This window comes from Manacus vitellinus, unplaced genomic scaffold (assembly GCF_001715985.3).
Source record: "Manacus vitellinus isolate BGI_N305 unplaced genomic scaffold, ASM171598v3 scaffold_2_pilon, whole genome shotgun sequence".
NCBI classification, from domain to species: Eukaryota; Metazoa; Chordata; class Aves; order Passeriformes; family Pipridae; genus Manacus; species Manacus vitellinus.
The window spans coordinates 41,225,417-41,292,663 of record NW_021940208.1 but is presented as its reverse complement, the minus strand read 5'-3'; the positions used below and the strand labels follow the sequence as shown (position 1 = coordinate 41,292,663).

Below are 67,247 nucleotides of genomic sequence, written 5' to 3'. Positions count from 1 at the left end.
AGCCTGGAGAAGAGGAAGCTTAGGGGAGACCTCATCAGTCTCTACAACTCCCTGAAAGGAGGTTGTAGCCGGGTGGGGCTTGGTCTCTTCTTCCAGGTAACTATCAGTAAGACAAGAGGGCATGGTCTTAAGCTCTGTCAGGGGAGATTCAGGTTGGAGATTAGGAAGAAATTCTTTACAGAGAGGGTGGTCAGACATTAGAATGAGCTGCCCATGGAAGTGGTGGATTCTCCACCCTTGGAAGATTTAAGATGAGACTGGATGTGGCACTTAGTGCCATGGTCTAATAACCACGGTGGTAGTGGATCAAGGGTTGGACTTGATGATCTCGGAGGTCCTTTCCAACCCGGCTGATTCTATGATTCTATGACTCTATGATTATCAACGATACATTCTTCTCTCCAAACTGTTTTAACCTCCCCCTAGTTCTGAGACAACACCTGTACAATAGTACCACCTTTTATCTTATCTCGATTTTCTTGCTGTAGTGGCTTAACTTACAGTCCAAATTTGAGGTCATAATCAGTGGTCATTGGCTGTTGCAGATGCCACCTGCTCCATAACTTTTGGTGATCTTTGTTTGACAGGTGACATGTGTACGAGCAGTTACTTCTTTACACAGTTTGCCACAGTTATTATTGTCTAATCATCTCAAGTCTGAGGAGAAGAAAACAAGGTTCAGGAAAGAAGAATGTATCTGTGCTAAAAATAAGCCCTAGCTGGGCTCAGGGGGTGGGGAGGGAGAAGAGTTTTGGGGATGTGATGGTGAAATCTCTCCACACCTGAAGGAGCAAACCACTCCCCCTTCTCTGGGAAGACCAAGTACACACAGGATATTCATGTGAGATGCAGCTGAGAAGGGGTCACCACAGACCCGCAAAGCGCCTTCCCCCACCCCACTCATTCCTAAGGCCTTCTGCCACTGAAGGACTGCATGTGATCCAAGTGAGGCAACAAACCTGTTACAAGAGACTGCAAAGTTTCCCCCTCCCAAGGGGAAGTGCCAGGCATCTTCTCAACATATATTAATCCATTGGACTCTATGTTTTTTGGGAAACCCTCACCATTAGGAAGACCAGAAGAACCAGACCGAAGGGATGCTACCAGGTTACATGGAGTGGTGATACTTCTTCTATATGAATCTCTCTCTGTCACTTTCTTTCTTCTACCTCCCCAGCCCCCTTTTCCCTAATTCTTTCTTTCTCTCTCTCTGTCTCACATTTACCATAAAATAAAACTCATAATATTGACTTTGGCATTTGGTCTCATTTGTACCTTAATTCACGCAGAGGTATTTCTAATGATTTTAATGACCGGATCATAAAAGTTGTCTTGAGGTTTTTTTGTAAGGAAGGAAGGAATGTAGTAGCTTGAAGTGCCTCCCTCATCACTGAGAAAGCTGGGGCAAGCATTAAGCATCAATATGAAGTTAAGTACATTTAGGTATAAATATGGGGTCTGTAACCCCATAAACAGAGCTACTTTATTTTCTGAAATAACTCTTGTCTCTAGAAATAAAAAGACCCTATGCATCTGCCTTCTACACACACTTCTATGCTTGCCAGAGAAAGTAAAGTAGCAGAGGGTAATGAGGGGAGGCAGCAGAGAAAAGCATTAGCACTAATGTGTAACCTTGCAAGATGCAAGGAGGAAGAAAACAAAATTATTCTGTCAACACTATTCTGCAGGACCCATGGCTTTGTGAGCAGCCTTGTGGACACTCTCCCAGCACCTGCCTGCAAGGTGAACATGGTTTGTGAACATGGTAAAAACACCAAGGCAGATAGAACCCCACATATTTTAGGAATGACCTTCATCTGTACCTGCAGGCTTGCTGACTGGACAAGCACTGAATTTGCTCTCAAGGGCAGTCAAACACAGCACAGTCAGATAAAATGTCTCTCACAGTATTTCTACAGTTGAGTGAGTTTACAAAGCATGTCCTTGCTCAGGGCCATATCTACTTGAATAATAGATCTACAGGAGATCTACAGAATCTACGAGGAATAATTTACAGTATCTTAGAGAAGAGTTCAAGTGATTAGACAGGCTGGTCTCTAATGAAAGGATTAACGTGCCATCTTTCAGAGTATTTAATACTGGAACATTTTATCATAGCTTCCTACTACACCTTGACAACAGTAAAGTAGATTGAAATCCTAGTTACAAATTTTCCAAGAAAAGAAAGGCTTGAAGCTTTGATCGAGAACTGAAAAAGTACAGACAGATGTGAATATTGCATTACTTCCAAAATCTGAATAACATACTATTTTTTGCTGTTTGTGAAACTTTGAAAGAAGATCTTCCACTTCCTATTCTCTGTTGTACTTACTGGAGCCATTCTAGGCCTTAACGTATTTTGTAAAGCTTTGAGCAAATATTGTGGTTTCAAATGGAAAGAGTGTGACTAGAGGAATAATTGGTGCTAGATCACAGATTGGTAGAAAGATATTAAAAGACACAAAAGTTAAAACTTGCAAGAAAAAAGGTATAAAGAATAACACTGATTTTGAGTAATGAAAAAAGATCCTTAATGGGAAATAGGCTGCAGAGAAACAAAGTTAATTCCAAGGTTATTTTCTTTGTGTTCTAATACCATAAATTACTTTTTTTTTTTAATAGGACCTTATTTTTTTTTAATCAGTCCTTTTCATCCAAGTTAATTTGCAATGTGTACTCATTTAATTTTAAATTAGTAACAAACAAATTCTATTGATTTATATTTGGAAGGTCATGTGAGTAATATTCTGTAGAAGGACAAGTAAGAGCCATGAAACCATGAAGCTGCTGCACCTCTGGAGGATAAAGATTTGGAAATCACTTTGAAACGCAGTGTAATTGGCAAGATGCAAGTACGTTGAGTCCGTGTGCAGGGGTTTGACCCCCACAAAAGTCTAATCTCCAAGCTCCCCCCACAATTTGCCTCAACACTGAAGAGAAATTTTCAGACAGGCACACCTCAGTATGGGGGAAGGGAATTATATACAATTTATTACTATACATAATAAATACTCTTACCATAGAAACTAAAAAACAATTATATACACAATATTAACACAATTCCTGCTACCCTTGACCCCTCTCACATCAGTTCAGGAGAAGTCTTTAGGGTAATAGTGAAAAAGTCTATTTCTCATTAGGGTATCAGGGAAGGGGGTTCTTGTGCACCCCCACCAGCCCTCAGCTCCATGCCAAGGTCTCATCCTGAGCTGCAAGGGAAATAACTTGTGTCATCAGGATCTTCATCACAAAAGGTCCAGGGAGTCTGGTCTGAGTCCTTCCTCCCTGGTTTCATGAAAGTTTCCTCCCAGAAAAACCTGCTGGTTTGGCTGTCTCACTCTTCCTTAGCTGCTGCAGCTTTCAATTTTGGTAGCCCACGTCCAAACCCAATGTATGGCACCTCCGAGCCCGCTTGGCCCGTCTCCCGCTTCTGCCTGGAGTTCTTCTCCTGGCAACCAACCCTCCTGGCCCATCTCTTGGTTCAGCTCCAATGCCTCGCCTGCCTTGAATCCACACCACCCAGGCAGTGGGGGAAGAAAAAGAAAGCCCCCTTGCCTTGGTGACAGGGTACTCAGTCCAGTTATAAACTGTCCCAAGCCCTGCATCTAGCTGGGGTGGGGGGGAAAGAGGGCCCAGCTGGGGGCCTCTTCCGTCTCACCTCATGGTTGTGAGTTTCTCTCTCACACAACACACACACACTCCTACATGCTGCCTCCAGCCCTGGCCGAGCCAGGGCTGGGGGGGCACAGGGCCCCCCCAGGTTATGGGGGGGTCCTTGTCCACCCCTCCATCTTCACTCTCACACACACGATCTCACACAACTGCCAACAACTTCCAGCTGTTGTGAATATCTAATTTCACAGGAGCGGAAAAGAACAGCTATGGTTAGTCTCTCAGTAGGAAACTCTCCAGGGACCAAGTACCCTAGCTCCCTCGGAGGGGGGGGAGGGCTTAAACCATGACACCATGTCATACAGAACTCCTGTCTATTCTTTTATAGCCCATAGAGTACTATTCCACGAGTGTTGATGGCAGTACACAGTCACATCATTTTCACTCAGTCACAGAATAGAATAATTTTAGAGGCAAAGACATCATTTGATGTGATGATGCATGGCACAATCTGGCTTGTAGTATTATAACATAATCTGATGTTTGTAGCATCTCCTGGATATTAATTCAGGACATCCTTCAAAAATCCCCTCACTTTCTTGAAATCTCTTTGAAGTGTCATCTCCAACCTTTATATCTACCTGGGACCTGCAACAGAGCTTCATAACCTCCAGTCTCAGCCATTGCCTCTTTCAGGCTAAACACAATAGCAAAGTGATAGGATCTTATGCCATTGAAATTGTGTCTCTTTGTGATGGCATCAGTTAATTTAAATTGCCTTTACCCATGATACATATGAGTACCTATGAGCCCATCCACAACTAAAAAGCTAACCCAGAGATTTAAAAAAAAAAATCTGATTTCAATCTACACATCAAAAAGCAATTGAAAATAATATCCTGATGGAGGACAGAGAGAAAGGGAAGATCTGCCAAATACAGCTATTTGGAGAAACATGATGAAAGAGAATTTTAATAAAAAATGTTGCTTCACAGAGAGTACAGTATCTTGATGAACTACTTTCCCAGAAGTCATTAGGAAACTGAAAGCAGTGTTCAGAAAATCTCTGACTGGGTGCAGTGTGCTGCCCTGCATCCCAATGCTTCTGCAATACACAGATTCAAGACAGAAAACACTGCCACAGGTCCTGCACTGCCTACCACAGAAAACTACAGACTGCACAGCTTGTGGCTCTCTGGGCTTCTTCATAGTGAGACCATAGAAACCATGTTCCTACTATAATTTTAGGTTACGTGCTGCAGAGTCATGACTGTCAGTCTGGAAGCATAAGGATCCAGAGAAGTTATGAAGTACTAGTCCAAGAGGACATATCATTAAGAAAATGTTATTAGCATAATCATCAAAACATTTTACAAGATATACTCTTCCTAGAATGAGGTGGAGTCTGAGGTAAAACTTTGATTAATAAAACTGCCTCCATTTATTCTGCCTCTCACACCATCTTTTAATGTCAGTTTTCAAAGCTGTGAATTAAGCAGGCCATCACATTTGGATGTGCATGGCTTGTCTCCACCTTACAGCAAATGGAAGTAGAAGTTCAGCTATTTGTTGTCCATTCTATAAGGTCAATTTAGATAGAAGGAGCATTTAAAAAATTAATGGTACAATGTAATTTCTCTGTTTAATTGGTATTAAAATACTCAGGCCTTACTCAGGCTGATATTCAGACTATAGGGAGGGAGGAGTGTTTGTTTTGTTGCTTCTTAGATGATTCCTAATGCAACAGTTTGTTGTTATTGAATTCATTTAACAGATTTGTCATGGTGAATATTAAGCACTTGAATTTACTTGGGAGCAATATGTTACAAGATGTATAAAAGCTACAATAAATCATTCATATGTATGAAGCTACTGAAATCAGGAAAGTTAAATTGATAGGAACAGCTTTGTTCTTATTTATTGTAAGCATAATGGGTTCAGAATATAAAAAGAATTGCTCAAAATATTATAAGTGTTTGTATCTGGCAGCTGGCCCTGGATGCTTGGTTTCCCCCACTGCTGGCACTTGGGAAATGAGTATTTGGGGTCCACAGCCCTTCTGCTGCTGCAGCTGTTTAGATGTTGGAAGTATCCAAGATGAAGAAGAAAGGGTTCCTCGAATGGAAACAAAGACTGCAAGACAGCTTAACCGAGGCTCATGAAGAAGAAAATATGCTGTGAATGGACTCAGTACAATATTACTTGAACAGAGACTGTTTTGGCTGAAAGAGTCTACTAAGAGTTGGTATCACAGTCACCAAGCTAGACCATGGCAACAAGAATATGTTAATGTGTAGGTCCCCTAAAGGGAGTGAGGATGTTGCCGGGCAGAGAGAGGTAGCCTGTCTAATCCAAGTGAAACATGACAGAATTTAGACACACAAGAACTTTCTGCAGATCGCCACTCTTGTGGCAAGCCAGTGCTCCACAATGTTTTTCTGAGCATCAGATGAAGCTGAGATGAAATGAGATTTAATTTATGGCCTGTATTTTACCATGTTCAACTCTTTAATCCCATTAAAATACAGAAAGTTACAGATTTAAACAGAAATTAAAAATTATAATTAACACTTTCGAAACAAAGCCCAGCTAACAGCCTGTTGAGTGAGGAGATTGTCCTGCTCTGCTCTGCACTGGTGCAGCCTCACTTAGAGTCCTGCATGCAGTCTTGGGTGCTACAACATTAAGAAAGACATTAAGCTTTTAGAGAACATCTAAAGGAGGGACAAGAAGATGGTAAAGGGCCTTGAGAGGAAGCCGTATGAGGAGCAGCTGAGGTCACTTGGTCTATTCAGCCTGGAGGAGACTTAGAGGAGACCTCATTGCAGTCTACAAGTTCCTCGTAAGGGGAAATGAAGGGACTTCTCTCAGGTGACTAGCAGCAGGACCGAAAGAAATGGCATGAAGCTGTGTCTTAGGAGGTTTAGGTTGGATTTTATGGTAAGGTTCTTCACCCAGAGGGTGGTCAGGCACTGGAACAGGCTCCCCAGGGAAATGGTCAAGACACCAAGCTGACAGAGTTCAATAAGTGCCTGGACAATGTTCTCAGACACATGGTGTGTTTTTTGGGGTTGTCCTGTGCAGGGCCAGGAACTTGACTTGATGATTCCAGTAGGTTCCTTCCAGTTCAGGATACTCTGAGTCCTCTCTGCTCTCAAGAAAAACCAATTTTCCCAACGTGCTGCTGGCCGGGAGTCACACACCAAAAACCATCAAATATCTTTACAGCACCCTTGAGACACATGGAGACCTATCCTGACGTTCACAACGGCATTAAATCTTTGCCTTGAAGAACTCTCCTGGCTCTTTTTTAACCACTGAACCCTCCAGACTCCCACCTCACCAAACAACGCCGCCAATCTCTCCCCGTCCACCGCCCTGCCCGCCCGCTCTCCATGGCGCGCTCCAGGCCCTGTCCGGAAAGCGGCTGGGAAAGCGGCGGGTGAGGTGGTGGGGCGGGCAGCGGGGCCCATGTGCAGGGAGCTCCGCGGGACAGGCCGACAGTAGCGGCCGCTTCGGGCGTTGGGCGCGGGGGTCCCCGGTATGGCCCTCCCCCGACCGCGCGGAGGGGGCGGTTGGGAGGGGGCGGGACGGGCCCTGTCCTGCGCCCTCGGTTGGTGCCGGCCCGGCCCTTCCTGGCCGGCCGCTGCCCTCGGTGGCTCCGGCGGTCACTCTCCGCCCCGGCAGACGCTTGCTGTGAGTCAGTGTTGAACTAACATCGCAGAACAGTGCTGGAAGACACCGGTAGTGGAGGTGTTGGCTGGGAATAACACCTTCTCGAAAGCAAAACAGAAGAACTGATGGGGTGTGCTAAACGCTCTGACTGATTGTCATTAAATGTTTTAGCCTTCTGTGCGTCTGAGGATGTGATATTTGGGATGTCTCGGCAGGCTGCTGCAATAGAGAAGAGTACTTGGCTATGTAAGATCACTTATATGCTTATTACTTTACTATTTAATATAACTGACGTAAAATGATTATGAAGAGTAGTAGTAGTCATTAGAATGAGAACCTCTGCACTAGCAGTGAATGCAACTCTTTTGTTTCTACTTTTGGAGGAAAGGATACTATGCAGATGAGTTTTAAGTACAATTGGCTGCCAAAAATGTTGCATTTAAATAAATACCCATTTAGTTTCTTAGTGATATTTTTTCTTCTTGATTTTTTTTTTTTCAGTATCCCAAGTGTGATCATAAAATATGATTCTTTGCCTGCTGCACCAAACTCCTGAGTACTTCTTTTGCCATTTGGTCACGTGGTTTCAACTACAGTGGTAAGTTATGATTCGGATAATATATTTTCAGATTCTTTTGCTCCTCATCAGCATCCTGGCTGATGAGGAGAATACTATCACATTTCACATTGAAAAGCGTTTCGCATTTTCTTTAAAAAAATTATTTTGTATGTCACTTTGAGCTCTGACATTCCTTTTTCCAGGGATGTGTTCCTTCATAGCCTGTGAATGCTTCTAAACACTTAGACACTGGCCAGTGCATCATAGGAATTGTTATATAAAGCTAATGGTGGGATTTCAGTCACAACTGATGGTAGACAGTTGGGTGCATATAAATCCTGCTTCCACGTAGTATTCTGTTGACTGATGCTAATATTGATTTGGATTGTTACCTAATGTTAAGCAGTCAGTGAATTGAATATCTGAAATCATGCAGTTATCCACTAGACTTAAATAGAAAGCACGAGTGTTAGACATTTTCATAAAAACACCTAGACACTTGAAAATTTACATATTCTGTAGTGATGGATTCTAACAAGTAATAGCACTTAAAGTAGGTGTTTTTTTCAGGAACAGGTAAGAAATTTTGTGTTAGGTACATTGTACATTAATGGTGAAAAGCCTGAGTGGTTTTGTTGTATATTTCTTTGTTGTTACTTTGTTGTTGTGTAATGTTTTTCTTCCTTGAATTCTATTATAATGAAATATGAAATATTCACTATCAGTGAAATAACTGATGCTACCTTGAAGTGGATGTGGCTCATGTGCCTTCTGTTCCTTGACATTCAAGTAAAGGTATTTGCTTTCATGAACAGCTGATAGGGATGGTTTAAACTGAGGAAATAACACAAATGTCTATGTTTCTAAGCTTTACTGAATATTAGAGCTTGTTACAATACATTCCTAGGGGCTTTATCCACCTGCCCCTGAAATTAATGCATTGCTTCCCCGGACTTCCTTTGTAAAGGTAGTATTGGTAATTGTTTATTTAGTATAAAAGGTTTGTGAACACTGTAACAAATACAATTTTTACAAATCCATTTTTGAAAAGATCTCTCATTTTGTTCACTTGGGCACTGTACTTTTTATTACTTTGTCAATCAGCTTCTTTACTTCTTTGTGTCTTGTAATTGCTCTGGTGATATAGTCCTGAAGCTTGGCTTCTGTAAGAGGACTTCCACCTAAAAACTAAAGGAAACAATTTGATTTTCTACTTATACTTCAGTTATGTATCTCTAAATGTGATTTCTGAATAAGAGTATTAATACAGTAATTTTTATGACTAACACCTTTCACCTGGGGAACATGCAGCTTTCCCAGCTCCAGCCTCAGGCAAAGGTAATGGAAACAAACTAGAGCTGTAACAGGAAACATGCTGAAAATCTGTCCTCTGTTGTATGAGGTCAAGCTGTGACTTCTTCTTGAATTTCAGTCATGCCACCATCTTAAAAACTAATTTCAAGAGAAAGTAATTTAATGAGTATTTGAGCAGATGCTCTGTTACTATAAAGCACCCCAATCTTACAAAACAAAGGAGGTACACAGTCTTTTCTTGACCTAAACGTTATCATCTCCATAGGTTTCTTTGTAATAAATTTGGAAGTACCTGGTTTATGGACAGAACAGAGTCTGCCTTCTTCATCAGACAATGGTTACTGTTCCAGTTGCTAAATCATCATCTTCAGCAGTTGGATCAACAACGAGTAATGTGCTTGTGAAAGGAAAAGGCATGCAGACATGTTTGTATGCTCCATTACCATTACTGCAAAATACACATAACATTAATTTTTACTGTAGTCTTACAAAATACTTGTAGATGGATTTAGTGCCCAGGCTTACCTGTTTTCTTACCAAAGTGCACCAATTTTAAAAAAATTAAAAAGTAAAAAAATACGGGAGATTCCACATAATCAAGAGTTTATGTCTATTGAAAATGCAGCTTTATGCCTGAAGTTTCCTAGATTTGTGACATCCACGTATTGCAGGAAAATGCCACTAAACTGCCATTTGAAGGATGCAGTCACTTATTTTGTAGTTACACAAAAACTGGCACAGGATGTAGGCTGCACTGATCTCTACCAGACACCTTAACGCAAAACTCATTTCCAATGGTAAGTTCACCAAAGTAGTTCTCAGTTTCTTGTCAGAGAACTCTAATATCACCCAGTCTGGGAATAGTTAAAAAAATGGATTTATGGGGTGTTTGACATCCAGTATAAACTGTTATACATCACGATGCATATCTCTGAGAGATTAAATACTGTTATTTTTGAACCATTTAAGTTAAAAATAGAGCAAAATCAATGGGAAATCTATAGGATCTAAACTATAAGCCAACTTTGCTCAACAAGAAAAACTAGAACTTAAAGCTGAATTTTAAAACCTCGGATTGCCATTTAATAGCAATAGTAACAAAAACATAAGTCCTTAGCTACTCTGTTCAAAAATGCTGCTTTTTAAAGTCTAACCCCATGCACTGTGACACATCAGCTCTTTGTGTGATGCAGGGACACATGAAGAGGTCAATGTATCAATTGAACCTGCAGAGGAAAAGTACCGTTCAATAAAATCTATTTTTCATTCAAAGAGCATTAATTAACACCTACCTTCACAAAGTGTTAATTTTCCATTATTTTATACTAAACAGAGCCTAAGCAATGTCTCAAATCCAGAGTGGGATGGAATCTCTATATTAAACAGTTAATCACACAGAATGGCTGAGGCTGGGACAGCTGAAGCTCTTCCGGTTCAACACCCCTAACTCAAGGAGGACCACCTAGAGCTGGTTGCCCAGAACTGTACCCAGATGGCTTTTGATTATCTCCAAGGAAGGAAACTTCACAACTTCTCTGGCCAACCTGTGCCAGTGCTCCATCACTCTCACAGTAAAAAAGTGTTTCATCATGTTCAGAGGGAACCTCCTGTGTTTCAGCTTGTGCCCATTGACTCATGTTCTGTCAATGGTTATTAATGAATAGAACCTGGCTTTGTCTTTCCCACACCCTCCCTTCAGGAATTTCTATACACTGCGTGGCATTGGACACAATACTCCAGGTGTGGAAGGTGTCCCTGCCCACGGCAGTGGGGTTGGAATGAGACAACCTGTGAAGACCCCCTCTGACCCAATTCATTTTATTATTCTAAAACAATAGACGTTACAAATGAGAAGCCAGTGAATTCCCTAGTTTTAACCTCCTTGTAATGCTATCAGCTGTGTGTGGATATCAGGAAAAGGTTCTTCACCCTTTGGCGGTTGGGGGCTGAAAAAGGCTCCCCACGGAAGTTGTCACAGCACCAAGCCTGACAGAGTCCAAGAAGGTTTGGACAAGGCTCTCAGGCACGTGGTGTGACTCTTGGGTGTCCTGCGCAGGGCCAGGACTTGGACTCTGTGATCCCTGTGGATCCAACTCGCGATACTCTGCGATTCTGTAACACCAGGTACCTTCAGGCCACACCGAGTTCCGCGCTTTGCCGAGCCTTTTCCCGGCTGGACAACCCGTGCTCGCTCAGTACCCCCCCGCACACATCGGGGCTCCGCAGCCTCCTCAGCACCGACCCCATTCCGGGGGCCGCGCCGAGCCCGCTCCCCCCGCGCGCGCGGTGCGCGGGGAGCGGGCGGCCCCGTGGGCGCCCGGCGGCGCTGCCGCGATCGAGCGCGGAACGCCCGGAGCGGGAGGAGGCGGGAAGCCGCAGCCGCCAGGCCGCTCGAGCGGAACGCCCGGAGCGGGGAGAGCGGGACCGCAGCCGCAGGCCCGGGCGCCTACTTGCAGGCGGCCGGCCATGCGGCACCCGCCGCCGCCCGGATGTGAGCGCCCCCTGGCGGACGGGCCCGCCCGGCGGGCTCTGCGGCGGACCGGCGACGGGCGGCGGTCGGGGCGCGGCGCTGGCGGGGGCCCGGCCGCGACGGGGGGCGCCAGCGGCTCCCGGCGATCTCGGCGCTTCCGCCTCGCGTGCCGCCGCGCGACCGGGTCCCGCGCGCGCGCCGATGGGCGGCTGCCGGTGCCGCCTGTCCCTGGTCCCTGCCCCTGTTCCCTGCCCCGGCCGCGGCGGCGCTGAGGCTGGCGCCTCGCCGGCCCCTCTCTCGGTGCCTGGTGAGAGCTCGCTGGCAAGCGCGGGCACGGCGGGCCCGGGGGCCTCCGTGGCGGGGGCGCGTCGCGGCTGGCCGCCCCCGCGGTGCAGAGCCGGGGCGCTGTCCGCGGGAATCTGTCCGTGCCGGGGGGTCCCGGGGGGGCATGCGCGGGCCCAGGCAGGGCTGGCCCGGGCGTTGGAAGCATGCGCGGGTGGCAGCCGGGAGCCGTCCGGCAGCAGCCGGCGGGCTGCGCCGGTCGTGCGGGCAGTTGGGGCGAGCAAGGCGTCCCGGGGACCTGCGGAGGGGGTAAAGACGCCTTGGGAAGTGTCCTGGTAACGCCCGTTCGCGGTAACCATTTGGGATGTCGCTGTGTCTCTGCGTGGCTGAAATACCCGGCAAGTTGCAGAAGTTGGGCACCCTAGAAGGCGGAATTCTGCTGCCTGTCCGCAGTGCCACGTATGCCTCCCGCCCCGGGAGATGGTGGAGCCACCGTCCCTGGAGGTGTTTAAGGAAAGACTGGACGTGGCACTCAGTGCCGTGGTCTGATTAACATGATGGTGTTTGGTCTCGATGTTGGACTCGATGATCTCAGAGGTCTTTTCCAACCTAATTGATTCTGTGATTCTGTTCGTGGTGTCACCAAATTAAGTGCTCCAAACCGCAAGTTCTATGGCTTCATTTTCGCCATTCATAACGCCATCAGAGCCTCTGTTTTGCAAGCACCTGTGGCTGGCTGGTCACGAGCCATGCCATTGATTTCAGTGGGGCAGGGTGGGATCAGAGGCAGCACCAGCATGTGTGCTCTGGATTACTTGGGAACAGGCGGTGGGGGCTTGGACCACGACTTTGGAGGCATCTGCGTGCTTTGCAGTCGAAAATAGCAACAAGCCAGTGATGCTGACAGTGGTCAGACTAGGAGTAACCAAATGGCATGAGACGATTTTGGTCCTCTGTGATTCAGTCAGTGGATGAAGTTCCACACCATTGACCCACCGCATTATGGAAAAACAGTTGGTTGCCCTTTGTAGCACATTCAGCAGCTCGGTCAACTTCTAAGAGAATGCTCAACAATTTTTTTTATTTCTTTTTCATCACAGATTTGTGCAATTGCTCATGTAACTGCCAAAAAAATGCCAGCCCTTCACCGACACGAAGAAGAGAAATTCTTCGTAAACGCTGAAGGCAGGAAAGAACCTCTACCAAGTGTACATGATCCCCCTACAAGGGAACTCTCTGTTGTTGTGCCTTCATACAATGAGGAAGACCGGTGTAAGATTTTTCTTGTTTTGAGGAAAAGAAGAAAATCTATCTGTTGTTACTGTAATAATGCAGAGGTCAGTTATGTTTGGGGTAGATTCTGGCAGGCCAGATTATGGATCAGATTTTGGACACAGTTTCCAGAAAACAGTCCAAGTACATTGAATTTCAAAATTAAGGCATTGTGTAACTTGATTTCTGCTGCTAAAAATAGCATGGGGCACTTACAAGAATCCTCTCTATTTTAGTGAACCCCAGAAGAATGGTTGTTCATTGCCTCTGTAAATACTGCAAGGCAAGAAGTAAAAAAAGACTTTTAAAACTGATTTGAGAGCTTCCCACTCTTTAAACAGCAGTAACTTCAGATGAGCAGAGAAAGTATGATCTCACACGTTTGCGTTTGACTTGGCGATAGATACGAGTACCTGATACTGAGGAAAGGCTTTCAGATGTTATAGAAATAATCAAACATGGTAGTACAGAAGCTGTCAGCTTGCTTAAATAGATAAAGTCAGTGCTGGTTTTCAGGGTCGAACATGAAGAATGATTTCTTTTTCTTTTAATCTTGTGTAGAGAATTACAAATTTCAAAATGAAAAGTTGGTTCCTCAGAAGAAATGTTTTTATCCTGTCTTTTATCATGTATGTGATTTTCTTCAGTGTTCTTTTTGCACTCAGAAAGGACAGCACTTAGAGTTGCAGCTGCTAAGCTTGTTTGCTGAAGGTAGTGTTGTATGAAAGAGTCGATTTGCTCAGCTTTGCTTTGTGGTTGTTCTCAGCTTGCTTGTGCAATTGCTTTTGGTGCTTTGCCTGTTGTAATCTACTAACCTGACCTCCTCCGCCTTTTCTCTAGTACCTCTTATGATGGATGAAGCTTTGGATTATCTAGAAAAAAGACAGGTATTTTCTTTTTGCATTCAATATTTTTTTGGTGTGCGTATTATGTATAATAAGTTAGTGATATAGTCACTTTGTTATGTTGGTGTACATTAAGCAGTAATACTTGGCCACTTAGAAGTATCACTTAGGTCTCTTAGTTATTTTTAGATCAAGTGCCAAAAAGTATTTTTAAATTAAGTAAACATTTAATATACTGCTATGGGATGAAGATATCTTCATGTGAATGTTACCCTTCCAAGACAAAGCTAAGGATTAGCCATACATTTAACTTTCTAAACTAAATCCTAGTTTGTTCCAACAAGTTTCTTAAGTATCTGTTCTTCATTTTGGTTTGTTCTCTGGGTAAGAAGCCCATTGTGAAAGTTTGTGGATGTTGTTCTGTTTGGGTTTTCTTAACAGTGATGATGTTCTGAGTGTTCCGTCTTTTACAACTGAATTGATTTTTGATTTCTGGATGGTAGCATGGCAACCCAATGTAATGGTATGTTCATCAAATATAGCAAAATTCTTTAATTATGCCATGTGAACAAATTTACTATATCATGTTAGTGTCCATTGACAACCATAAATAATTTAAAACCTGCTAGAGTGAAAAGAATAATGATGTTTGAAAGACCTACTGCCTACTTAAGAAATTGGATTAAATGTATTATTTCTGTTTTTATTTTCAAGAAACGAGATCCTTCATTCACTTATGAAGTGATAGTGGTTAATGATGGTAGTAAAGATCAAACTACAAAGGTAAGAAAAATGAAGTGCCTTCCCAAGCATCGGGGGTGTTGTTTTTTTTGCTACATTTGTGGAATATAACAATTTTTTGCAATTTATATTTTGGTACTTGAATAGTTGACAAGTGAATTTCTTATTTCTGAGTACTTTCTGTCATTCTGTATGCATCACGGATGTCACATATGCATATGAATACACATAATTCTTTTGCAAATTCTGGTTTTCTTGATTGGTGACTGTGACAGCCATTTTCCTGCAGCTGCAATTCTCAGAATTCTAATCCTAACGTCAAGAAATTTCTTATGAAATACTCTATATATGCATAGTGATGATGTGAATATGAACTTTAGAAAGCTAAAAAGTCTTTTAAAATACTCAGTTCATACTGTGATTGGCAGAACATCTGACATAGTTCTTCCTCACACCCTTCATGGCATTGTTTATTTAAAAATCCCTGTGCCAGTAGTAGTATTTTCAAAATAGTTTTGTATTCTTCTGGTTTGACTTTGATGTACGTCACTGGAAAGGAAGGCTTGCTAACTTGAGGGCTTTTCTTACTATTACTGCTTGGAAGATGTTTGAGGTAGCTACTAAAATGCGTACTGCTTTTTGATTTACTTTCCTTAAGCTCGTCCGTTAAGTATTTTTTACTACTGCGCATTCCTTCTGGCATCTCCTTTAACTGAGCATACAATGGCTGTGGGCCTCTGGACTCACAAGGACTCAAGACAACCTTTAGAAAAAATTAGGAGGAGAAAACTCATGCTTTGTCTTCCTCACAGCATGGAATAAAATCTGCAGATCCTTGCAGTGTGAGTGGGATTTTAGATCAATGTGAATTTTTGTTTAAAACCACAAATAGCAGCAAGACAAGTGATAAATAAGGGGCTGTAGTAGAAAATTATATTTCTTTTATTGACTGTTGGTATTAATATGAAAGGTCTGTAATAGTATAAGTTAAATTAGGATTGAGTTTTTTAGAGATGGGAGGATGGGGTTTGGAGTATCCTGTTCTTTTGAACATGACTGGTTTCTTCAGTCTTCTTGTTTTGACTTTGAATTGGTTTTTATTTTCCCGAACAGACTCCAGCGAACACTGGCAATGTATTTGTGCCGACTGAAGTGGTTATAGCTCTGTGCTGTTAACTTATTTTCTTTTAAAGGGTGAGCAAATGTAAACTTCTACCTTGATTCCTCGGTTTGTTTTATGCTGGTTTTTTGTGTGTCTATCAGGTTGCAATGCAGTACTGCAAGAAATATGGAAGCGACAAAGTGCGAGTGCTTTCTTTGGTAAAAAATCGAGGGAAAGGAGGAGCAGTCAGGATGGTAATTGATACTTTTATCTCCTTCTCTGTTTGAACTACCAAATATGCAGAAGACAGAGCTGTGCTGATTGACATTTTGAATTCAATGCATTAACAAAATGATCATGAGAAAATTGAGTACAGATTCTATAAATTAAAGCAAAACCTGTTTTTCAAAATAAGCTTATTTGAGATCTTGGAAACAGTATTGTCTTGCCAGGAAGATCAGTAGTGAAGACAATTTTTTATATGAGATTTCAAAGAGAAAAAAATACTTGAATTTCGTATTTATGTTAGTTCCACTTAGGAGTAGGCTTGTGTTTATAAAAACCAACCAAATAAAAAACACCCAACCAGACTGTTACAGATAAAAGCTAAGGTTTTGTAGACAAAATAGAGCCAAATTTGCAAACTTTGCTTTCCAGGTCATAGATGTGTTTTTTAAAATGGCTAATAAAGAAGCATTCTCATCCAGCAAAGTTTGTGTGTACTGAAGCCCACTGTTATCACCCACACTCAATAGCAGAAACAGCACAATTGATGCTTTCACACAGACATTATCCTGAAATCATCATGTCCTAAAAATAAAATAGCTGTTACACATTTAGAAGGAATATTTTTTCCTAAGATTACTTTTATGAAAAAGGGAGGTATCATCTGTGGGTTATCAGTGACTTGTCTTTTTCTGTGTTTTAAGCTCTGTCTTTAATACGTCAATTTTATTTTTTTATGAAAAATGAGTAAATATAGGAAAAGGAGAGAACATTATATTAGAACACCTGGAACTTTTGTAAGCTATATACTTATTTCAAGAGAAGGAGAAAATTCTCTGTGTGATACACTCTTGCAATGCAGAGTGTAGAGTGGATGTGTATACAATACTTCCTTGACAGGGTTTTCCAAACTCGCACCTCCTTGGTTGCGTACTTTGGTCAAACCCGCTGCTAATTGTTTTCCTGTCTGGACCCCTTCAAAAATTTTGAAATTTGTCTGACAAATTTCAAAATGGCAAAACTGTCTGTGAGACCTGTGCATCACAAATGTTTTGTAGTGATACTGTGACTTAAAACTGAATCTTAAATTAGTTTTGAGAGATAGCTCATGAATTCTCTTGAAACAATGTTGGGAAAAACTAGCACTGCATCCTCCTTTCCATAGCTCAAATGACAAAGAAAAGCCATCCAGTGTAGTGGCAGCTGCTAATCACTGCTTCTTGTGCTCCCCTCTACAGCTGACTGTAGGAACTTGTTGACTTTCAGATTTTGGGTTGTAAAGCTTTTAGTTTGCAACCTTCTCTTCAGGGGGATTGTTAGCCTTTTGTGTTCATGCATTGTCTGTCACTGGACACTGTGCAGTGTGTGAATTCTCTAGATGTTATTATAATATAAATTGGTAAATTGTTAGTAGCAGAATATTAAGACTCACCTGTTGTGTTGAATCTGTAAGATATCAGTGTTCTTCTTACTACATTAGGTTTTTTGAGTCTTTTGCACCTAGCTTGTGACAAATACTGGTTTCAAAAGTGTTGATTTTTATTGACTGTTTTCTTTGCAGGGTGTCTTTAGTTCTCGGGGGAAAAAAATTCTTATGGCTGATGCAGATGGAGCTACAAAATTTGCAGATATTGAAAAAGTAGAAGAAGGTCTAAAAAATCTCCAGCCATGGCCTGTGAGTATAAATTCTCATGGCTTTAGTTTAATACACATGCACAGAGATTGACCTTTGTAATTCTCTTCAACTTGAGTTTTTTGAGGTCTAGTTGAAGATGTAGATGTAAGTCTGAAGACCTACGTGTAAACTTAGAAGCATCAAGAATGGGCTGTATGAAGGAGCTTCCACAGAGTTCTTAACTCCTTTGCATCCTCTGCAGTACAGAATGTTTTATTTATCCTTCTTTTAAGTTCTTTGAAGCTGTTCTGTTCTGTATAAATACCATGTGTTACCTACTTAGTTTTCTTTGTTATCTGTTTTGTAGTTCCATTTTGTCTGATGTCATCCTGTATACCTTTAAGGATACATCTTAATTTCACCCTCTTTTAAAGAGGTTTTGTGTTCTCAGGGTCCTTAGTTAAATGACAGTATTTGGAAGAGCTTTTATTGTAAGTAAAAATTCAAAAACCTGTGGAACAAGAACACCTTCCTGCATAGTCATTCTCTTTTGGGAGCTTAATTTGAAAGAACTGAGGTTTATTTTTTGCTTAAACACAGGTGAGTGAGGTACTTGTAGCTAGTTTCCCAAAGGCCAGAAGTGATATGCAGCCTTCCAGCCAGAGCTGCAAGGGATGTGCCTGTGGAAAGGATCATGGTCTGTGACTGCAGAAGAACAACTGCAGGAGCCAACAGGCAGCAGTGTGACTCTGATGGTCTTTGCTGCCAGGGCAGCAGCAGCTGCTGCTTCTCCAGCATCAGTCCCACACTCTCAAATAGTATATTTGAGAGATTTCATGTGAGAAATAGTAGCATGAGAATAATGCTAAACCTTTTGTTTTCATCGCCTTGATTTAATTTGAGGTTATATTTTTGCCTAACACTATGTCATTTTATTTGTTTGAAGATACATCAGTGCAACAAGTACTTTATTCTGTTACCCTTTCATTGCACAATATTTAAAGAAAACATTCAGTTCCTAGGAATGCTGCATGCTTATCTGTGCTGTTAAGCACGTACACTGTATACATACAATAAACAATGTAAGCTAAACCAAACCTGAATAAATTGAAGCAATTTGTACACACCATATGCAAATTGTAATAAACTTTAGATTATCTGTTAACTGTAGAGAAGACTGATTTAGGCTCAGAATTCAGGAGTAAAAGAGGTGCAGCTAGAGGAAGCCTAAAAGTATACTGTTTTGAAGTTTTTTATTATATGGTTCTCAACACAAGATTCCACTGATTCCAAAAATACTAGTTTAAGTAATAACTCTTTATTTTATATTCTTGTACAGAACCAGATGGCTATTTCCTGTGGTTCTAGAGCTCATCTGGAGAAGGACTCGGTAGCAAAGGTTTGTTTCCATTTCCTGCTGTGTACTATTACACAAATACTTCCATTGTTTGTTTCTGCTCTACAGATTTTGCAATTAAGTAATCAATATTTGTAAAAGAATGGAAGCTGAAAATAAGGAAAAGATTGTCATAAGTGTAGGATGTGCTCTGTCATATACATAAGATGTGTTCTACATTTCAGGCACTTTTTACTGGTTTAAGTTAGTGTTCCAATTTATAGATTTAATTTTTTGAGTTGAGAGCATGTCACGAGCAGAGCTTCTAAACCCTGACAAAGTTTGTAACTAGTAACCAGTACTGGGACTAGAGTGGAGGAAACTGATGAGTTCATTATTACTGATTCCCTTCCAGTGCAAGAGCTTGACCTGCAGATCTTGAAACTTGTTTAAAGTGAGTTAGGGATAATTAGCAGCCGACTGTTTGAAGAGTATCTCAATTCGTGGGAAACTGGTGTAATTTTTCTGTATTACTCATTGTAAAATTTTTGAGTTTTGAACACACAGACCATACTGTTCTGTGTGTGGCTCTTGTGGAATAAACAGTGATGCATAGGCACATGACCTTATCTTGCATCTGGTTTTCTGATGTCTTGGCAGAGAGTAGTTGGCAAAGTACAGATATGGGACTTGTATTGCAACAGACGCATTGCTGGGCTCATGTTTTCAGCATCATTGGATGTGCTCATCATGTTGAATGTTTTCAAGAGTAAGCTTTGTTTATACTAATTTTTAATACTTGAAATAATTCTAAAATGTATACACAACTACTAAAATAGTTACAAAAGTTCCAAACAGGTTACACTGATAATGTTCAGAAATTTGAGCCCAGAAAAAATGCTTCATTTTATGGTCAGGTTCTGAATGTAGATAAACTTTCTTTACTGCATTTGTATTTCTTTTCATCTTTGAAGGTTTTGCTACATAGGGGAAAGGAATTGGAACAGGACTTTTATCTTTTAATACAAAAGTACAGTTTTTAGGATGTTTTCATCCTTTGTTTCCTGTTTCTCCCCATATTTCTGGCTTCAATAAAGGAATCACCAAGTGGTTACGTAGTACTGATTTGTTTAAAATATGTAGTCCATTTTGTTTTGTCATGCAGCTATCCCTAGTCTGACACAGAAAGACTACTAAAGTGGGAAGAAAATACCTATTGTATAGTGCAATAGGTATAAAAAAGTTGCAGAACAATCTTTTAGATGTTGGGATTTCCCTCTGGACTTAGTGGCATCTAAAACAGTAGAATGAAGCTGTGATAAGCAGCTGTATGGGATTTATTGAGACCAGAATTTCACCTTAAATTCAGTCTGAAGACATCAAGAATTCTGTTCTGCCTCCAGAATTGTTAATGTACTTTAGTTAATCCAACATATTACATGCATAAATAGTCTTAGGAGTGATAATCATAATCCAGGAACTCCTCTTTGTGAAGTCTTTTGTCACTGTCTGACAATCATGCAGCCTCTTAGCGCTTCCCTTCTGACATTAGTGGCAACCTTGTGTTCTTGGCTGCAGAGCCAAAAGAGCCAAAGAAGCCACACCAGATTCACCATTAACCTGGGACTGGAGCACTTTTTGAAAGGCACAAGCTATGGATTTTAATTTAAGTCAAAGGCTGCTACATAATAAGCTGAACATCTTCTCATTTTTCAAATGAGGTTCTAAACTGTTAGGTTTGAAGGCATCTCTTTTCACCCAGAGATGCTTACCAGTTAAATTGATGGCTCCTAAAGATTTTATATGATATTTGGCTTGCAGTCTTAGATACAATCGCTTAAATTGAGCTTAAGGCCAGCAGTGAGTTCAGAAGTGATTTGTAGATCAGAGTTCTGGTTGTTTAGGAACTGTCTTGAATAAAAGACTGAGAGCGACCTCTGCAAATCCAGACTCCAACCTCTGGAGTCCATGGACAAACTTATCCATATGATTATTGCGTCAAGAACAAAAGTGTAACCAAAGAGCAGGCTGGGAGAACATTTACCAGGAACATAAAATATATCTGTGAAAGCAAAAGAACAAAAGAGATGACTGTGTAACATTGCTGAAAATATAAAATGAAATATTATCTTGCACAGTACCCTTTACTGTAGGCTTCATTTTTACTTGTGTACTGCAAAAAGTTGCATTCTTCAGTTGTGTTCTCTTAAGTGCCTTAACATGGTGTGTGCAAACTGTGGCGATCATTCAGTCTTGAATGAAAGAAGTGGATGGCAAATAACAAGAGATGCTCACATTTGGGTTTTTTAATAATAAAAAACTTTTTCAGTTTTTTTGTTGGATTAGCAGCTGGAACCTGTTTAGTTTAAATATGTATTCTTAAGGGTAGCACTTTATGGAGTCCTGCCGGCTTATTGTCCATTGTCTGTCCTGGTAACTTTTGAATTTGTTGCATCTGTGCAGCCAATTTTTAGAAAAACAAGAGGACTAGACAGAGGGAAAAAATAGCTTAAAAGTGTCCAGTGAAGTAGAGCATGTAACATACCATCCTCTTCCTCCTTCACTCTACTTTTCCTTGGGGAATTCCCAAAGAATCATGCAGAAGATGCTGTGACTGACCCACTCATTATTTGAAATCCAGGTGCAGGTTCCTGCTTTACTTAATAAAGCATTATTCCAAGTGAAAAGCTGCTGTGAATTGGGGGAAGAAGAAAAAAGAACTTGGACTTTCCTATCCTAGAGGGCACTTGGCTGGCAAGTCTTTCAGCTGTAGTTTTGTTTCACTGTAACAATTGATAGGTTCTGTTTTTGTTCCAGTGCAAACCAAAAACAGTTTACAAACTTTGAAAGCTGTCACAAAACAGAATTATTGTCCTGTAAGACAGCTCTGTTCAAGCACTTCAGTCATCACTTAAATGAAACCATCTAACTTACTGCATTTTGTCCACAGCGCTCTTACTTTCGAACTCTCCTTATGTACGGCTTCCACTTCCTTGTTTGGTTTCTCTGTGTCAAAGAGATCAGGGACACACAGTGCGGATTTAAACTTCTAACCAGAGAAGCTGCCTTGCGGACTTTCTCAACTCTTCATATAGAACGCTGGTAAATTGTTCCTTTTTTTTGTTGTTGGGGTTTTTTTTATAATTGAATGTGGTTTTGAAAAAATAATTTTAGTATTGCAGCTACTATGAAACATGTTATGTCTGTGTATAAATCCTAGCTGCTCAGTTTAACCAGTTGTGGTACTGCTTGCATGGCAGCTTAGATTTCTTGTTATGTTCAAATATCCTGGTAATTGCTAGAAATTCTATATTCTTTACAATCCAGTACTGCTTAAGCAGAACATTTTACCTAGAATCAATATCTTATGTTTGTAATTGCTCAAGACTCAAGTGAAAGCAAATGCATATTCTTTACTTATTTTCTTGCTAAAATATTTGATAAGAGGACTACTGATAGATATCATGTCTAAGACAACAGAAGATGATTCATAGTCTTTGAATTACTTTAGAACTTTTGTTGTAATTTAGCTAGAACAGTTCCCTTATGAGAGTGATACAGTCATGATACTGTTATGGGACTAAAGCACTGTTTCCATACAATTACTACAGTTTCTGTAAATTTCCTGCACCCCAACTGTTGCTTAAAAGGATAGTTTAATTATGTATAATCAAATATTTTCAAACTGTTGTCTTCATTCAAGAAGATCTCTCGTGGGCTACTGCTTGCTGGCAGGGAACAGAATTACTGAACAGTGTTCCTGTACAAAAATGTGTGCAATCCTACAGTAGCTAGTCAATTCCAATACATCTAGTTTTAGGCTGAGGTTTGGCAGAGATAGTTGAGCTACACTGCTCCTCCAGAATGAAATTGCAAAGGTAGTGTTTGGGCACACAAGTGTGGAACATAGACTTTCTGTTGTATGGAATCTGTAAATGTGAGCAGTCAATGTTCAGAAAATCACTTTTCTACTGGAGTGGTTTGCTTATCACTCTAAAGGAAACCGTAACTGAGCCAGAAGTATGGTTTGTGCTGCTACCTCCAAACCCAAACTTGATCTGTAAAGTTCTGTAAATTTCACATACAGGGATTTTCTAAATACATGGTTAAACACATATGTGAGGTCCAGAAGTGCACATCCCAAAATTGCCCTATTTAACTTCACTTTAATAAATTAAGCTCTTCAAGAAGAAAACTGAAAGAAATAAATGAGGATAATCAGTTTAAGCTGTAAAAATGCAATCTTAAATTTTATTCTTTTTTAAACTGAAGATTCTGATTGTAATTGCACTTACTGGTTATATAAAGTGTTTTCTACAGAAAAAATCTTAATAAGCTTTCTTCTGCCACTTCAATTCTCTAACACTGAAGGAATGAAAGAATAAAAATAATTGTGCTATACCCCATTATCTGGGAATAGAGGCAATGAAAAAGGATATTGCTAACTTATTTTATAGTAATTATATTACTGATGTTTAACAAACCAGATCTTCATATCTTAATTCATTGTGCCTTGTATGTACTGCTATAAAATTTGCCTTCTGTTCTAGCTTTGTTATTTACAGTAATGCAAAAACTAATCCTCTGTGCATTTTCTTATTTATCAAAAATGTACTACTTAATGATGAAGTATGTTTGTTTTGTTTGTCAAGGAAAGAATTTGTCAAATTTGTCAAATTCTTCTAGTAAAGAAGCTATTCAGATAATTCCAAGTCACAAATTTGCAACAATAGTTGGTTTGGGTTTTTTTAGTTTGGTTTAATTTTCCACTAAAACAGGAAATATATTGTCTGTTTTTATCTTCATCTGTCTGTCAACAGTTTCTGTGTTTCCCTGCCTTCATTTTCATATTTATTGGCTGATTTTAACCAAATCTGGCAGAACAGTAGAGGTTTCAAGATCAAAAGCTTTGGTGAGTTTTGTGGAAACTTAAACCCTCTTAGAGGAGAGAAACCCACTGCTGAAGAAAAAAAAAAACTACAGTAAGGACTCAAAAGTTACTTACCAGCTTCACAGCTAGTCATTTTGCATGTGTAACTTGTCAGTGCACAAAACAGAGTACTGTCTCTTTCCCGGTTAATATTTATAAGATCTGGAAATAAACTGGGACACGGGGAAGTATAAGTATATGAAAAGAGTGGGTAAATTAAAGGAATTGATAGTCCTAAGTGAAATGTCAGTGTTGTACAAACAAGTGGGATAATTGTAGGTGGAAATTATGTAGGGATATCAAATAGTCATCCCATAGAACTTCCATTAGATTCTTTTTTATGTAATTATGTAAGAACCAGAAATAGCCCAATAATGGAAAGCTTTTATTTTAAACAAATCTGGCCCCTGATACGTTTCCATTGCATAACATGTGTGTAAAAAGGAAAATAAAAAGTGATTAGATAGTGTGCCATAATGGTTCTGTATATACCACAAGTGTGCAAACATAAAAGTAAGAAATAGTTGTCGGTATTGTATTTCTGCTGGAACCTGGAACAGCGTGGGGTCCCCAGCTGTGTCACAGAGCAGCTCATTGATACTGAGACCATCAGCAAGGGGTTGCAGAGAAACCACTGTCTTGATACTGGATAAGAGGCTCTGAAATCTGGGTTTGTTACAGCCTCTGCATCTCTGCACTGGGGCTATTCAACATGTGAAGAAATTGTTTGATTTTCTTTGAGTCTTAAAATCCCACAAATGAAGTGCAGCTCTCTTAGGTATTGAAAGAAGAGTTCAGATCAGGATGGTCAGTGCATAATGGAGGACAGTGCTAGAGAATATTCAACAAACAAGCAGCATTTAATTGAATAAAAACCATCTGAGAGCATCCTGGTCCTTGAATCTGTCAAGGACTCCCCATCTGCTGCACTGGAGCAATGTGGTGAGCTTTGAAGGGAATGAACATGAGACTTCTGCAAAAACCAGGTCATCTGTCCTGTCTGCTCAAGTTTTGTCAGGCTTGTACTTTTTGGGGTACTTCTGTGCTAGGTGAATTCTTGTGTGAGCGCATAACAATTATTTAGACTAAAATTCATGCAAAACATGTTTACTCATGATGTTAACATAAAATCACTATAAAATTGGCTATTTAGTAATTCCTACCTGTTTAGACCTTCACTTTTTTATGCTTTCTTCATGCTTTTTCCATTCCAGTGGACATTGATGGGAAAATCATCTCTTTAGTGTTAAAAGTACTAGAAAACAGACCACATTTTTCTTCTTGGTGAATTTTCTTCTGTGATGAATTTGATTTACAGCTGCTTCTGTTTAGGAAATTTTGAAAGCAACTGAAGTATACAAGGAAAAATACACTTTGATCATTATGGCAATAAGGATCCTGTAACACTTTTTAAAAAGAGACCAACATATTTCCTAGTGTATTAAAGTTTAGAAAGCATTTGAAAATTAATAGATACTGCAAACTGTTTATATATTCAATATTAAAAAGTAATGCTTAAAACCTAAACTATCTTTTTTTTGTGAGTGTTCTCATTGTCTTTTTGTTTAACTGTCCTTTGGAGAGCTGGCTGTGTATAAATGAATACAAACCAAACATTCTTGAAATTTACTTTTCTAAATAGCAATGTTTTGGTATTAGTTTGAAATGAGAACAACCTTTTGAGCAGAGAGCATATGCTTTGTGGTTTAGGTTCTGAATCTGATTACACTATTAATCTGTTTTTCAGAAATGAATGGAGCACATTTTTTAATTTAAAACTTAAAATTAAAAGAAATATTATAAAAACATAACAGAGACAGTTGTATTTACTCAGTTCAGGCTACAAAAGAAAGTCTAGTTCTGCATCTACAGTCTTGACCTGAGAAATGTAACTGTGTTAAATTTTGATGCACAGGAGAAATACTAGAAAATTAAATGGTCTCACTGGCAGAATTTTCCTATCCTAAATTTGATCATTGCTTTCTTCTGACAACAACAACAACAAAAAAAATTTCCTTCCAGACAGAAAATGTCCATCCTTAGGAGAACTAGACATAGCAGCGATTACTGTCCTACCTGGAATAATGATAAAAGGAGGGGAAATTCAAAACATAGTTCTAGTCCTAATTTGATCAACAAACTTTTGTGAAGTGGCAATTTATGATATTACCCAAGCCAGCAGATCACTGATTAGATCCAATTGTTGCTATTACTTTTGTCTGTAAAAGTTGCCTTGTGTGCTGAACAAGCCATGCTGTTTCACTTTTAAAACTGGAAAGATCAATATAAAAAATTAGCATTTGTTTCTCCAGTTTGTCGCTTATCTGTAGATGTGAGTCACTATATAAAAATTACAGAAAAATTAGCTTGCCACAAGGTTTTTTTCCCTACTTCTTTGGCATTGTAGACTAACACAAGCAGTGGAATGAATTTTTTTCCTGGCTTTGTGCATGGCAAGTAGATTTGTTTATTAATGTATAATCAACACAAAAGCATTTTGCTATTTTGACTTTGTCTCTTTTGTCTTGTAAAAAGTCCTGCTCCTGGCAGACATATGTGGACTTTCAAAAGCCACAGTTTTAACTAGAGCAGTGCTGGCAGACTAACCCACTTGACATCCAGTTTCGTTCTTAGAGCTCTTTGACCACTGGAAGTTTTCTCTACCCAGTAAGAATTTACTGGAAAAACATATCTTGGGTGTACAAAAGTCCTGAATTCCAGTTAAAACTTTATAACTGAAGGTCTGAATTTGTTTTTTGAAACACATAATATAGGACCAGGAAAAAAAAAAAGAGTCCTAGTGCAATTTTAAAATACAGAATAATTTTTCAGGATAGTTATTTTGTAAGCTCAAGCATTTTAAGGGTTCAGTTTCAAAGGACTAAATTAATTAAACACCTACCAACTTGATGTTCAAATTAATTTTAGCCAGCATCGTCTTAAATGGTAACTTAACCAAAACACAACTACCTGGAGAAATTTTTCTTTATTTTACATTACATATTAGTGTTAACTAACACATAATGGAACCACTGTTAGAAATAGATGGGGAAATTGTTCACACCATGTATTTTTATGTGTCTAAATTTTTTGGATCTAAACTTAGATTGGAGCCTGAATTCATTCAAGCTGGACCCAAACTTAGGTATTCTGAGCTCTGTGTCTCCCCTCCAAGAGGCACCTACTTTGAGTCTCTGCAGCAGGATGAAGTACATGGTGTGAGTAATACCTTGCTGTTTCAAAGAGTGGTTTTGTCACATGTTAACTAGTCACAAATGGCTTCCTGGCTAATCACACTGACCAACTCATCCACTGATGTGGCTGTGATCTCCTCTAGGACAGGCTTCATGTAACATATTCACCCTTAAATCCTGGCTGTGGAAGCTTCTATATGGTTCTTCTATACCATCTGGATCTGGTGGTCAACAATGTAGGTGTAACGCTGTATTGAACACACTGTGGTCTGTATTCCCTGATTAACTATTCTGGTATACTGAAAGGTGGTGGGAGAAAGGGAAGAAAGAAGATATCCAGTAATATTCTATTAAAGTCATTCTCCCTTCAACTTTGATTAGTTTTTTTTTTTAATTTCAGGATATGTTCACTGTTACACAAAGGGCAAGCACATGTAACAATATTAGTGTTCAACCTGATTAATTTCTGTGCTTTTAATCTTTTACTTTGAGCACTGTAGTTCACAGAGCTATTTAATGTTGGTTTTTTGTGATGTATATACTGACATTGCAGTAATCAGTTGTCCACAGGAATCGTTGCAAATAACTACTAGTTCACTAGGCTAATACTTTATGTAGTAATACTTTTAGAGGAACTCATATAGTCTAATTCAGCAGACAATTATTCTGTGTCTTCTAAGATTTTTAATCATCTAAGTAGTAAGTATTACAAAATTAGATTTAGTCTTAATACACGATTCATAAGCATTCAGAGGTGAATACATGGGGTTTTTGGCTTACAAATGTAAAATGTCAGCAAAAAAATTAATATAACTTCAATAAAAGAGACTGCGGTGTAATTAATAAAATAATATTCAACCCCCATTTAAAGAAAGCAGTGAAATGGCAAGGCTGCTTGGAGCAGATTCAGGTCACTGAGGAAGAAAAAACTATTCCTGTAACTGTTTTGGTGACAATTAAAAGGCCTGTGTCATGATCAAAATCAGATTTAGAAAGTAGCTCTAAACTCTCCATACACAGTAAGTGTAGTCTCTGTAGATAACATCTGTTATCTTTGCATATTTTAATGCTGTCCAGTGATATCAGTAGTTCTCCTGTAATGTACATGGAGAGCACAAGTTCAGGTCGATGCCTGTTTGCCCGTGATTTCACCAGCAAGCCAGCATGCCGTGGTCTGCACTTCAATGGGAACCTACATGTGTATGTCATACCCAAGGGCATATTTAAAGTTGACTGCTGTTGTTGCATTCATTAATAGTTTTACAGAAATACACTGCTAAAAAGGAAAGGGTGGCTTGAAGTAGAAGGAAATAACTTCTGAACTTGGCTACCAACCTGCTAAAGTATGTCTTTTTGCCTGCTCTTGATCACCTGTCTGTCTCTTTCTACCCTTTCTGTAATGTTAAATGGAATTACCAATGACTTGAATTCAAGCAACTCTTGCAGCATGAATGAATAATGTGGGGGTTTTATTGCATACATTTTCTCCAGTAGCAAAAGATTTTTTTCATTTCAAAAGAAAACTGTCTTGTACTTAGCAATGAGAATTTAAGGAGAATCTGAACTTATGAAGTTACTGAGAGAAAATGTGGACTAATATTGAATTGAACTTGACTGCCTCACAGGCGTGTTTTCAAGACCCCTCTGTAAGCTGGCCTTGAACATCTGCTCCACTGACTTCAAACTGGGAATCTTACCAACAGCTTGGCTAAAATGTTTCCAGTTCCTTAACCTTAGTCTTATGGGGGAAAAGAACCAAAACCTCTGTATTTGGATATGTTTTGAATCTAGTAGAAATTACATGTGAAAGGCCATTGACAGGTTTCTTCCAATACAGACTAGTATTTTTAAAAAGCTGCTTATTGGGGGGAATAGGGGCCTGTTTAGCCTAAATTCCAGTTATTAAAACTCATTTAAGGAAGAACATCCCTAGTGGCATTTGAAGACTACAAAAAAAAAGACCTAGCAATCAATAAATCTAAGAAATTTAACAGAAATCACCAGAATCTTCATAATTGTGATTTGCATTCACCCTTGTCAGTAGTAACTACTGGCAGTTTCATATGCTGATTTTTACACGAGCATTACAAACTGCCAAACTACTTGTCTAACATCAAAAGCTTCAGTGCTTCAGGTCCACAAGGTCCATTTGAGCATGTGGCTTCAAGGATGAAACACACAAACAATCCTCTGCAGAGAACTGAGAGGATTGAGGTATATTTTGGACAAAGAGAGCAGAAAAGGGCAGCTGACTTAGAGCAGGATCACTTCTCCAGTTCATTTTGCTGCACAACCTGCAAAAAATTGTGCCAGCAAAAAACATAAGTGTCTCAAGAGGGTTTCCGTGTTGTGCTTTAAATGGTCACTGGATAAAGTAAAACTTGTTCAGGTTCTGTTATGCACAGTAACTTAGATCATTTCTCGCTTCTGTGCTGCTGCCTTGAGTTTCTTGACTTAGAAAGTACCAGGAGAAACCATCAGATCCATGTAAAGCCACAGCACATTGTTGTCCCCTTGGATGAAACCCTCAGAGATGTGGAGTGATGCTGTACGTTTGACTGCTTGGTCTTCATGGTCTTTAAAAATGTTTAAATCATGATAGTGACCAGAATGAAAAGCAAGCAGTGGTCTGGACACAGCATGACCTTATACTTCAAAAACAGGATGCAGTGAAGCATTGTTGTTACTGTTGTAGTATTGTATACTGGCTGTGTTCTGAGATGTGTAGTCAGGGAAATAAATTTCCCTTCCTTTTGCATCTGACCTCTAGAGCACTGGTATCAACTGCATAACTGAACAATTAGTTCAGTTATGCGCTTGATACCAATTAAATCAGGCAAGGGATTTAATTAACATTGCCACTGTCTTTCTTCTGGAAATAAGTGTGACTGTATTTTCTATTTCCTGTTCTTCTTCAGGGCATTTGATGTGGAACTTCTTTATATAGCCCAGCGCTTGAAAATACCTATAGCAGAAGTTGCTGTCAACTGGACTGAAATAGAAGGTAGGCAAATTCTTTATATTCTTGTAAGATTCCTTACACGTCAATCCAGAATAAAGTAGTCAAGGGTGTGCCCATTTTTTACGCAGTTTTGATAACTCACAGCCTCTTTCCATACAAATTTTGAATTTCATGTCCTTGCCAGCCTTCTTCCATGGCTTTTTACAGGAATAGTAGGTGAAGGGGTAACAAGAGAGAGAAACTCTGCACTCCCACTGGAGGCAAAAGTAGGTAGTTATACTGCAAGGACAAAACACTACTTTGGCATGTCTTCTTGCTGTAATGTGTTAATAAAAATAGAGCCACTGGAAAATGCTGTGCAGGAGGTCTGACCATCATGGCTTATTGATTCAACTTCATTTCACTGTGTCTTGCCTTCCAAATTTCTCAGGTATTAAGGCCTCCTCTAAGGCACCATCTCCCCTTAAGATGTGATGTTCTTTCAGACCCATAGGGAGGTCTCTGACACTGGGTTACTGGAAAGTATAGCTCCATGCATATTTCGTCATAGCAGAGCCAGCTTAAGAGGTACTGCTTGCTTCTACTCACTTCCTTCCCATCAAATGCAGTTCCTCCATTTTTTTTACCTTTTCAAGTTTTTATCTTTTCTTAACCTCAATCTCTTCCCCTCAACACAACTCCTGAACAACAAATAGTACAATGAACTGCAGTGATGATGAAGGGTGCAAGTAGAGAACATCCTGAGCCAGCTTTGCTAGAAAAGAAATGCTTCCTTTCAGTGCAGTTCCACACATACATTGCACCTATCACAAACGTTAGCAAAGATGGAAGAAGGCTTGGTTTCGTGGCGTGGGGTCCTTACTTGCCTGAAGATTGGCACATTCATATTACTGCTGTAAGACAAGGTGGTGATGTTCTTCTCCAAAGTCAATAAAAAGATCATTTGCCTAATTATTGGTGTTCAGGTTCCTATTTATTTGAACAAAGCCTTGTTATGGAGAAGACTGTGCATCTTATCACATACATGGAATTACTGTGCTGCTTGCAAACTAGTCTCCCACCTATGGTGTAGTGTAATTATTATAAAGCAATAACTTTCAAAATATAAATTTTTATTAAGATCTAAGTTGTGGGACTGAACATGCTGAGAATGCAGAGTTTCAAGACTGCTTAAGTGTGTGTCTTGCCAATGCTCATTTTTTTCTAACAATGTCCTTCTGATTTTCTTCTTCATTAATCACAGGTTCTAAGTTAGTTCCCTTTTGGAGCTGGCTGCAGATGGGCAGGGATCTTCTTTTTATACGACTACGATATATGACTGGTGCCTGGCAGCTTGAAAGAAGAAAATGTAATTAGGTTATTTACATTTTCCAAATATATTATTATACTTAATGGAACATTAGAACAGTTTCAATCAAGTGAAGTGGTGATGAAAACTGAGGTAATTCTTCATTGTTGCTCTTGTATGTTTCATTTTTGCAGCATATATGTGTTTTGTAAGATTTCCAGCAGGGAATTTGTACATTTTGAAAAGAGAAAGCATTTAAAAAAAGATTTTCTTACCTGGTAATCAGGTTTTTATTTTATTAAATAGTAGCTTTAACATGTCTTATAAATTAATTCAAATAAATATATCTGCTTTTGTCTCATCACACTTCTGGAATTTTCATATACATATTAAAAAGAGGCACTCTATTCTACATTGTGCAGTGTTGTGTTGTGAATGACCACAAACATTTGTTTCTGTGATATCTGGAAATTTTAGACCATATTGCAGTTTGGAATTATTATTCATGGTTTGCACTAATGCATGTTTAGATTCAATGTTATGGGAAACATTAATGGATTTTACTGAGTTATAACAGTAATGTTCCTAAGGTTGTTCTCAGGACTTTCAGTAGTCTCTTGACATTCCAAATGTTTTTGTCTGAAGCTGAAATAGTTTTCTGAGATCAAACTGCAGATCATGTCCAGACTGTAGAAGGTCCAAGAGCAAGCACATTTAGTTTTAAAATGTTGTCTTTTATAAATGTGTTTTGTTTGTGTGTACTAATTATTCCTGCCTACTCAAGGCTAGGAGTCCTTAACATATACAGGTCTGAAGTGAAGAGGGTATGGAAAGCTAGTTCAGAGCATGCAAAAATGGGACCCACTATACACTGGGGGAGGGGCTGTGCATTAGCAATGCCAATCTGATGATGTCACACTTCAGATGAGATCAGAGAGGGAGGGAGGGGTCTTGAGTCTTTCATAGTAATGTAATACTGTGTTACAGTACAGTAACATAGTTTCATTTGTGCTTTTAAAATAGTTGTGGATTGCCAACAAACAAAGCCAATCTGTCTTTCAGAAACATGTACAAATTTGAACAGATGTAAAGAATGAATGGTATATGGTTGTACTTTCACATGTAAATTCACTGGTGATTTTTCTTATTCTTTTTGTAATATGGACTTCAGTTTTGCTCCTGTTAGGGTTACCTCAGTTTTCTATGAAGTGCTGGAATAAATTCTCAACAAATACATGATCAGTTTGATTTTGCAGGCTTTATTCTCTTGCCTAGTCCAGATACATCTGTGTCACTTCTGCAGAATCAGTAATAGCACTCCTCAGTGCCACCACTATAATAAAGTACCAGCTTCTCAGTTTTTGTAAGGTGTTTCTGTGGTCAAACCTGAACAGTAGTAACTCTGCTCATAATTGAAGTTGCCAACCAGTTTTCAAAAGCAGATTCCCAAAATTTTCCTTACGTCTTACCTTAGAATTGAGCATGTTTAAAAATTTAATGAAAGAAAGCCTCTTTCAAATTATGAGGCTTAGGCCATGCATTATTTTTTACATGATAAGTAAACATCTGGTGATGTCTTTAAAGAAATTCTGCTTTTGAAATGTATGCCAAAGGTTGGAAGGAGGGTGCTAAATTTATTATATTTTTTTAAATTAATTTCACAAAATCACAGGATAGGGACCTCTGGAAGGGACCTCTGGAGATCATCTAGTCCAATCCCCCTGCCAGCGCAGGGTTGCCTACAGCATATTACACAGAAATGTATCCGGGTGTTTTTTGAATATCTCCAGAGACTCTCTCTGACCTCCTTGGGCAACCTGTTCCAGTGCTCTGCCACACTCAGTGTAAAGAAGTTCTTCCTCATGTTGAGGTAGAACTTCTTGTGTTTATTTTATGGCCATTTGTGCATATTCTATGAACTTTTTTCAAAACTTTGCAGATAAACTCTCCAGTAACTCTCTTCTCATTGAGCAGTCTCAACTGACTGATGGAAAACTCTAAAAGAATCAAGTACAAGTCAAGAATTTCTGTGCCATGGGAGATTTTCCCCATTACAATTCTAATGTACCTTCCTTTAAAATTTTTGTAACAGAATGGGATCAAAGATCTCAGTTATTGTGGTATAGCACATGTGTGAAAACATGAGAAAAAACTAAAAGAAAAAAAATCTGCATATATTCACAGAGTCATAAAACAGCCCAGGTTGGACAGGACCTCAAAGGTATGACTGGTCCAAACTTTCCCAGTAGATACGAGATGAAAAAAACCTAGATGAGACTATCTAAAACTCTGTCCAGTTGTTTGGAAAACCTCAAGACTCTACTATGTTCTTGAGAAGGTTATTCCAGTGACTGTTTTCAGTTGATGTTGCTCCTCAATTGCCATTATAATTCACAGATTGCCTACAGTTACTAATGCAGCAGCAATCACCCTGTCCATTCGTTTGATTCTATTTTATAGCAACACTTATGTCAGCAGCTACAAACGCTTAGCACCAATGTGGTTAGCTGACAGGTAGGATCATAGTACATCCTACAATGCCTTCTTTATGAAGAGAAAAAATATCCCGATGTATATGAAAATCCAATTTTTAATATTTTTTTTAATCAGTGCACAGAATAGTAGAGAAGATTCTCAGCCAGGCACAAGAAATAGGACACAATGTGGATGACTATGTTTGATCATAATCTACTGATCTATAGCAGCTAAATATTGCTGATGCAGTAACTAAATAACAACTTTGTCATCTATTACAATGGATGACAAAGTGTCACCAGGTCTTTGTCCCTCCCACTGAGTCATGAGCTTCAGTGAGACCCCCTTGCCTTCTTAACTTCTAAGAGGGCTCTCAGTGTGGCTTGATCGACTTAACCTCAGATTTGGTCAACAGTCTAGATGGCTATAACATAATCAGGTTCAACTAGAAATGTACAGATTTACAGCCTTTGACCTTGAAGAACTCACAAATACAAAGAAACAAAGCACCCATTCAGCTACTTTCATATTTGACTGTATCTTAGTGCTTTTACTCACCCATTAAAATGGAGATGTGGGGTGGATGTGAGTGTGTGGGAGCACAAGTGCAAAGACCTGACTATCTTTCATGGCCATCACAATCAGCCACAAAAACCCAAGGCTAATATTATACCTAAACTATACATTTCCCTTTCAAAACACATTTCTGAAATTTAGCTGCTCAGTGACCAAAAAAGAAAAAAAAAGCAGAAGCAATAGAAATTAACTCAATTATCTGACAGACAGACGTGAACTCTAACTGTAGCTCTATGTATTCTTAGACACTTCCGAATTTGCCTTAAATTTATATCTACTTTTGGACCTACTTTTTGGAAGTTATACTAAAATCCAATCTCCACCGAAGAAAAAATCTTTGTAAAGAGCAGAAGTGGCTCAACTGGCTCACACTAGGATCTTTTTGTTATTTTTGCATGGTATCTGTTAGAACAGGTTTATGACCAAGGGAGATTTCTAAATATAGGAATAATATAAATGGCATATGTAAGAAACAGTGACACCTATGACACAAGACATTTAATCAGCTGATAACCTCAGTGCTGCACTTTCAGTTTCTCACTGCAAGTGAAATCCTACCTATTTTACTGCTTGAAACTCCATAGCTGTGGAACTCCATCCTACATATAATATCTACTTATTTGACTCAGAAAAACGCATTAAATTCATTCAATTGATACTTTAGGATGCATATTTTATTATTATCTAAATATTTTTATAATTTTATTAATAAAAGTATGACAGTTAACTTGATCTTCCCATCGGTGTGATGTAGTAAGGTGTACGCTGGAAAACTCTGCTGTTCACTGGATATTTGCTGCCATCTGCCGACAAAACGTGAGAAATGCTTTTCTAGAAACAAAATTCTGACATTTAATATTCAGGTTTTTCCATCCCCAAGAAAACTTGTTTGTTATGATTATATAATTCTTAACTGAAAGGTAGAAGTGGCTACAACTATCAACTAGAATAAATTCCTGGGAAATCAGTTGAACATTTAATATTCATTTTGAGTTTTTTTCTATTGGATTTTTTTAAAAGTTGATGTTGCATAGATTCTTAAAGTTATTAATTTGATTTGCTTTAATAATTGCAGAGATATTTTATTTTTTTTTAACATAACAAATTTTCATGCAAGGTTTCTGTAAAAGAAATTAGTACCCTTTGAAATGTAAACCTCGAATTTGGCTGGATCAACAAATGTTAGTAATACAGATATCTTACAGTTTCCCATAGCAAAGGACAAATCTTGCTGTCTTTGTATAGTTTTCATGGGCAAAGACTACTGACTTTTTTTTTTCTCCTATGGCTCTTATCTTTGGAGAGCTGGTCTCAGCTCATCTATTGATAACCTAACTCTAATTCATCAAGAATTGGTTAGTTGTTGTGCCCTTTATCTCAAATTCTCTTTTAAAAGATATTATCATCTATAAGGTCCTAGAAATTATTTCCTTTTAAAGAATGAGATGGAAATTTATGCAATTTATTTATCCATAATGCTTAAAGTAAGCCACAGAAGTTCATAAGAAAATCACACGATCAGGGGGCTGATTTGGATCAAAGTTGAGCAGAGGATCTACAGACAAACATTACAGAGGGACATAACTGTAGGTAAATGATTGGCTACAGCATCAATGTGCTTCCATTCAAACATGTTTACATAATTATACAAAGCTTTTCTTTTTCCTGGGCTGTTCTGAAAAGCTCATAACTTTGCAGAAGTATGTCACTGTAGAGCATCCTAGCATAAGCAGCATTAAAAAATATAGTTCCTTAATAGTTTTGGTCAATTTTGTTTGCAAATGACTAGTAAGGCATTCAATTTTGTGTAAAAAAGAAAAAAAATTCCAAATAGCATGAGGCAAATATTTAATGAAAACATAAATCAAAGAAACTTTTAGTTATTCACTGTCATAGTTACAGAATTTCATAGATTATTTTAATTTTCTTCAATATCATTTGCATATAATATACACTCACTTCTTTTTCCCAAGTAGCCATTATTTGTGAAGGCAAATTTTTAGGTCATATTGATTGAAATTCTTAATTTTGTGTTGAGCCTTTCACAATAATAAAATAAATGATTTTTACAAATACAATAAATCATACAGGTCACAATTATCGTAGATGTTATTTTATTCTTTTTTTCTTCTTCTATTTTTCAGTGAGGCAATGACAATCATAGAATCACAAGGTGTCTTGTTTTGGAAAGTACCTTTAAAATTCATCTAGTTCCAAGCCCCCACTGTAGGCAGGGACACCTTCCACTAGACCAGGTTGCTCAAAGCCACATCCAACCTGGTCTTGAACACCTCCAGGGATGGGCAGCCACAGCTTCTCTGGGAAATCTCTTGCAATGCCTCACCATCCTCATTGTAAAAAAATTCTTCCTTATGTTCCCCTTATAGTCTCTTTTAATGATTGAAAGGGTGGAGATGGAAGCAAGAGTGTGCTTTTTGTATGTCAGTGCACAAGTTTTTATGAGTTTAGATTGAAGAACAGAATCAAAATTTTGAGAGGGTAATGAGTTTTGATGATTGTGATATGGTTTTTAATTCTCACAGTGATGAATAAGCTGATGAAAATAAAGAATAATTCCTCTGAAGTCAGTAAACTTATTTTTCATAAAGTTCATACTTAATAATTCAGTTGGGTGAGTATCTCTCAGAAATACATAATGCTAATTATAATGTCAAGATTTATTTTTAAAGTTTAAATTATGTTTTGGTGTGCAGTTGGTTTCTTGCAATTAATTCAGCTGCAGTGTGTGCTTTGTTTTCTGTCATCTGCATTACAATGGTAGGGACTTCCTTGCCTCTGTGGGCAGCCAGCCAGAAAGACAGAGTAACTCCAGTGTCTCCCTGTGCTTTCACTGCCACTTCAATGGACTATTGCTGTCAGCAGTAAAAATACAATACATTGAGGCTCTTTCTTCTGTAGAAATCCTAAGATAGAATTAAGGCATACTTAAATATTTTACAAGAGGCTGAGACCATCTGTTAAGATCCAGCTGCATGGGTCTTGGTCTAGTAGAGTGGAAAGGCATCTTGTGACTATCTATTCGGGTGGTTTCTTCAGCTGTCTTTCCCATTGTTAATCTTTCAGTAATCCCATTCCGTGTCACTGAGCGGCCAGAGCAATTTCCGCTCTCAGGTCAAACCTCAGGGGTTATGCTTTTAATTTATTTAATTAATTACCAACTTGCTGAGTTCAAGTCCTGTTGAGCTTTACCCAGGGGGAAGGAAAAGAGGAGATATATTGGAATGGAGAAAGCATTTCTGTTTTACAGGGCAAATGGAGTAGGTGGATGCCATACAGCTGAGTAAAGAGCAACAGAAAGGTCAGGAGATACTGAAAGTCAATCAGTTAATCTTTCCAGGATATTTTGTGATGAATGTTTTCTGCCACTGCCAAAGGGCAGACTGTCTATTGACTAAGCTGCAAAAGAAGTATTTGGCAGTATCCATCAGTCTTGGATATACGATTCACAAGGCTCATCCCACATCTTTGTTTTACGTGTCAGAAGCACTGAGAAAGGTGGTATGAAAGACCTGTCCACATTCAGGTCAATAGAGTTGATATCCTGGTGGGCATTTATCTTCTCATGAATTAGCTGAGGGAATTAATAACTGCAGCTTCCAAGTCATCTTCTGACTTTTGATCCAGTTTTCACTTTAAAAAATCCCAGCAATTGTTGTTGTATACTTTTATTGGAGTCTGTTGGATATGAAGACAGGCTGAGAGAGTAGAGTTTTTTCAACGTGGAGAAGGCGGCTCTGGGGAAACCTGATTGTAGCCTTTTAATATACAGAGGAGGCAGTTTGAAACTGAAAGAGAGTAGATTTAGATTGGACATACGGAAGACATTATTTAGGATAAGAGTGGTGAGACACTGCGACAGGTTGTCCAGAGAGGTGGTAGATGCCCCATCCCTGAAAGTGTCCAAGGCCAAGTTAGATGGGGTCCCAAACAACCTTGTCTAGTGCAAGACATCTCTGTCCATGAACTAATTGATCTTTAAGACCCCTTTCAAATCAAACTATTCCATGATTCTACCACATAGAAAATAAGTGAATTGTGTCACCTTCAAGTCCATTTCTGTCTTGAATAAAGAGAACAAATAAATTATTTCCTGCATTTCTTCCTATAGTCCCTGATTCTTTGTAAATGTTTCTATTCTTTCCAGATGAATTCACAGGCAAAATCTGTCTTTTGTGAGAATTTTCAAAATCTCTTTTTTTTAAATGGTGATACTTTGTTGATTTTTTTTTTTCACCGGGGTAAAAAGTTAGAGACATTTATGTTTATTTAATTGGGCTTGAGAATAGAATTGAAGAGTCTATATCTTTTAAGCAAAACTCTGGAGTCAAAACTGTTCTAATACTAAAGAAAAGCAAACTAATCAAAACTTCTTTCAACATGTTACTTCATAACCAGAAGTTTTTGTGTATTCAGGCACAGAATTGGTCAAAGTGTTAAAGACAGTGCTTCAATGTTACCACAGACCTTCATTATGTGCACTGAGTGCTTTTGTCTCTGTAGTGGGCTCTCATTTATCAATAATGACATAAAAGTAGATTTGACCTGAAAAAGGATACCTGAAATTTTATTTTTTTTCTACTGGAAGAAAAGCTTCGATAAAAATCAGGTCTTTGAGAATAGTTAGAAAGCCTCTTAGAAACTAATTAATTGCAAAGAAGCATAAATGGTAATTAATAGTTAAACTCTCAGTACACAGTCTGGCATTCTTGGATCAGGTTTAGACAGATTATATTTAGACTTAGTGATGACGAAGTTCAATAAAATGACAGATTAAAGTCAATGGAAATAAAATTAAGTGATGCACTGCTATGGATTGGGATATGAACTAAGCCCTCACTCACTGCCACACACCAGGATGGGGAAGATAAAAAAAATTTAATAAGTAAAAGAGAAAGAAGAAAAAGAAGAAATACAAAAAAAAAGGAATCAAAAAAGAAACTAATGCAAATGCAGTAGTTCACCACCAGCAAACTCATGTCTAGTTACTTCCTGAACAATTGTAACTATGGGAAAACTATAGCCCAACTTTTACTGCTGAGCATATGGTATGGAATATCCCTTTGGTTGGCTGGGGTCAGTCCTGACTGTGCCCCCTTCCACCCTGTTGTGCAACCCAAGTCTACTTTCCTTTGGTGGGAGGGAGAGCAGCATGAGAAACAGAAAAGTCCTTGATGTTGTATGAACACTGTTCAGCAAGTTCTAAAACATTACTGTCCCATCAACACTGTTTTTATCGAGGGCAAAACAGCCTCAACTTGGGGAAAAGAGTTTAATTTATTTCAAATTAATTCAGAGCAGGATAACGAGAAATGAAACTAAATCTTAGAACACCTTTCTACCCTTTCCTTCCTCCTGGGTTCAATTTCACTCTCAGTTTTCTCTGTCTCCTTCCCCCCAGTGGCACAGTGGGGCAGACAATGGGGGTTGTGGTCAGTTTGTCACTCATCTGTTCTGCTCCTTCCATCTCTGGGGGAGGACTGATTCCTCATGCTCTTCCCCTGCTCCAGCATTGGCTTCCTCCCATGGAACACAGTCCTCCATTAACTTCTCCACTGGGAATCCTTCCCATGAGCTACAGTTCTTCATGAACTGCTCCATTGCGGGTACTTTCCAAGGGGTCACCAGTCCTACCAGAAGTTTGCTCCAGTGCAGACATTCCACAGCCCCTTTTGGGCATCCACCTGCTCTTGGGTGAGGTGGGCTGTAGGTGGCTCTCTGCTCAACTGTGCACCTCCCCAGGCTGCAGGACAGGCTGCCTCACTGTGGTCTTCTCCACAGGCTACTGGGGAATGTCTGCTCTGGTGCCTGGAGCACCACCTCCCCCTCCTCCTTCCCTGATCTGGGTGTCTGCAGAGCTGTTTCTCCCATGTATTCTCACTCCTCTCTTTGGCTGCAGTTGCATGTTTTTTCCCCCTTCTTAAATCTGTGACCCCAGAGGCACTACCACCCTCTCTAATTCACTAGCCTTGGCCAGTGGCAAGTCCATTTGGGAGCTGTCTGGCATTGGCTCTGTTGGACATAGGGGAGGCTTCTGGCACCTCTGTAGTCCCTTCCCCACTACCAAAACCTTGCCACACAAACCCAGATACAATACCGAGTTCAAAAGAAACTGGTAGTTTAGAGTTCAATACATAAATGAAATTTCTTCTTTAGGTATTTTTAAGACATGACATTTTTGGATGCTGGGAGAGTATTCAGGAGGATTTCCTAATGACTTTATTCTAGTTACATTGGCCTAGGTATATGCTTTTTTATATTAATAAAAGTGACTTAATAAACTCAATAAAATATCAAAAATGCATTCAGTTACATAGTTTCCAAGAAAGCTAGTTTTCAGACAAGGTCAAATTCAAATGAACTGGCTGAGTGGAAATGGAAATGGTTTGCACTTCTGTAGAATTTATAGGTGATTTCTTTCCCTCACAGGGAACCGGTCAAGTCTTGTTTGGCAGCCAATAGTGAGTTTGCAATATTTTTGAAAACTTTTTTATGACACAGAGGTGGTAAAGCCTGTTCAACTGCTTGCCATTCAAGCAACTCCTTTCCCTCAGAAAGGGAGCATCCTGAAACAGACTTTCAACATTATGTGTTAATAAAAAGTTGAGTTTGAAGGGCTGAAACAAGTTTTATATATCCTAGATCCCACAGACAGAAAGTAGACTCTTGACTTCTCCCCCTCCCCATTTTACCAACGTGAAAGGAATACTTGAAAAAGGTCACTGACACAAAATGCTTTCTTCCTGCTTGCTAATATATTTACAAACTTCTAATCCCACAGTAGTGATAATCCTAAGAACAGGTAATGCTATTGAAGCTGTAGGTTTTAAATTTAGCATGTATTTTTGACAGCACTGCCACTTCATTAAGTGAAAGTAGATACTAAGGACTTATTTCTTTGTCTTCTTGGGAAAGCTGATGATTTTCAGAATAATATCCTCTAAAATTCTTTGTTTATGAACCTATCTAGTCAGACATCTTATTTTGTGGCAAAGCATTATTATTCCTTCACTAAGAAGTAGTTCCACATGTTCTGATTAACTCTGGAAGTTCAACTCTCCAGTTTTGCACCTAAGTTTAACATCACTGCTAAATTAACACTGTACAACAGTTCTTGTAGCACACACAGAAATTTTATTTCTACTTCTGAAGGAAAGTAGGTATGAAAAAAATGGTTGTTTAAAGTCTTTTACTAGAAAACAAAACAATGTTTAATTATCTTTGATATATCCTGTATAGGATATCAATAACTCTTCTCACAAAAATACTTTGCAAGCAAACAAAATAGGAAGGAAAGAATGCAAAAGAGTTATATGATTCAAGTGTGTTTTGATCAATTTCTGTTTTATTGCCATTAATTTAGCATCTTTCAGCAAGACTACATATTTTATTTGGAGATAACATCCATCATGCAGAAAAAGGTGAAAAGGAGTGAAAAGCCTGGAAGAATATAACCTTTTTTTTTTCCCCAGATGAAAGCATGAACTCAGACCACACCACTCAGCACTTTTAATATTTAAAACAGGTCTTGGCAGTTAGTCTTACTGTTTTAAAGAACGAAAATGAAAACAGGACTTTCAGTTGCTTGGGGGGGGGTTGGGTTTTTTGTCATTATTTCTTTAAGTTTTAATTTAAACATGAAAGCAATAGTTACCAATTACCCAGGACAAAAGAGATAAAGATTATGTAATGGTGGTTTTATTATTTAAGAGAAGGCTGGTAGAACAACAATAGCAACTCATTATATGCCTTTCACTATTAAGTTTCTCTTTTCTTCAATTTAATAACCAGTTTCAAAATTTCTGTGTAAGTGTGCATGATACGATTTTAAAGAAATATGCTTTCTTTCTATATAATTCACTGCTACTTTCCTTTAAATGCTGCTGTGTATTTCAAATACATCGCTTGCACTTTTGAGTACTTTAGAAGATCTTATTGTTAATGGAATGGATTACTTATACACACCTAACCATACTTCACAATATACTTTCAAATGAAGCAATATGGCATTCAGAGACTAGAATACCTATTTGTAAATAAAGCACATCTCCTTAATTTGCAGAGTTTATAACATGCTAATATAGAATTGTGGAATGATTATGGTTGGAAGGGACCTTAAAGATCACCTAGCGCCAACCCCTCTGCCATGGGCAGGGAACCTTCCACTACACCAGGTTACTCAGAGCCACATCCAGCCTGGTCTTGAACACCTCCAGGGATGGATGGGGCATTCACAACTTTTCTGGGAAACCTGTTCCAGTGCCTCACCACCCTCACAGGAAAGGCTTTCTTCCTAATTTCTAATCTAAACCTACTCTCCTTCATCTTAAGGCCATTACCCCTTGTCCTATTACTGCAAGCCCTTCTCCAGACTTTTTGTAGGCCCTTTATGTACTGGAAGGCTGCTCTAAGGTCTCCATGAAGCCTTCTCTTCTCCAGGATGAGCAGCTGCAACTCTCTCAGCCTGTCTTCATAGGAGAGGTGCTCCACCTTGTGATCAACTTAGTGGCTCTCCTCTGGACTCAATCCAAGAGGTCCACACTTTCTTGTGTTGGGGACCCCCGAGCTGGATGCAGTACTCCAGGGAGGGTCACTGCCTTTTTGAGGCAGTCCAGGATGGGGTTGACCTTCTGAGCTGCACACGCACATGGCTGAGTCTTGTTGAGCTTTTGGTCCCAAAACTCTCCCAAGCCTTTCTTCCCACGGCTAACCTCAGTCTATTCTCTACCCAGCCTCCATGTGCTTGGGATGCCCCAATCCAGGTGCAGGACTTGGCCTTCTCGAACTTGCACAGGCCCATGTCTCCAGTATGTTAAGGCTCCTCTGGATGCCATTCCTTCCCTCCAGTGTGTTGAGCACATCAAGAGCTTGGTGTTTTCAGCAAACTCACTGAGGGTGCACATAATCCCATCGTCCATGTTTCTGACAAAAGTGTTAAAAAGTGCTGGTCCCAATACCAACCCTTGAGGATTGCCATTTGTCACTGCTTTCCACTTGGATATTGAGCAATTGACCAGAACACTTTGAGTGCAACCATCCAGCCAACTCTTTATCCACCAGGTGGATAAATTATGAAATGCACCTCTCCCTGCTGGAATGACCTTTTACCCAGACAGAGCTGATTTCTGTACAATTTCTGAGTTGGCTTTCCTTGTGGCCCATTCATTCTGCATTCTTTGTGTCCATTATCAGTAATACATCTTCTCCACAAACTGTGTTAACCTCCCCCTAGTTCTGAGATAACACCTGTACAATAGTACCACCTTTTATCTTATCTCAAGTTCTTGCTGTGGTGGCTTAACTTACAGTCCAAGTTTGAGGTCATAATCGGAGGGGGGGCTTCAGTGGTCATTGGTTGTTGCAGATACCACCTGCTCCATAACTTGGGATGATCTTTGTTTGACAGGTGACATGTGTACGAGCAGTTACTTCTTTACACATTTTGCCCTAGTGGGAATTTTTGTCTGGACGTGCTAACTCCACCAGGCCTGGAGTTAGTGCCATCCTGTGCTTGTCTCATGGCATTCTGTACTTTTCTCATGGCAAAGTCCCTCTGTGACCCTAACAATGTTTGAGACACGCTCTTTAAATCCTTACAGGGGTCAAATAAAGGAAGACTACAAGGGACCTTTTCTTTTTCTTCCTGTTTTCTTCTTTTCTTTCTTTCTTTCTTTCTTAGAAATAAATAATTGTTAAACTCAAACTTTTAACAGATGAACTTGAAGATACATCATTGGGTCAGTTGAAATGTTCATTTGCTCAAACCTTTATGCTGTAGTGAGTGTGCTGAATCCTCATTAAATGATAACATTGCAATGTATTATTATTAGAATAATAGTAATTAGAATTAAAATGTTATTAGAATTATTATAACTTATTGAAACAAATAGCTATGAAATTGATACGATTTTGAGATTAAGTGTTTTTGGGAAAGAAAATGAAAATTTGTTTAACTTACTCAGGATAAATTAATGATCTATGAACATCTGGCCAGATTTCCTCTCCTTTTTCCTAGCATACATAATTTCGAATAACTGTGCTCCCCAAGGGTTTTCTGAAGGTAGTTTCACACCTGCTCTTCTAATTCTATGAAATATTGTTTTAATCTATGAGCCCATATCTATTATTTTTAAGTACCAAAGAAAATATGAGTCACCTTATTGTTTCATGAATACAAAATTATCTGGTAGTCATAATATCTAATAGTCTAAATTATCTATTATCCATACAAATGAGAGATTGAAAGTCCTACTTCAAAGCTTTCTGAAGTAAATGTATGTTTGCATTCTAAAGTACTTTTTGAAAATACATTTTTTCCCTTTACCTCTGTATTAGTAATTAGTACGGCAAACACCTATTTTTTCATTGTATCTTAATGTTTACAAAAAGTATGTACTGAAGAATCAGGAAAAGATAAATTGGTTTTGTGCCACAATAGTTTGCAAGCATAAATATCTGTCTGCAGGAACTTAATACATATAGAAAAACAGTGAAATAGCTATTAATGTGTGCATCACATACATAGGTAGTATTAATCTGTTTCCTCTCATCTGCCTCTTTTTTCTTTTCTTTTATTTTTTTGTTGTGATGGACTGAAATGACAGTAATGTCTTAAATGTTGTCAAAATCATAGAAACACTTTTCGTCAAACCCCAAGGAAGCAACAGTCTGTTTGTGGCCACCAAAGCACCCCCTGCCTCCCAATGCCTCTAACTGGAGTTTGGACTGTGGCTGAGGGCTTGAGATAAGATTATTGTCTAATCATCTCAAGTCTGAGGAGAAGTAAACAAGGTTCAGGAAAGAAGAATGTATCCATGCTAAGATTCAGCCCTAGTTGGGCTCAGGGGGTCATGGGGGAAAAGAGTTTTGGGGATGTGATGGTGAAATCTCTCCACACCAAACTGAAGGAGCAAACCACCCCCCTTCTCTGGGAAGACCAAGTACACACAGGATATTCATGTGAGATGCAGTTGAGAAGGGGCCATAAGCCACTAAAGACCCGCAAAGCACCTTCCCCCCACACTCATTCCTGAGGCCTTTTGCCACTGAAGGACTGCACATGATCCAAGTGAGACAACAAACCTGTTACAAGAGACTGCAAAGTTTCCCCCTCCCAAGGGGAGGTGCCAGACATCTTCTGAACATATATTAATCCATTGGACTCTATGTTTTTTGGGAAACCCTCACCATTAGGAAGACCAGAAGAACCAGACCAAAGGGATGCTGCCAGGTTACATGGAGTGGTGATACTTCTTCTATATGAATCTCTCTCTGTCACTTTCTTTCTTCTACCTCCCCAGCCCCCTTTTCCCTAATTCTTTCTTTCTCTCTCTCTGTCTCACATTTACCATAAAATAAAACTCATAATATTGACTTTGGCATTTGGTCTCATTTGTACCTTTATTCAGGCAGAGGTATTTCTAATGATTTTAATGACCGGATCATAAAAGTTGTCTTGGGGTTTTTTTGTAAGGAAGGAAGGAATGTAGTAGCTTGAAGTGTCTCCCTCATCACTGAGAAAGCTGGGGCAAGCATTAAGCATCAATATGAAGTTAAGTACATTTAGGTATAAATATGGGGTCTGTAACCCCATAAACAGTTACTTTATTCTCTGAAATAACTCTTGTCTCTAGAAATAAAAAGACCCTATGAATCTACCTTCTACACACACTTCTATGCTTGCCAGAGAAAGTAAAGTAATAGAGGGTAATGAGGGGAGGCAGCAGAGAAAAACATTAGCACTAATGTGTAACCTTGCAAGATGCAAGGAGGAAGAAAACAAAATTATTCTGTCAATACTATTCATAAGGACCCACGGCTTTGTGAGCAGCCTTGTGGACACTCTCCCAGCACCTGCCTGCAAGGTGAACATGGTTTGTGAACATGGTAAAAACACCAAGGCAGATAGAACCCCACATATTTTAGGAATGACCTTCATCTGTACCTGCAGGCTTGCTGACTGGACAAGCACTGAATCTGCTCTCAAGGGCAGTCAAACACAGCACAGTCAGATAAAATGTCTTGCACGGTATTTCTACAGCTGAGTGAGTTTACAAAGCATGTCCTTGCTCAGGGCCATATCTACTTGAATAATAGATCTACAGGAGATCTACAGAATCTACGAGGAATAATTTACAGTATCTTAGAGAAGAGTTCAAGTGATTAGACAGGCTGGGCTCTAATGAAAGGATTAACGTGCCATCTTTCAGAGTATTTAATACTGGAACATTTTATCATAGCTTCCTACTACACCTTGACAACAGTAAAGTAGATTGAAATCCTTATTACAAATTTTCCAAGAAAAGAAAGGCTCGAAGCTTTGACTGAGCACAGAAAAAAGTACAGACAGATGTGAATATTGCATTACTTCCAAAATCTGAATAACATGCTATTTTTCACTGCTTGTGAAACTTTGAAAGAAGATCTTCCACTTCCTTTTCTCTGTTGTACTTACTGGAGCTGTTCTAGGCCCTAACATATTTTGTAAAGCTTTGAGCAAATATTGTGGTTTCAAATGGAAACACTGTGAGTAGGGGAATAATTGGTGCTAGATCACAGATTGGCAGAAAGACACCAAAGTTAAAACTTGCAAGAAAAAAGGTATAAAGAATAACACTGATTTTGAGTTTGGGTAATGAAAAAAGATCCTTAATGGGAAATAGGCTGCAGAGAAACAAAGTTAACTCTAAGGTTGTTTTCTCTGTGTTCCAATACCATCAATTATTTGAACATCTTCTTTGCTTAAAAGTAATTGCTTTTTTTTTTTTTTTAATAGGACCTAATTTTTAATGGGGAAAATTTGTTGTTTTTTTTTTTTTTTTAATCAGTCCTTTTCATCCTAGGTTAATTTACAATGTGTACTCATTTAATTTTAAATTAGCAACAAACAAATTCTATTGATTTATATTTGGAAGGTCATGTGAGTAATGTTCTGCAGAAGGAGAAGTAACAGCCATGAAACCATGAAGCTGCTGCATCTCTGGAGGATAAAAATTTGGAAATCACTTTGAAACGCAGTGTCATTGGAAAGATGCAAGTACGTTGATTCCATGTCATACAGAACTCCTGTCTATTCTTTTGTATCCCATAGAGTGCTATGCCACGAGTGTTGATGGCAATACACAGTCACATAGTTTTCACTCAGTCACAGAATAGAATAATTTTAGCATTTATAAGAGTTATTTAGAACTTATGATGATAATTTCTTCTGAAAATTCATGATTACACAGCAGTTTAGAGGCAAAGACATCAGGGACTATTACTTGATGTGATGATGCATGGCTGTGAGGGAGTTGTTCTGGGCCCTTCCTTGGCTACAAACTGGTCACCAAGGAAGGCCTAGACCAAATTACCACAATGGTACAATCTGGTTTGTAGAATTATAAATGTAATCTGATGTTTCCAGCATCTCCTGGATATTAATTCAGGACATCCTTCAAAAATTCCCTCACTTTCTTGAAATCTCTTTGAAGTGTCATCTCCTACCTTTACATCTACCTGGGACCTGTAAGAGAGCTTCATAACCTCCAGTCTCAGCCATTGCCTCTTTCAGGCTAAACACAATAGCAAAGTGATAGGATCTTATGCCATTGAAATTGTGTCTCTTTGTGATGGCATCAGTTAATTTAAACTACCTTTAGCCATGATACATATGAGTACCTATGAGTCCATCCACAACTAAAAAGCTAACCCAGAGATTTAAAAAAAAACAAATCTGATTTGAATCTACACATCAAAAAGCAATTGAAAATAATATCCTGATGGAGGACAAAGAGAAAGGGAAGATCTGCCAAATACAGCTATTTGGAGAAACATGATGAAAGAGAATTTTAATAAAAAATGTTGCTTCACAGAGAGTACAGTATCTTGATGAACTGCTTTCCCAGAAGTCATTAGGAAACTGAAAGCAGTGTTCAGAAAATCTCTGACTGGGTGCAGTGTGCTGCCGTGCATCCCGATGCTTCTGCAATACACAGATTCAAGACAGAAAACACTGCCACAGGTCCTGCACTGCCTACCACAGAAAACTACAGACTGCACAGCTTGTGGCTCTCTGGGCTTCTTCATAGTGAGACCATAGAAACCATGTTCCTACTATAATTTTAGGTTACGTGCTGCAGAGTCATGACTGTCAGTCTGGAAGCATAAGGATCCAGAGAAGTTATGAAGTACTAGTCCAAGGGGACATAACATTACGTAAAGGTTATTAACATAATCATCAAAACATTTTACAAGATATACTCTTCCTAGAATGAGGTGGAGTCTGAGGTAAAACTTTGATTAATAAAACTGCCTCCATTTATTCTGTCTCTCACACCATCTTTTAATGTCAGTTTTCAAAGCTGTGAACTAAAGCAGGCCATCACATTTGGATGTGCATGGCTTGTCTCCACCTTACAGCAAATGGAAGTAGAAGTTCAGCTATTTGTTGTCCATTCTATAAGGTCAATTTGGATAAAAGCAGCATTTTAAAAATTAATGGTACAATGTAATTTCTCTGTTTAATTGGTATTAAAATACTCAGACCTTACTCAGGCTAATATTCAGACTATAGGGAGGGAGGAGTGTTTGTTTTGTTGCTTCTTAGGTGATTCCTAATGCAATGGTTTGTTGTTATTGAATTCATTTAACAGATTTGTCATGGTGAATATTAAGCACTTGAATTTACTTGGGAGCAATATGTTACAAGATGTATAAAAGCTACAAAATGTATAAAATTATTCATATGTATGAAGCTACTGAAATCAGCAAAGTTAAATTGATAGGAACAGCTTTGTTCCTACTTATTGTAAGCATAATGGGTTCAGAATATAAAAAGATTTGCTCAAAATATTCTAAGTGTTTCTATCTGGTAGCTGGCTCTGGATGCTTGGTTTCCCCCATTGCTGGCACTTGGGAGATGAGTATTTGGGGTCCACAGCCCTTCTGCTGCTGCAGGTGTTTAGACATTCACTCAGAACACACCCCCATACTTAGACATTGAATCCATTCAGCAGCTGGCCCTTGGATCCTCTCAGCTCTGGCTGCTTTACACACAGACAGCACATGTAGATGGGTCTCTCAGTCGACCCCCAAGCTCCACAATACTTGGATCTTCTGGTCCCTTCAACAGGTGATTTGAAGATGCTCTGGTCACACCAGTATCTGGCACACACAGCCTCCCTGATGCCTGCCTCCCACGCTGTTTGCAGACAAGTCTGGGTGAATGGTCACTGAGAATCACACACATGTATATCCATATGTACCTGTGCAACATGCACACGCCCTGCAACACAGGTTTGCTCTGTTCAACGCCCTCAGTCACAGTCTCTCCCCTGCCCACGCTGGGATACCTGTAGAATCATGGCTTTCTGTGAGACATAAGTTCAGGATTGCCTTGAGAGAGTGAGTCATTATGTTAGCAGAGGGTGAGAGGAAGAGATGGGAGTGAATGTACACACATGTTGTCAGAAGGTGCACAAACTGACCTTGGAATTCCAAAGCTCTACTAAGTCCTATTCTCACTTGTGTGTAGAACAAGTACAACAGAATAGAACTAAAGGAATATAACTAGCAGAATAACTAACAGAATAAAATCTAAAAGAAATCAGGTAAGTAAGCACAACTTTTCTGGAAAAGTAGAAAAAGAGCATACAAAGAATCCAAAAAACAACAGCAATTCAAATGCAATCTACTGTATTACATTGTTTGTAATTCCATTCCAAATATGATTTTAAATAATCACAAGACTATATTATAAAGACAGTCAACCAACTAAGTGACACATAACAATTGTTTTTATAAATGTCACTCATAAGTATTTGGCCTCATTTATTTAAACATTCGATGGTCTTCTAAATAGGACATTCAACTTTCAAATGTAAGTAGAATTCTCTCAATGTAATCAGGGCAATTAAATGTATATTATTAAGGGTTTATTCAGTTCTTTTAATCATTGAACAATTTATAAGTCGGTTTCTTTTATCTGGAACTTGGATCCTTGAACACAGAACACTTGAGGGATCGAGTATCATTTTCATTAACTGTAATTTCTTTGAAGTAAAATCTTCAGTCTATTGCAGTATAATTCCATGTTAATTTGAATCACTGTTCTGCTTTGCCTGCAATGAGCTTTATTTTTACAGCACTTGACTGGAACTGTGAATTACAGACAAAACAGATCCCAAAAACGTGAATTGGCACAGGTGTAATTGGCACAGGGTGCAGCTGACTTTTTTTTTCTTCAAATTTATCTTGTTTTATGAAAAAGCACTGCTGGTATCTGCACTGGCTATAAAGCAATTCATTCTTTTTCTAGGTTAGAGCTCCACTTGGTGGTTAATTGCACAACACATAACACTGTAGTTAACTTTATTAAAAAAAATTTCAAGTATACTCAAGGTTATTTTTTTAATTTAAGAAATAATAATTAAAAAACCAAATACAAAAAACCCCCAAAAAACCCAATGATAGCAAAATGTGTTCTTCGCCTGTACAATAAGCCAAGAAGAGTATTTTTAAAGATGGGAATACATTGTTCCTTGAAGTAGATGCTGATAGAACTTCTGTTTTTCCAAATTATATGACAAAACATTCTTATTTGAGCTTGACAGATGAGCTTATTTGAGCAGATGACACAGGAACCACCAAACTTCTCTCACAGTAATAAGGAGAGGTGATTCTAACTTTCTGCTTATTTGTGAGGAAGATGGGAAAGGAAGAAAAGAAAAAGATAAGTATTTGGATTTAAAATCTTATGTGTCATTAATTCGTTAAACTCCATGTATTCTGTGCAATATAGCTAAAGAGTAAATCACTATTTCCCATCTGTCAAAATCTATACTAAGTAAAATTTTCAGATTCTCAGATTTATAATCTAAAACAATAAGGTAATATTTACTTCTCTGTTTTACAAACAAAATTTTGCTCACTGGAAAATTGACAACAGGAAATTATTCTTTTTCATTTAATTCAGTGGTTTTGGTATCAATTAACTGCTTCCACTTCATCACAAGTTTTCATGATGACAACTTGGAACAACGTAATCATGCTCTTAGTAGTGTGTCTCCTGACATTCTCCAGTACCCTCCATGTCTGAATATCTTCTAAATGAAGAAGATACATAGACAAATCATGTCCATAGTGCTTTATTCATTATTTTTAAATAGGCAGTGGGCACAAACTGAAACACAGGAGAAAAAACTTTTTTATTCTGTGGGTGACTGAACATTGGCACACGTTACCCAGAGAGGTTGTGGAGTCTCTCTCTTTGGAGATACTCAAAAGCTGTCTGGACACGGTCCTGAGGAATCCAGATCTGAGCACCCTACTTGTGCAGGGCTGTTGGACCAGATGTTATCTAGAGGTGTCTCCCAACGTCAACAATTCTGTGATTCAGTGATTTTGCTTAAAAGAAAATCTCTGAAAACTTGCATTTATGAGAATAAAAGGTATCTTATGAAAATCCCTATGAATCCTTGTTACTTCTACTGCTGGTTTTAGTTTTTCTTCATAATATTTTTCATTGTCAGGCAACATTTGACTGTTGCAGTAGCTGTTTAACTCTCCTTTGGAAACTTATCGGGGGGTTTTATGAGCTTTTCCTTGCAGCTCTTAGAAAACTAGAGTTTGGAGAAATCAGATGAAAACATTTTTCTATAAATTCTCTCTAGCATGCTTATTCTATATAAGATTTTTTTTTTTAAATTCCTGACCTTTGGGTGTGGAGTTTTTATATAAGATTATAGAGGACTTTAAAATTGATAACTCAGAAAGAAAACAAAGAAAGCTACTTGTTTAATTGCCATCCTCTAGGATAACTGTGGCAATCTTTAATTATTTACTGAAATTCCTATAACCTCTAAATATACTCTGTATTAGTCTGTGATAAGTTCTGTGATTAGATGCACTGCTATTTTGAAGAATAAAACCTATGATTCATCCAACACATGCATAAACCCTCATATTTTTATAAGGCTTTTTAAAAATATTGCTTTCATTTAGTAATGCATATGATTTTATTCTTTATAGCTGTCTCTTAAGTATAACCTTTGAAGATGAAATACATTCACATAAGTAAAAAATCTACAAGTTCTGTCTGTACAATTGTGGTAGAGAAACAGTCATAGATCAGATGTTAAACTTAATTCTGAAAAACATCCAAAACCTTATACTTTAACATTTTCTTAACACATCATAAATTCTGTATTATGTTATTAATATTGTGTCCTAGTTAGGACAGCTGAAGACCAGTTCATCATGGTGGGTGTAACCCAAAACTGTGTATTCTATAGCCTTCCATGTCATTTCCCAGAAACTAGACTATTGTTGTCAATAGACTATTCGCACCCTCTGCCCATAGAGCCTGACTCCTCAGGCTATAAACTAGGTGTTAAGAGGCCTGTGAGATAGGAGGATGTTTCTGTCCTCACACCCTTTGTGAACTCCCCGCCCTGAGGGGAGCACTGAACATTCCTACCTGAACTGGAGGATATATAATCTTGGAGTTTTGGAACATTTTTCAACCCACTCGTGGGATCCAGAGGACGGCTGCATCTCATCGCTCTCAACCAGACTTAGACCACCACTGGACTGCGATCACCAGTTTGGCCAGACTGCAGCAGCTCTCCCACCAGCAGGTTCTTCCCCTCTCCCTTTACTTTGGACTCAAGCAGGGCCCAAGGAACACCACTTTGTTCATGTCCCAGGGTACTGGGTTATACATTTGGGTTTTGTGGGTTGAGACCAATTGTTTGTTTGTATGATTGTACTTACTGTATTATTTTAATAAATTGTTATTCTGATTTATAATCTCTCCTTTGAGTTGAGTTCATTTCCCCTGCTGGTTAACTCTTAAACCAGCACATATTGACAACAAAACACTTTAGTGTGATGGTTAAAATACTTAAAACTAGGATAAAAATTCTGCATGCAGTGGCTTACATGCAGTGGCTTACAAAGTTAGAATGCTTGGAGTAAAGTACAAAGATAATTTACAAAAATAAGGAAGTTCATTATGCTTAATACCAAGTTTATTGTTTTTCCTTCAGAATTCCAAAAAGGGAAGGAAAAGTCTGAAACTGCTGCAGGTGTTAAAAATCAGATTTGTGAAAGTGTATATTTTTCAAAAATCTGAAGAATTAGAGATCATGTAAGATTTCTTACACCTATTTTTATTCACCTCTCCTATAACTCCCTCACTGTTAATGGGAGAAAGCAGGCTGGATTTGAAGTACATTGGATAAAGCAGTCTTGTGCGTCTACCTAAGAAGAAGGTGAACTGTCTTAGGGAGGCATCAAATTTATCTCTGAATGAGGGCCTGAATCTCCATCTAGACCACTCATTTCGGTGAGTCTGTGATTGTTCTGTGGCCCTGAGGCTGAGTAACAGAGTCACCTCCAAAAAGATTTTAGGGAATGGTGTTTTGCTCACACTGACTCCTCAACTGTTCTCAGATAGTCTTCAGAAAAGGCAAGTTGTCTTAGAATGAAGTCATGCCAGGGACTGTGAAATAAATGATAGTTATTTGTGCCAAGGAAAGTGTTGAAAAACTACTTCATTTACTGAAATAGGTGTAGTTATTAGTTTTTACTTTCAACTCAGACACTTTTTGTACAGCTCCAAAGATTTATACCCGGAAGTGCTACACATAGCATTTCTGAGTGCCAAATTTTGTTTTTTTTTAAATGAGGCTTAGTTATGTATGAACCAGCCTCATGAACTCACCTTGTATGATAAATCCAAAAAGTCAATACAAATATAAAGAGACTGGGTTTTACTAGAAATTCTTTATGGAACTTTTTACCACAGAATTAAAGTGGAGCTTAAATGTCTCAAAGTGGCCTTCATATAAAAACTATTTTTTATAATTCCTGGCTGACTACCATATAATTCTAAAAACTTTTGAAATGAGATGTTAACAAAGATTTGCTCTCTTCTCCAAACATAGTTATTACACAGAGAATTAAAAGGTAAAACAATAAAAGGTTACATCTTAGATAAACTGGAGTTTAGGTGGAATTAGAAAAATGGTTGAAATTTCAAACTAGTAAAACAACTGGATTATCTTTATATATGCACCAACAGCATTTCAAAAGCTTGCTAATATTTTAGATTTTTTTTAACATACTTTTTATATTCAGTTCACAATAAAGCAGTAGATAAAAGAGAAATGATTAGCATAAGACTTTCAAAAGATTATTGATAGAGTAACTCAAGAAAAAGATCCCTTAAAGCTAAATCATATAGTGAAAGGCAAATAATAGAGATTACAATCTAGCTGAAATATGAGAAAGATGAAAAATAATTAATTTTCTGCCTATCAGAAGAATATTATGATTATTCTTATATTAATTAACAATTAAAAAAAAAGAAAAAAATTAATCACTATAATAATTTTCATAAGTATTTCTGCCAGCTTTGTGGTTTAAATAGAAAATCAAACATATAGATATTTGAAAAATAGCTATTGCACTTTACCATTAGTATTTTCATGTCGGTTTTTCACCATCATCTCTTCGTTTCTGGTTAATACCAGTTTGTTCATGTGACAATAAGGAAAAGAAAACCAGAGTTACAGGGAGCTAAAATAGAATGCTAATAACTAGACTATAAATAAATTTCACCAAAAATTTAAATTATATTTCACTTTATGTGAAAATAAATGAGAAGAAAGATGTACAAAACTATAAATCATATATGGAATATAAATACCTGTTTTATTTCATGGAGTAGAAAAATTAGAAAGGAATACTTACTGATATTACAAAGGAAATTAATTCAGTACTGACAAAAGGAATATTGTTCAAATACACTGGCACTGCAACATAGAAATCAGAGACATAAACTATAGAGGTTCATATGGAATAGCTGATATTTCATAGATGTTTATTTACTATATTTCTATTTCTAAGTCATGATAATAAAGTTTGGTGTACAATTGTTATTTCTGGACCAAACCAAGATAGTCTCTCACTTTCAAGCAGCAAAAAACCCCTATGGACATAGACTTTATCTTAGCTGTCTCATGAGAGATTTTGTACAAACTTTTACTAGTCACAAGGAGATAATGCTTTTCATAGCACATCTTGAGCTTTTTCTACTTGCCCAGAGAACTTAAGACATATTTATTATTTTCTTTTATTTTTTTTCCCCGGAGATTGGATTAATGCATGTCTCACATATTGTTAACGCATGCTCAAATCCATTTGGTGTTTTATTTACAAAGAATATAGTAACTGTCATACTTCAAAATGATAAATTTTTCCTCTGAATGGGGCCAAAAGGAACATTATAAACCAAATCCATCCAGAGGACTTTACTCTTTGCTTCACAATCTTTCCTGCTGACACATTGCCTGAGGTCAGATCTGAAGCAGAATGAACATAACCAACAACCTGGAAAGCCCAGCAGCTGTCATGTAGTTCAGTCTGTGAGTATGTTCATGTGCGTGCCTCAAAAAGAACCACCAGACACAGAGAGATGTGAAGTGCCAGAAAAATATGTTCGACAATTTACGACTTTTTGCAATTTAACAATGAGGGGTTTTGGTGGTTTTTTCCCCTTTTTTGTGTAGAGAAGGTTTAGTGGGATTGCTTATGATTAAGTTCAGGAACTAACCATCAGCTCTCCTTCTCTCCTCTATGACCTCTTTATTTGCAGTCTTGGTTTCTGTCGACGTGGTCTTTTCGGTTTTGCTTTTCGGTTTTGTTTGATTTGGTTTTGTTTTTGTTTGGTGTTTCTCTTGTAGTTGCAGCAATCTGAGGTTTGTTGCCATCTGTATCTGGGATGTTCCTTCTTACCTTTTTCATGACCAGGCAATTTGTTGCCTCCCCTCTGTCCCCCAGTAATCACACAGTCTCTTCTTGAGGTGCAGACTCTATCCCCTCATAGTAATTCCTCTAGTGTTCCCCTTTTTATACCCTGAAGTCTTATCATCTCCTCTGGAGCATTCTCTCTTGCTTTCCAAGGTAGGGCATAATCCTTCAGATGCCAGAATCATGGAACAGCCCAGGCTGGATGGACCTTGAGAGGTCATCTGGTCCAAATATTTTATGGGAAAACCAACTTAAATGAGGTTACTTAACACCATGTGCAGTCTTGTTTTCAAAAGCTCCAGGGATAGAGACCCCACCATGTCCTTGGGGAGATTGTTCCAGTGACTGATTTTTCTCACTGTGACTTTTTTTTCTTATGTCAAGATGAAACTTCTCCTGGTGTAACTTTCACCCATTGCTTCTTATCCTTGTTGTGTAGAGAGAAACTGTCCTCTCTGTAGCCACCCTTTAAGTACTGGAAAACAGTGATGCCCCACATCCACAGAAAATCCTACTTTGTTGTAGAAAGTGATCAAGTTGGTCAGGCTGCCAGACGTTTCCATATGTCACATTGCTTCTCAACAGGGAGTCACTGGACGCATGCCCAGATGTGTTTGTTGAAATTCTTGAACTTCTCATTGACAGGGTGTACAGTGGCAACCTCCTAGATATCACTAAGGAATGAAAAGTCTAGTCCAAGATCTATTTCCATTGAATAGACTAGAAAATGAGCAAAGTAGAGCAGAGACAAGCTCCACGGAATGGCATTCAAGCTGCAATGTGAGTGAACCCAAGAGCAGAAACTAGCCCACGTGCTTTGCTTTAAAATATAGACAATAATGAATTTCCCTTCACAATATTTGCCTTGCAAATTGAGGTCCTTAGTAGCATGAATAGGCACTAAGTTTATAAGCAATAAGTAGGCTATCACCACACATTCCTGCAGAAAGACTCGTGGAAGTGTACCAAACCTGATCATGAACAAATAGAACTTAAAAGTTTGGTGGATTAATTCAGAGGGAAAGAAAAAATGCTGAAGAAGGTTTATATAGTTGAAAATACTTTTTGTTTTGCTTTGTGTTTTGGTTTCAGTTTTGTTAGTTTGGACTTGGGTTTTTTGTTTTGTTTTGGGTTTTTTAGGCATTTATTTGTCTGCTTTTGTTTTGATTTTTACCCCCAGATATTCCTAAAAAAGATTTTTATCTGTACGAATCATTTTATTTTGGTTATTTTGAGTAGAGACTTTGAGGGCTGAAAAGAGGGGCAGCCATGTCAGACACATTTAGATGAAATGAGAAGAGGTAGCAAAGTAAGTGCTTCTTAAGGTTTTCAAATTTTTCCGAGAAACAATTAAGTATGGAATTTTAAGTATGAATTTTTATTTTTAAAACCCCCCAGCCAAACAAGCAAACAAAAAAAAAAAAACCAACAAAAAGTCCATATGAAATATAATCACTCCTGCTACAGTTTAGAAAAACTCGGTGACAGGCAAACATCATTTCAACACCAATTCCCCAGGTAATGCTTTATATCTGACGTTTATTAGACCTGCCTTTCCCAACAGACACAGCTCTATTTTCAGACAGCTCCTAAATCCTCCAAAGAAGCTATCACTCAGTCATTGCCTCTCCACTTCTGGGGAGAGCAATGTGCTTTCTGCTGCCAGGCTTTGCCTCGGATTGAACACAAGCACGCACTGCCCTGTGCCGGCCTGTCTCCTTTCCCCTGGGTGGCACTGCTGTACAATGCATTCCCAGCAGAGACACAGGACAGAGCCCTGCAGTGACATTGCTGTGCCGGGCAGAGAGAAGGACACCACACCAGTAACAGAACTTGTGGAGAACAGCACCCCGTCAGACTGAAGATGGGAAGGAAACAGCTCTGCATGCCTAGAGAGGTGATCATGCAGGACCAGTAGGAATAAGTTGGTAGGAATGTGGTTTAAATACACTGCTAAGACGGTAGGACCCAATTCAGCTACAACAGTGATGATACAAACACAACTGGTTCAAGTCCTGTGAAGGTTTTGACTGGGTTAGAGTTAATTCTCCTAGTAGTAGCTGGTATGGGGGTGTTTTGGTTTTCTGCTGGAAACAGTGTTGATAACAAAGGGATGGTTTTGTTATTGTTGAACAGTGCTTACACAGAGTCCAGGCTTGTTTTGCTTGACACCTCACACCACCATCAAGCACGCTGGGAGCACACAGGAAGTTGAAAGGGAACACAAACAGGACAGCTGACCCCGGACGGCCAAAGGGATAGTCCATACTATATGGCATAATGCTCAGCATATTACAATATTAATATGTAGTCGGTGATGTACAGTCTTAGTGTAAAGGTTGTTAATAAAATCAACTTGTGTTCTTGTATTTTATTAGATTATGTTTCTCTTAACTATTTCATCAGCAAACACCTGAATCATTAGCACAATCTCATCCATTTTCTATTCAATTTTTTCCTTTTTTATCATCTTGAAATCTTGGAAAATATTGTAAATAGCACTCATCTAATAACTTTGATGTTAAGCAACGGACAAATCATCAGAGATTACCTTTTGCCTATATAGAAGACAGTATCAGTATCTAGATTTGTTTTTTTTAACTTTTACATGAAAGGTATCAGGGAATTACACTACGGTATGAAATATGAAGAGACTTTGTCCTCTTTGTTAAAGAGACTTGTCAATCAACTGGTTTAAGTGGAGGGGACTGGGTAGTTCAGTCTCTTCTTCCTGGGCTACTGGAGACAGCAGGAAAATGTCCAGCCCTTTAATTAGTAGCCACTGAGACTAGTTTTACTCTGGTTATTAAAGAGCAGAAATCCCATCTGACTCAAACCTTACAGGCAGACTGGTCTCAGAGAAAGCTAGCTGGAGTTGTCCCAAAGAAACATAGCAACAAGTTAGCTAGCAGTGTTGGAGCTCACGGATCTGATTACTCAAATTTTATTCTTTGCCCTTTTTATTTCAGTATATATGTCCTCAGTGTCTTTCCTGGTATTGAGAGTGAAATTAAGACTAGGACTGAGATCATTTTCATGGCCTTTTCCTGTAGAACTTAGTCTCTGACTAGATTTCAAAAAAATATTGTGACACACAGAGTGGCAATATTTAAAGTAGAGGGACTGAGCATCATGGATAGTATTCATAACACAAAAGTTTCTAATGTCCAAGACATTGCTATTTTATGGAAGTGGAATAGACGTGTTTGGCATTCAGAAAATCCAGCCAATTTAAAGATGTCACACTATATAGCCAACAGAAAATATCATAGGGAAAGTTTAAGTGCCACTCTTTCAGACCTGTGGATTTTCCCTTGTCAGAGACAGAAAAAGTTCTGAGGCCAGCAAAGCATTTAGAGTGGTGAAGGCTTTCAAGCATTGACTTCCAAAAGTGCTGAGCATTGGATACTTCTAATAACTTTAATAAAATCTGCTGTTCCTGCAGCTCTTATCAGACTAAAGGGGCGTATCTGAATATGTGTCCAACTGTGTGTGTGTGCAAGGGAAGAAAGGGTTAAGTCTCTATTTCTCATCCTGCTTTGATAAGTATTATCAGACTGTATCTAGAAAATAGCCATTTCTTCTAATGAGCAGTTGAGAATTAAAATTAGCAGGCAAAAAAATTTCTGATGACACATAATGAGAACAGTATAAGGAGACAATTCAGGATGAAAATCATTCAGAAACAAACAAACAAAACTCCTCATGAGAAATTATTTTTGGTATTATTTTATGTCATACATCTTTGAGTCTGGGAATTTCTGCATTTTATTTTGTGTGGTAACATACTTTGACCCCAGCTGGCAACTAAGTGCCACACAGCTGCTCACTCACTCCTCTTCACCCCACACATGGTGGGGGGGAAGGAGAATCAGGAAAGAAAAGCAAAACCAAATTCATGGGTTGAGCTAAGAGCAGTTTAATAATTGAAATAAAGTAAAATATAGTAATAAAAATAATATTAACAATAATAATAAAAAAATAATATTAATAATAATTATGATTGCTAATATTATTTTTATTGGGGCAGTTCAGGTCAGCTGCCCCAACTTTTCCTTCCCAGCTTCTTGTACACCTGCTCGTTGACAGAGCATGGGAAACTGAAAAGTCTTTGACTTAGAGTAAGTTTGACTGAGTAACAACTAAAACATCAGCATTATTCTCATGCTAAATCCCAAACACAGCACTGTACCAGCTACTAGGAAGAAAATTACTCTATTCCAGCTAAACCCCTCTTATTTGTCAGCTTCCGATGCCTGTTCCAAGTGTTCAAAACAAAAATCAAATCCACCGGTCTAGTCAGTGTATTTCCTGAACCAACAATCCAAGGAACAAATCAAGAAAGACACAAGAGCCTAATCATTCTGCAAGTTAGAAATATTCTTTTCCCTTGTCTCTAAAATATAATTTGTAATAAATGTGGGAATTTTGCCTTATAAAAATTGTTCTTGCTTTCCCTTTAAACACTTCCAAAATCCTGGAACTGGATGTTTGAAAAGTCTGAAAACTCCCAAGTTTTAACAAAAATTTCTTCATAAGTTCCATGAAACATTTTCATACACTGTTGGTCCAAAAGGCTGAAGAGATATAGTTCATTAACAGGTAATCCAGATCCAAAACCAAGCAAGCAAGCAGCAACACTCCCCACACACACACTGTAAGGTACACTTAGGATAATCATGAACAATCTCTTTGCTTTGGTGAGGAATAATCAATACTGCATTTCAGATGTGATATGAGAACAGATGTCACTATTAGATATATTTTCTTTCAATGTAATCCTAACATTTTTTGCAGCAACTGTTCTTCTTTGGTACATTATCCTCTTGAAATGCTATTGCACATCATAGTAAAACTGTGAAAGAGGAGTGATCTATGATCTAAAACACAATTTAAAAAAGAGCATGCCATTGTGGCCAAAAGATCAGGTGCTAAAGTATATGCCACTATCAGCTCATCAGGAAATACTCCAGACTGGCAGCTGTGCCCTGCCCTTCTGTTTCAAAATCCCATGTCTTCTGGCAATAAATTGCACATCCATTAGATACATCTTCAATAACTCACAACCTGAGCTCATTATAGCTAACAATTGACACGAGAAAGTCTGGATTAAAAAAAAAGAAAAAAAAAGAAAAGTATTAAAGTTCTTAGTACTTAAACTTCTGCTCTCAGCAGTTATTTCTTATGTGATGCCCAGCCTATGGAATATTTTTAGAGGATAAAGAGTACTTGGACTAACATAATTGTAATTTAGGCCATAAAACGTATTATCTTACCACATCTGACAATATTTGTATCATTTGCAATGATTTATCTTGCTGTTCTTAAGCAAGTTGTGACCTAAAATAAAGCCACTAACTAAAAATATATATAAATACAAAAGAATGTCTGCAAGTTATTTGTAAGAAGTGTACTTTTAGCTTATCCATGGTCCGTTTAACCCATTATTACCTAGGGGAAAAATTGTTCTCCTGTTTTTACTTTTGGTTTATGTTGACTGTTGTGTCATGAGTGTTCTTGATACTCTCTCCAGCTTCACAACTATAAAATAGCAGATACCTGTATCTGCTTCCATAACAAACATTGTCTTGGCAACAATAAGCATTGTAAGGGACTGACTGTAAGGGCAGACTGAAAATAAATTCTTTTAAAAACCCCCATGTTTTAGGGGGAAAAAAAAGAGTACCCTTATATTTACAATTGTCTGATTTCCTTAGGAAGAAGCAAAGGATAGATGACACATTGATTTAAAAGAAAGGCTATGAAGAGAGTAAGAAAAAATGCTTTTATCAGGAGCTTAGAATCTCAAAACGAGTAACAGCTGATGCCAAAAACAAACTAATTAATGATGGTCTGATGAGAGTAAATGTCCCCTGGAGAAGAAACAAAATAGAGCAGTGATAGAATTAGAAAGAGAGGAAAAGCTAAGGGTTAGAGGAAAAAAATGCTATGATATAAAAGCCCTGTATTTAAGTAAAAGCAAAGCTCTAGTTCATTAAACAGCAATGCTCATGCATCTTGCAAAAACTTCTACTGTTTCCATGGTACTTGTCACAGGAGTGATAAGGTTTTGGGGAGACAAATTGTACCTTTGGGGAACATGAACTTACATGTGTCTATGCGGCAATAATTAGTGAATTTTGGTTTAGTTTGTTAAAAAAGGAGGTAAAATGCCTCTAGATTTTTTGTACAAGTTGTACCATTTATAGGAAATCAAACTTAGATACAGCAAATAAACTTATTTTCATGCATAGTTGCTGTGTTTACTTGAATTGAGTAGACTTTACAGAATCACAGAATCAATTAGGCTGGAAAAGAGCTCTGAGGTCATTGAGTCCAAACTTTGACCAAACACTACCATGTGAACTAGACCGTGGCACCAAGTGCCCCATCCAGTCTTTCCTTAAACACCTTGAGGGACTTGACTCCACCACTTTCCTAGGCAGTCCATTCCAATGTCTAATCACCCTTTCTGTGAAGAAATTCCTCCTAATGTCCAACCTGAACCTCCCCTGGCGCAGCTTGAGACTATGTCCTCTCATCCCATTTCTAGTTCCCTGGGAGAAGAGGCTGAAACCCATCTGGCTAGAACCATTGTCCACATTCATGGAACATTTACTTACAAGAATAGTCCAGTAGGCTACTTTTTCAGAAATACTGTAGAGGAATGCCATTCTCCCTCCGCATCTCCGGACATGAGCCTTGGCAGCTCAAAGAGATTCCCACTTTTCCTGCCTCATGCTCACCCAGCATTTACTGTAGTCACTGTGCAATTCTGCTACACCATTTTATAAAATGTAGAGCCCCATCTTAAAACATTCATGGCATGCCCTATCTACATTTTCAGCATAGGGAAAATTCTCAGATGTGATGTCATTGACTGGACTCAGGTTCAGACCTTTCATGTTTCAGTCTTTTCCTCATCTTTTTCTGAAGTTTGACTCTAGAGCACAGAGAAGCAGAGTTGTTAATATTTTTTTTCTGTCAGGTTATCTGTTGTGAGCTGAAGTGCTCCTGCATAGAGCAGGAACGTGCTCTGTCCTCCTCAGACTGCACAAGCAAGACATGATGGCACGTCCTACAGCCATTTTTCCATCTTTTCCCATGCCTCTATTTGGCCTAGGCACTAAACGTCTGTTCCTTTTGCCAGGGCCATAAAGACTAAAGTGATTATTTTGAAAGGGGAGGGTGGTTTGCCTTTTTTTTCAAGAAACAAAGCACCTGGTCAAATTTGATATGTCTTACTCATGTTTTGAAATCCAACTCTTCATTTTATAATTGTTTTGGTTTGGTTTTTGTTTTGTTTTGGTTTGGTTTGGTTTGTTTTTTTCCAGGAAAATAAAAACTAACAGTCATCTTTCAAGGGCCAGAAAAAGAAAACATTCTTTCCTGTGTGGTCCTTTGGATGTTGCTGAAGACACTTACTGGAGAGACCAAGTCTCTTGGTCTAGCTTTCAACACACAGAAAATGGTCACTTGGCAGGGGTCTGGGCCTCCCTTACTTCCCTTGTGTGGACTGCAAGTGGAAGAATTTAGTAGCACATGAATGTAGGAACCCTTTCCACTTTCCAGAAACACTCCAGAGATTAACTGTTGCCTATGCTGACAGCAATTGGCTTTGAGACTGAAAAAAATCAGACTGAAAAAAACCATGAGCATCTACACTTGGCAGTGCAGGTGAGGGCTTTCCTGCCTCTTCCCTCAGGTATCTGGCCTGAACTGAACAACACAGACCAAGTCACTCTTCAAAGGAAAATTAATCCAGATAACATGTTTATACTCTCCATCAACCCTATAAAACTGAAGCCTCAAAAAAATGTTTTTAAAACCCTAGTCCCCAGAAACTGTTTAGACTGACTCTTTTTTTAGCCTATTAGGGGTCATAATCAGCAGCTCTGCCTCAAAATTCTAACTTGTGGTGGAAAGGAAAATTAGTGTTTTCAATGTAGTTGTATTCATGAAACAGGTTATCCAGTCTAACCTTCTAACCTGCTAGATTTGCCACCGAAACCAGTGATGGTAGATATGACAGCAAGGGTCCCTGAGTAAACAAAGTTAACTGTTCTGCAGAAATTTAGCTCAAATGTCTCCACAGCACTTCGCAGTATCAACATATGTCTCATCAAAATTAATAATTTTTTTTCAGAAGTCTTACTAAATTTAAGTTTTATTTTTCTGTAAGAATTCCAGATTTTTGAGTCCACTGTGAGAAAATTATCTTTCTTCTTTAATAACAGTATTAGAAATAATTTGAAGATATTTAGTTTCTAAATTTCTAAATTTTGAAAACTCATCCTAGGGAATCCAGCTAAAGTTTACTGGGTTTTAGATTATGACATTAGTAAGTATTTTTTCTCTTTAGTCTTCCTCTTTTTTCCTTTTCTCCCCACCCATCACACCCCATCCCACCTGGTAGTTAAGATATAATTTGTAAGGATGGCTAGTAAAACTGATTAACTATTAATTATTCAGTACATGTATATGGTTATGTGTGCACATAGTTATGTGATGTGTACATTGAATGCTTTGTTAGAAGGAAAGGCATGGTTAAGGAAGAAATCTGCCTGGTTGCCTTGCTTTGAGTACCTATTACTGAGTCAGGGTTGGGAGAAATTACACTCCGCTATGATCGAAACAACAGGCTCAAGTGGGAGAATTTTTGTGTAAATGGTAAAATGGGGAATTTTTAAGAGGTTTTCAGGCTTCTGGGAGGAAAAAAAGAGTATCTTAATACCAGGGTGGTAATCCTGAGTCACCTTCAGAAGTAATAGAGAAGATTTTCCAGGAGAGAAAAGGGATCTTGTCTGGAATTTATTACAATACACGAAGCCAATAAAATTGCTTAAAAAAAAGATGAGCAGGGACAAGGATGTAGACTCTTTAATATCATTTAATATCAAGTCTGTGTCATCCTGCAGGCATGACTTTCTGGTTTTTAAGATTTAATATGGTACAATCTCACAATTTACAAAAATTTACAAATGGGGATTAAAGATGTGACTAATTCATCAACCTATTTCTGACAAATGTGAAATATTCTCTCATGTTGACTGCATTGATGAATGTAGAAACCAGGGAAAACTATTATAATGATGCACCTTTTTTTTTTTAATATATCTATAAACAATCAGAAAAAGTGGTTTGTTAAAAATTAAAAACATTCCTGTGCACATACCTAGTACTAATTTACTTACTTCATCTTCAGCTTACTTAGAGGGTTACTCTCACTTAAAAATTGCAATTTTCCTGACACACCTTAATCCTAGCTTTCACACCTGTCATGGTTTAGGAATGGTTTCACACATGTCTCAGTTTAGTGCACACACTGAGACTCTCCAAACCATGCACCACTTGCTCATTCCCTTCCCTCCCCCCTGCAGGGGGCTGGAGAGGGGGATAGGAGGCACAAAAAATGAAAATCACAGGTTGAGATAAGGACAATTTACTAGAAACAGCAATGAGATAAGAAAGTGAACAGTAACAGTAAACCATACTAATAACAAAATGTACAAGATAAGCAAACAATTCACATGTGATTGCTCTGAACCAGTAGCTCCCTCTATCTTGGAACCAGTGTTACCCTAATGGAAGGAACTCCTTCTCCCCAGAAGAGACTCCCTTTACCCTGCCCCCCCCCCCCTCCCTGCCCCCGGCCATGATGTGAGGTGGTATAGAATAACCTCCCTGTCCTGGCCATACCCCCTCTTGGCTACTGAAAAAATTAACCCTGTCCTGGCCAGAACCAAAACATCTCATTCAAATGCTTACCATTCCTGCTTTCTCAGAGCTGCACTGAGAAAACATTTAGTGCCCAAGGCTTCTTTAGAAAAGCAACAAGCAATCTTCTTTATTTCCTGCCATTCTAGTTGCTCTTTTTCTTTGTTTAAAGGCACAGGAAGGCCACATGAGTCACTGTTCCTAAATATTTTGTTAGTTCGAAGATGAAAAACAACTCCAGGCAGATTACTACATACTTACTAAACCCCTTATATAATAACATTTCACATTTTCATTTTTCCAGCTGTATTTATCTCTTTTGCTATTCAACTGCAAAATAAATAAATCTCTGTAGCATCATAATCCACAAGGAGTTTGGTATGTGAAAATGTGACAAAGTGTCATTGCAGTTTAAGAAAATGCATCTGCAAATGTCAGTGATGTGTAAAGACTTAGATTAACTCTGTAGAGGTTCATGTCCTTTCTCTGAACTTTATAACAAATGCTAGTTTCTGGACTTGAACATCAAATACATTTAAGCTAATCTTCAAAAATTAAATAACTACGTTCAGTAATTTTGCCTTGTTTAAATCTGCCCTCAGAAAAAAAAAAGGAGGATTTGTAATGAACTGTTAAATGTTCTTGTTTGTTTTAATTTCTTTTTAACTTAAGTAGAGATTGAGGATCAGTTTCTAAAGTTTCTATATAATTTGAATTAGGAAAAATATCATATAGTCTTGCAACCACTTACACCAAACTTGTTTCCCCATGGTACATCAGTGTAATATTTCATTTTGAAATAGGAAGGTTAAATATGGAGCAGGAAGGAGGAGGGATTTTTTTTAATTGTCTGAGAAAGCCAAAAGAACTGTCAGTGGTGAGAATAGCTACTCTTTGAAGGAAATATGAATTTAATTATGAATGCAATTATTTGACTTACTCCAAAAGAATAAAAGCAAAAACTCATTTAACCAAGGCAGGCAGTCTTTTAACAGTAATGGTCCAGAAATGTTTTGAATCACTTCTCTAATATTGAGAATAATTTGAGTTGTCCATAACTACTACATATTTTCTTTTTTTTTTTTTTCCTACCTCTCCAAAAGGTAGAGATTTAGAAGACTATTTAAAATACTGTGCTTTTGTTCAGCTTTGACCAAAACAGTTATTTCTCTAAGATGTTTTTTCTGGCATGATGAAGTGATCCAGATTTTGGTTGTGGGGGAAGGAGAAGGGTAAAAGGCACT

The 67,247-nt window shown here is 38.4% G+C and overlaps 1 protein-coding gene across 4 annotated transcripts; it reads left to right on the top strand.

Moving 5' to 3' along the window:
* Window positions 1–7,343: 7,343 nt before the first annotated feature.
* Window positions 7,344–32,656, top strand: LOC103762558 (dolichyl-phosphate beta-glucosyltransferase). 4 transcript variants are annotated; one of them, XM_018071373.2, is made up of 11 exons: window positions 7,344–7,533; window positions 7,789–7,885; window positions 13,013–13,184; window positions 14,025–14,071; window positions 14,744–14,812; window positions 16,034–16,126; window positions 17,659–17,772; window positions 19,052–19,111; window positions 21,999–22,150; window positions 30,091–30,176; window positions 31,378–31,490. In XM_018071373.2, the coding sequence occupies exons 3-11, from the start codon at window positions 13,046–13,048 to the stop codon at window positions 31,488–31,490; spliced, it is 873 nt and encodes a 290-aa protein (XP_017926862.2). In that variant the 5' UTR covers window positions 7,344–7,533; window positions 7,789–7,885; window positions 13,013–13,045. The 4 variants fall into 4 exon arrangements, with proteins under 4 accessions (XP_017926862.2, XP_017926861.2, XP_017926860.2 ...); XM_018071372.2 differs by lacking the exons at window positions 7,344–7,533; window positions 7,789–7,885 and adding an exon at window positions 11,154–11,284; XM_018071371.2 differs by lacking the exons at window positions 7,344–7,533; window positions 7,789–7,885 and adding an exon at window positions 12,378–12,416 and having other exon boundaries at window positions 31,378–32,656.
* The last annotated feature ends 34,591 nt before the right edge of the window (window positions 32,657–67,247 follow it).

What these genes read in the sequence shown, in the direction of transcription:
- LOC103762558 (XM_018071371.2), top strand. Translation starts at nt 12,393, where the DNA reads ATGGTGGAGCCACCGTCCCTGGAG. An exon ending in ATACAATGAGGAAGACCGGT is followed by an intron (nt 13,185 to 14,024) that starts GTAAGATTTTTC and finishes CCTTTTCTCTAG; the next exon opens with TACCTCTTATGATGGATGAA. An exon ending in AAGGAGGAGCAGTCAGGATG is followed by an intron (nt 16,127 to 17,658) that starts GTAATTGATACT and finishes TTTTCTTTGCAG; the next exon opens with GGTGTCTTTAGTTCTCGGGG.